General features: G+C 46.6%; 4 protein-coding genes across 5 annotated transcripts in view; 2 read left to right on the forward strand and 2 right to left on the reverse strand.

The window, feature by feature from the left end:
• Positions 1 to 12,056: 12,056 nt before the first annotated feature.
• On the forward strand, positions 12,057 to 33,699 carry Glt8d2 (glycosyltransferase 8 domain containing 2). Its single transcript, XM_032910747.1, has 9 exons — positions 12,057 to 12,091; positions 15,614 to 15,706; positions 23,321 to 23,492; positions 25,603 to 25,720; positions 27,143 to 27,227; positions 28,125 to 28,237; positions 29,574 to 29,740; positions 31,442 to 31,554; positions 33,228 to 33,699. Exons 1-9 carry the CDS (start codon positions 12,073 to 12,075, stop codon positions 33,395 to 33,397), a joined length of 1,050 nt encoding a protein of 349 aa, XP_032766638.1. The 5' UTR covers positions 12,057 to 12,072; the 3' UTR covers positions 33,398 to 33,699.
• An 813-nt stretch (positions 33,700 to 34,512) lies between these two features.
• On the reverse strand, positions 34,513 to 54,166 carry Tdg (thymine DNA glycosylase). 2 transcript variants are annotated; one of them, XM_032910709.1, is made up of 10 exons: positions 53,963 to 54,163; positions 45,296 to 45,426; positions 42,793 to 43,034; positions 42,015 to 42,084; positions 40,025 to 40,160; positions 39,771 to 39,853; positions 39,595 to 39,689; positions 37,321 to 37,492; positions 36,572 to 36,697; positions 34,513 to 36,223 (listed from the first exon to the last, which is right to left on the reverse strand). In XM_032910709.1, the coding sequence occupies exons 1-10, from the start codon at positions 53,983 to 53,985 to the stop codon at positions 36,081 to 36,083; spliced, it is 1,221 nt and encodes a 406-aa protein (XP_032766600.1). In that variant the 5' UTR covers positions 53,986 to 54,163; the 3' UTR covers positions 34,513 to 36,080. The 2 variants fall into 2 exon arrangements, with proteins under 2 accessions (XP_032766600.1, XP_032766609.1); XM_032910718.1 differs by having other exon boundaries at positions 34,515 to 36,220; positions 53,963 to 54,166.
• Positions 54,167 to 60,300: 6,134 nt separating this feature from the next.
• Positions 60,301 to 63,750, forward strand: C1H12orf73 (chromosome 1 C12orf73 homolog). Its single transcript, XM_032910733.1, has 3 exons — positions 60,301 to 60,414; positions 60,675 to 60,791; positions 63,577 to 63,750. The coding sequence occupies exons 2-3, from the start codon at positions 60,684 to 60,686 to the stop codon at positions 63,670 to 63,672; spliced, it is 204 nt and encodes a 67-aa protein (XP_032766624.1). The 5' UTR covers positions 60,301 to 60,414; positions 60,675 to 60,683; the 3' UTR covers positions 63,673 to 63,750.
• Positions 63,751 to 65,849: 2,099 nt separating this feature from the next.
• Positions 65,850 to 70,134, reverse strand: part of Hsp90b1 (heat shock protein 90 beta family member 1) — a 14,304-nt gene continuing 10,019 nt past the window's right edge. Inside the window, exons 12-18 of the mRNA XM_032910770.1 lie at positions 69,362 to 69,631; positions 68,899 to 69,144; positions 68,354 to 68,490; positions 67,391 to 67,469; positions 67,143 to 67,298; positions 66,640 to 66,765; positions 65,850 to 66,140 (exon numbers count right to left, since the gene is read on the reverse strand). Of these exons, the coding sequence (XP_032766661.1) occupies positions 66,114 to 66,140; positions 66,640 to 66,765; positions 67,143 to 67,298; positions 67,391 to 67,469; positions 68,354 to 68,490; positions 68,899 to 69,144; positions 69,362 to 69,631 (1,041 nt within the window). The 3' untranslated portion in view covers positions 65,850 to 66,113. The remainder of the gene's footprint in view (positions 66,141 to 66,639; positions 66,766 to 67,142; positions 67,299 to 67,390; positions 67,470 to 68,353; positions 68,491 to 68,898; positions 69,145 to 69,361; positions 69,632 to 70,134) is intronic.

Genomic DNA, 70,134 nt, shown 5'->3' on the forward strand with positions numbered 1-70,134 from the left:
ATCGTCCATCGTTCAGGAAGCTTGAGAACCCAGTCAGTCTCCTCCTAGACTGACTGGTCTCGCTTTTTGCCACTGAGACAAAACACCCAACCAAAACAAATCAAGGACAAATAGGCTGTTTTGGTTAATGGGGCACGTGACAGGGAAGGCAACGCAGCGGTATAAGTGGGCCCTTAGGCAGCCCAGAGCGATGCCTCAATGCTCTGCCTTCTAGATTGCCTAGAGCGATGAACCAGTGCTCCATCTTCCTTCTCCTTTTATCCTGTCTGAGACCCTGGTCCATGAGACAGTGCTACTCCCAAAACGAGTGTTTCTGCCACAGTTAAACCTCTTGGGAAACACCCTCACAGACACAGAGGTGCGCCTCCTAGATGATTTCTAAATCCTGTCAAGCGGACAAGATTAACTACTACGGGGATTTTGGGGATGGCTCAGTGGTTACAGCGTACGTTGCTCTTGCAGTGTACCAGTTACTGATCTGTTGCTGTGATAAGACGCCACGGCTAAGGCAACTTGTCGAGGAAAGAGTTTACTTGGACCTACAGTCCAGAGGGTTTAGAAGTCCAGATGCAGCAAGCGGCAGGTTTGGCAGCAGAAACACGAGCGGAGAACTCGTATCTTGAGCCACAAGCACAAAGCAGAAAGACCACACTGGGATAAGGCTTGGGAACCCGAAAGCCTTACCCCCAGTAACATACTTTGCTCCACAAAGCCATAGTTCCTAAAGAGTGCCATTAACTGGGGATCAAGTGTTCAGATGCCTGAGAATATGGGGTGCATCTCATTCAAACCACCACTCGGATGACATGCGAGGCTCCCAGCATCCACGTCACGTGGCTCACTAAAGCCTCCGACCTCGATGGCCATTGACACTCTCTGCACACAAGTACACACATGCATATAACTTAAAATAATAAAATGTTTAAAAAGGTTCACTTCCGCAGCCTTAGTCCTTGGATCTTCTGCTGGGTTCAAGTCTCTCCCTACTACTCCATGTTTTTTAAAATCTTTTTATTTTATATATATGAGTGCTTTATCTGCATGTACCTGCAAGCCAGAAGAGGGCATCAGACTAATTATAGATGGTCGTGAGCCACCATGTAGTTGCTGGGAACTGAACTCAGACCTCTGGAAGAGCAGTCAGTACTCTTAACCTCTGAGCCATCTCTCCAGCCTTATTTTTGGTTTACAGCCCTGGCTGTCTTGGAACTAAGTCTGTAGACCAGGCTGGCCTCAAACTCACAGAAATCAGCCTGTTTCTGCCTCCTCAGTGCTGGGTGTGCACCACCATGCTTGGCAGATTTATTTATTTTCAGATTGTGTATGTGAATGTTTTGCCTTTGTAGTATAGTATGTAAACGCAGTACCAATGGGAGCCACAAGAGGGCGCTGGATCACCGGGACCTGGAGTTCCTGGACCTGCCACGTGGTGCTGGCAGCTGAGGTTTCCTGCAAGGGCATTAAGCGCCTCTAACCACTGAGCGTGCCTGCCTATAGAGGTCGGAGGGCGACTCCGCGGAGTTGCTCCTCTCCTTCCCCCCTTTGCATCTGTTGCTTTTATCTCAAGCAGGTGAGCAGTGAGAGTTTTTGACTGACAGTGACTGAACAGTGGTGCCCTCCCCGTTAGGAATTGCGGGTACCTTTGTGGAGAATTAGTCGGCTTTGCGCGCATGTTTATTATTGACGCCTCTGCTGGGCACCGCCTTTCTGCGTCTGTCCCTATGCCAGCATCACACTGTGTGGAATATAATTTGACATTAGGAAGTGTGACACTCGGTTCTTGGTACGTGTGGACGTCCTGACAAGAGTGAGTCTTTTGATTGAGTCGGTTTCTTTGAAGGATGATTCGTATAAAGTTCTAGAGTCTTAAATCTGATAGAGTTGTCTGCTTTACTTGTCTCGGAGATGGGCAGGGTGGTTTCCCTAGGATCTGCTAGTGCCTTATATTAATGTGGCTTCCGCTGTAGCCATATAATGTTTAAAGGGTGTTCTGGGGTGAAAAGGGTGATCCTGTGATGTCCTTGCTTAGATAAAATATTAATTTATGGAAGTGTTACAGGACAGCATAGTGAGCTTATTTAGGGACCCGGCTAATCCTTAGTGCCTGTCACAATTGCTTGTCTTCCTTTCTACACACTCCACAACACCCTATCCCTTCACCCTACACATGCATGTGTCTCTTATGTTCAAGGATATAATCCCATGGAACCCTACAGTTTACCCACTGGGGAAATGTAGCATCGGTGCAATGGTATTTCCTTACTTTTCCAAGAATGAAGTCTATCACTGGTTTTAAACATGCAATCAAGAGCCGTTCATTTGATCTCATTGTCAAGTCTCTGGAAATGGGCCAGGTTTTTTGTTTTTGTTTTTGTTTTTGTTTTTTTTGTTTTTTTTTTTTGTTTTGTTTTGTTTTGTTTTGGAGCTGGGGACTAAACCCAGGGCCTTGCGCTTGCTAGGCAAGCGCTCTACCACTGAGCTAAATCCCCAACCCCCCCCCTTTTTTTAAAAAAGATTTGTTTTTATCTAAATACGTGGTTGTTGAGGTTGGACGGGTGGGGGATGACACATATGTGAGTGAGGATGCTGGAGGCTCTGGATGCCCTGGGCCAGAGTTACAGGCACGAGCTGCCCAACGTGAGAGCTGGGGGCCGAACTCTGACTCAGTCCATTCTTATATTTTTGGTTTTGAGCCTAGTATTTAACGGCTGAGCCATCTCTCCAGCTCAACTCAGTCCATTCTTAATTACCCAGTGGGCTCTACAGCCCCAAGATTTTTTTTTTTTAACCTTTGCTTGATCCCTTTCCACTCATTCCTCATCTATGAACCCCAAGGGAGTGGCGAGACCTTCCGATTCCCTCCCCTGTTCGTGCCAGAACATTGATAGGACCAGTCTTGGGCAGGGCTAATCGCTCTGCTGTGGGTTCAAGTCTGTGAAGTGCTGAGCTGCCCTGAGGACAGTGCTCCGCCATATTGCACTCCTTCCCCTGCCTTAGGTCCTTCCACGCCCCCTTCCATGAGGTCCCTTGAGCTGGGAGCGGGTTACATAAATGTCCCATATGGCTGAGTTCTCAGCAGTCACCTGTTCCCAGTGCTCTGACATACTGCGAGTCTGGCAGCTACGCGGTGCTGCAGAAACAAGCCTCTCCGACCGAAGCTGACAGCAGACCGGTCAGAGGGCAGACACGTAAGTACTTAAAAGGCAATTTGACAGCCATATTGTGCTCCCTGAACAGCAGTCAGCCTTTCAGTTTTCTTTCAAGGCAGCCACATATGCAAAGGAGCCCAGACAACTCAGAGTGAAGCACAATTTGGACCTGACGGTGGCCCGCTCTTGACAGAGTAGATGGATTGCGGTCTGTCGGAGGGAATAGCCCGTCTCTCACATCCGGGCACACAGCCTCCATTTTTTTCTGCTGTTGATGATGCCAGTCTGTTCACTTTGTTGTGAGGGGATTCTCCATCCCAACTCCTGAGAAATCCCTCTTGCAATTAAGAACTAATCTTAGGGCAATTTTTCGAGACTGGGAGTGTCTTGTTTCCCAATAACCTCTCACAAAATTGTCAAGGTTTATTTCTTCCCCCTGACTTAGTTATTAAGCATGGCGGTTGCAAAGCCCTGTCGTAGGCGCTGCACGGGTGAGGGATCTCAGCTTTCCTAGGGCAGGGGTCTTAGGTATGATGGAGCTAGGACTTGAACCTTGGTCCATCTGACTGCCAGACTCCCTTCTAACCTAGCAGCACGCCAGGCATATTGGAGAATGGTCTCTATTTTGGTCCTATGACTGGAGAATCTCTACTGTATTTGACACTGGGGTTTTGAGGCCCATGAAGCCACGTTATCAGAGAGGAGGTGAAACTGTAAGAGGGCGAGGAGGGGACAATGCCCCGTTCCCCCCAATGCTTCAAACGGAACCTGACTCGTGCCAGGCAAGTCCTCTATTACACAGGCACATTCCACCCTCCACCTGCTTTGTATAAAGCAGACTTCTTGTGGGAATGCTCTGCTTCTCAAGGGGGGAGTACGTGGCTGAGGGCTTCCCACACTCCATCTGCTTCAGGACCGTTTCTCCCCCCTCAACTCATCGTTGGGCCCTGCTACTGCATGTGCCGGTGCTAACTTTCAGAAGCTGCTTGTTTCGCTTTATGGAGCTCTCGGAGCTGACAGCCTGATAGGAAAGATGAGCCCTTTCTGCAGCTGAGCCGGCACTTGAGAGTGAACTAGTTGGATCTCATAGTCACAGTAACCTGGCTCCCCTCGTACAGTGAAATGTCATCATCGTAAACTCCGTGACCCAGAGCCAAATTCACTGGCCCATGGTAGAGTCAAATGGGCCCCTAAAGAGAACTTCAGAGCCTTGGGGTCAGAGCATTTTCAAAGCCCCAGTGGCCAATCCCTGTTCTACCACTGACCAACTGTGTGACTTTGACATCTGATAGGAGGCTAAAGCCCACACAGAATAGGAAACCTCAGAATTCGGAAGCAGGAACTCTGTGGGGAGAATTCCAAAGGCAGGATATGGTATGTCCTGGGGTCTCTGGGCCACATTTCTTCACTCGAAGAACTGAGAGTTGTGTCTCTGCTTGACAAAGAATTGTAAGAATTGAAAGAAGCCTTGGACCCAAATGACGCCCCCCCCCATGCCATATCGGCTACCACAAAGTATCTGCAAGCAATTGAACCTAGCCAAGCATAGTGGCTCACACCTTTAATCCCAGCACTTGGGAGGCAGAGGCAGGTCGACCTCTGTGAGTTTGAGGCCAGCCTGGTCTACATAGTTCCAGGGCAGCCAGAGGGAGATGTGTTGGATGAAGTTGAGGTGCCCAGGGAGGAAACTTTCTCCAGGAACTCTGGACCCAGTTCCTCCTGAGGAACCTACCACATGGCTTCCTTCACCAAAAGAGAGGAGGAGCCATGTGGCCGGAGGCCATTCTGAGATGACATTTCCCCAAAACATTAAATAAACTGGCATCAGAGTTGTAAATGGATTTAAAAAAAAAAAAAAAAAAAAGACCTGAAACCTATCTCAGAAAACCCTACTAATGTGCTGTTTCAGTAGGGGAGGAGGAGGGAGGGCCACCCAGGTGTGTGGTGAGCTCCCGTGTGTGCACGAGAGGCCAGGGAAATTAAAGGGATAGTGTGGTTGATATAGTAAATTAAAGACTTGCCTCAAATCTCTGGGGATGAGAGTTGCCTGGATCACTGCCAACCAGTTCTCCCCGAATTCTAGTTCAGAAACCCTGGCGTACATCACACCCCCCTCCCCCTGTCGCTCCCCCACCTGCTCCCTCCCTCTCCCCTCCCCTTTCTCCTCCCCCTCCCCCTCCTCCTTCCTCACCGCACTGCCTCTGCTGGAGTCAGTTCTGAAGCTCATTATTTGTCTTATTTGTCATCTGCAGCCTCTGGTCAAATGTCAAGGTCAGAAGTTCTTCTCGGGGAGTGTACATTAGATAGTGTTAAGGCCTAGGCAACCGTTACCTGTCTAGTCTACCATCCTGTGTTGTTCCTGAGGTAACTTCCTCGTATCCTGTTACTGCTGTAACTAGGATGTTCTGTGCTTTGGTGCTCTCGGGAAGCAATCAGGATAGAAGTCACTAGAACTGCTTAGTATAGTTACCCACAAGGAGCTTGGACTTGAACCAACCACCCAGCAACACTTCCTGCACCTGTGTACGAGCTTTTGTGGCTTTTGCTTTTATGAGCTGCCCCTGAGATGGACCCCAACATAAGAGAGACACCTGCACCTATAAGAAGCTATTGGGGGTTGGGGATTTAGCTCAGTGGTAGAGCGCTTGCCTAGGAAGCGCAAGGCCCTGGGTTCGATCCCCAGCTCCGAAAAAAAAACCAAAACAAAAAAAAAAAAAAAAAAAAAAAAAGCTATTGGGAGTAACACTTCCATTTTGAAAAGGCGCTGAATAAAGTTTAAGCCAAGACCTCCCTGGGAATTATGGTCACTGACATCCTGGTTGACACGTTCAGACATGAATGTTAGCAAAGCAAGTCCCCTGCCACCCCAACCAATGAGAGCAGCATAAGTGTACAAAAAAAGACATTTCTTAGGAAATTTAGAGATCCCCTTATCCCTAAATAGTGATTGGTGGAATAACTTGTCACAACTGTTTGTGGATCTCAGGCTTACAAGCCCTATAGGATCTAAATTCAGAGTCTCAGTTCAAGTCCTGAGTCTGGAGTGTCACTTTGGGGTGGGCTTTGAGGTTCCAAAATCCCACACCAAGTTGGGTGTCTCTGCCTCCTGTCTGTGGGTCAGGACATAAACCTAGAAGTTACATCTCCAACCTTGTCTGCCTGCAGGCTGCCATGATTCTGCCGATGATAATGGACTCACCTTCTGAAACTGTAAGCCGGCCCCCAATTAGATGCTCTCTTTTATAAGAGTTTCCTTGGTCACGGTGTTTCATCAACACAATAGTAAGGCTAACTAAGCTATTCTCAAATTCAATGTGCAAAAAAAGGCATGCAAGGATACTGTGAAATGATGGGACTTGAATTAGGGGACATGCTTAACTGAAACCTTTTCACAGTGATTCAGTCCTTTCTTGTCCTCCTGACCTTGGTACATCTGAGGACATTTCGAGGTGATTGTGGGAGGGTCTGTGTATGGGGTAGGTGTGCCCAGGTCGCACCAGGACGCCTAAGATGATATTGGGTATCTCATTCTATCACTGCCAATGCTATTTCTTTGAGATAAGGTCTCCCATTGAATGAAGAGCTACACTGGCTGGCCAGCCAGCCCTGGAGACCCTCCTGTGTCTGCATGCCGACACTGTGGGAGATACTGGTGCACGTGCATCACACCCAGCTGTTCATGTGATTCTTGGGGTTTAAACAGTAAGCACTCTTACCTGCCCAGCCATCTCCCCAGCCCCATTATTGGAACTTTATTTGATGATACATGTTACTTTTTAGCCAATCACAGCAGTCTGGATCTGTGGCCATTACACAAAGTGTAGAAGAATCCCAAAGCTTTGTGGACTCTCTTGTTTTCCAGGAGGAGTGCATTTCCACTTGAAAACATTAAATTAAAAATTCAACCCGGGCTGGAGATGGCTCAGTGGTTAAGAATCACTGGCTGTTCCAGAGGTCCTGAGTTCAATTCCAGCAACCACATGGTGGCTAGAACCATCTGTAAAGAGATCCGTGGACTCTTCTGTTTGTCTGAAGGCAGCTACAGTGTACTTATATATAATAAATGAATAAATTAAAAATTCAACTCCATAGGAAAAATTATTTTTTTGTTTTTTCCTTTTCTCTTCCTTTCCCTTTCTTTTCTTTCCTTTTTCCTACCTTCCTTCCTTCCTTCCTTTCTTCTTCTTTTCTTTTTTTCCTAGACAGGGTTTCTCTGCATATAGCCTAGACAGTCCTGGAACTCGCTGAAGACCAGGCTGGCTTCAGAATTCGGAGATCCACCTGTCTCTGCCTCCCAAGCGCTGAGATTAAAGGTGTACATCACCATTGCTCGGTGGAAAAGCAGACTTTTTAACAAATAATCCTAGAAAACCAACTCTCCATGTGATTAAGACAAAATGAAAAAAAAAAACCATACAAACAAAAACCCAGAATTTAACTTATAGGTCATGCTACTTTTTCAAATGAACTTAAAATATAAATGTTAAATTGTAGAATTTTCAGGCTGGAGAGATGGCTCAGCGGTTAAGAGCACTGACTGCTCTTCCAGAGGTCATGAGTTCAATTCCCAGCAACCACATGGTGGCTCACAACCATCTGTAAAGAGATCCGATGCCCTCTTCTAGTGTATCTGAAGACAGCTACAGTGTACTTATATATAATAAATAAATAAATCTTTAAAAAAATTGTAGAATTTTCAGAGAAATCATAAAGAGGAACTCACCTTGACTTTGGGTTAGGCCAGCCTTAGATATAACAACCCAGCATAATTCATAAAGAAAAAAGGAGGCCCAGGAGGCCCACCCTGCATGGGCAGTGGGCCGGAAAAACCACCACATACATGGGCTGACCAACTCGGCTGCCGTCCCGACCCAGATCCGGTGATTCGAGTCGTCCACCCCATCTACAAGCGCTGGAGCAGGTGGAGGAGCGGCTGCCGCAGAACAAATCCAGGGAGAAGCCAGCAACATCGAGGATGAAAGCCTGAAGCATGGCTGAGATTGAAGCTGGCACCTAAGGCAGAGCAGCTCCTAGGCGCCTGAGAGACGGGTGGAGACTAGAGGTGGGTGGGAGGGATAAGGCAGTGGTCGAGGAAACTGCAAAGCCTGCAGTGTCTCCCAAAAAACTAGAGAAGGGCAGGTCCGCGGGAAGATGCTTTTAAAAAGTGAACGCGGGAAATTAGAAGGAAAGGTGGCAGAACAGGGCGGCAGGAGGAAGTCAGAAACGGAGAAACTACAAAGACCTGCTCCTTGCTGTAGCCAGGAACTGGGCAGAAGTCTGTGATCCATGCTGCTGCTGGCTCTGAAGGGCAAAGAGGCTTCCTTTGCAGACGCATGGATGGATGATTGCAGATTCACAGCTGAGGAAAGACATAGAAAACTTCTGTGACAAGTTCTCCTCCCACACCCCTTCACCACCCAGTGAAGAAAGAGCCTAGACAGGAGGCCATTGAAGAGAACTCTTAAACATTGTAACAGGGAAGCCGAAGAGCAGCTCCACAGTTGGTAGCTTCCAGTGGGGGTGGGGGGAGGAATCAGTTTACTTTAAGAGGCTGGCCACTGGGAGTTTGACCATGCAATACAAATTGGGCTTGATGTTTTTCTTTCTTCTTTTGTTTTGGGGTCGACCATAAGAGTCGGGGGTGAACCTGGAAGGACTGGGAAGTGAATGAGATTGGGGTGCCTTATGTGAAATTTCCAAAATACTCAATTAAAACGTTAAGCTAAAAATAAAAGTAACGAGTTGGGGCCTGATTGCAAATTGACTGGGGATGGGTGAAGATGTAGCTCAGCGTGTACAGTGCCTGTCTAGTGTTCCAGGGGCCCCAGGTTCTATCTCTAGCACCAAATAAAACCATGCACGATAAAGCATGTCTGCAATCCTAGCTAGCACTCAGGAGTCGGAGGCGAGAAGAGCAGAGTTCAAGGCTAGCCTGGGCTACATGACCATGTCTTCAGGAAAAAAAAATCAGGCTGGATGTGGTGGTACCCATGTATAATGTCGGTATTCTGGAAGCTAACGCACGAAGACTGGAAGTTGGGGGCCAGCCTTGGCTACATAGCAAGACATTGAATAGCAAAACTCAGCCAGAGTATGCAAAAAAAGCTACATAGTGTAGAAACAATATTTACAAATCACATATGCAACAGAGGACTTGTCTCCAGAATATATAAGTGACTTTGAAAACTCAAAAAACAAGGCAGTCATCTTTCAAAAATAGTGAGAAGATTGAAACAGAAGCTTCCATATCTGAATGTGGCAAAAATAAACGAGAAGACGCTCAGTGTCGATGGGGAAATTCCAGAGAAAGCCACAGTGCGCTGCACGTATTAGACGGTTGAAGTGATAGCTGTAATAACAGGCACTGAGGAGACCACAGCAACTCTTACCAGCGGCAATGCAAAACGGAAGTGTCCCCACTACAAGAGACACATTGGTGGTTGTGGGAAACTCTGTTAGTTAAGGTCGAAGTCTCCCACTGACCTCGTGAACTTAATGGAGGATTCCCTTCATTGACAGGGCTTCCCCTTCTCGGACCTTGTCCTGGGAGTTCGCAAGCCCACACAGGTCGTCTTGCTTAGATTACAGGTTCAACTTCCTTCCTTTGGGTCAGAACCTCTTCAGCTAGCACTGAGATTCCTGAAGTGCTCCCCAATGCTAATGATGTATTCTGGTACCCTAAACCTACACCTTATGACCTTTGCCCATCCTGGATGTTTCTACATCCCATCCCCCAAACCATATGAGCCTTGGATTACCCCGAGCAAAGCTGATCTGCCTCCCTGTCTGCTGCTGTTCGCACGGTGTCGTCACTGTACGTACTCACTGGGCTTCCAAACCCCTTGTCCGTCGTCTCTGCTCCCTTTGTCCCTGATGACAGGTGGTCTCCTAGAAAGCTAGGCATGTAGCAACCACATGATTCAGCCATGACACTTGTGCGTGTTTACCTTCACACTCCCACAAAAACCTGTGCCCGAGTGTTTACACAAGCGCTATTCACAACCATAGAACACTGGAAACAGCGCTAAGTCCTTCAATAAACAAGACAGTGTTTTCTTCCGGGGATCTCTGGACAACTGAAAGAGGGTCGCTTCCCACCGATGCATGCTTGCACTATCTGTGAGACTCTGAAGGAAAAGCAACAAGCTTGAAAGAGTGTTGGCCCACTGGGGGTGACCTTGCGTTTCCACTGGCTTCCCATCTCTTTTCTTGGGAGTGTTTATATTTTCATTTAGTGTGTGTGTGCGTGAGTGTATGCTTGCGTGTATGTGTGTAAGTGCGTGAGTGTGTGTGTGCGTGTGTGTATGTGTGTGTGTGTGTGCAGGTGCGTGCACCCATATGTAGAGGTCAGAGGAGGACTTCAGTGACTTCCATCACTCTGCCTCACTGCCTTGAGACAGGGTCCCTCAATGTGTCACAAGCCTGGCGTTCCAAGTAGACTGGCTAGCCAGTGAGCTCCACCTCTCTCTGCCTCCCAACAAGAGGATTTCAGGCGCGTAGCCAGAATGTGAACTCAGACCCTCACGCATGCGCAGCAAGCGCTCACAGAACTATCTCCCCCAGCACCCTGGGGAATCCGCCAGACGGCTGTTTGGAGACTTTAATATGGTCAAAAAGTGATGGACGTGATTGGACGCGCCAGCGGATCTGTCCTCTTCCTCATTCACCAACCCCTCCAATCCCGTCCTCCTTAGTCCTCGGTGGTGTGCACACTGAACTTGCCGTTCCCAGAACACGCGGAGTTCTTTCTGGCCACACAGACCCTTTATACTTTTGGTTCCCTCTGCCTGGCGTGCCCCTTCCACATGCTCTTGTTTTGACTCCTGCCCGTGCCTTTTCCTCAGGGCGGCCTCTCCAGAGCCTCCTTCCTGTTGCAATCCCCACTCCTGCTAATCTTCATCCTGGCACCTCTTCCCTCCGTTCTCAGCCCTTACTCCAATCGTTTTAACAGCAATGTTTCATCCGATTTCATCACTGGTGTGAAGGCTCCATGAGGACAGAGACCAGGACCATCTTATCCGACAGTGTGCCCCCAGCACATCTCATGCTGGGCTTTTAGTGATGAACGAATGATTAGATTGGGTGTAAAATTTGCACACTCAAGGCTGGTCTGTTTCCACCGGGAAATCCAGACAAGGGAAACACTTCTTTATTAAAGGAGACAAGCACGGGGTATGTACTATAGATCAAAGAGGCTTCCTGAAATGACATTTTTATATAGCCCCATTTTCTCTACTAGCCAAGAAAGAGAATGGGGCTCCTTTTGGAAAGGGATTGAAACAAACAAACAAACGAACGAACAAACAAACGAACAACCAAAGAGCAATGATCATCTATTTGGACTCATTTGTTCAGCCAGAATAATCACTCTTGAAGTGGGCTGTACATGTGTGATGTTATCTCACTTGTGAACTGAATGCGGTACAGAATCACGTGGGAAATGGGCCATGGGCATAGCCGTGGAGTATCTGGATTACATCAACAGTGGTGGACAGACCTGCTCTCCCGGGGTGATCCCATTTCCTAGGCTAGGATCTTGGGCTGTACGGAGAAGGCAAGCTGCATAAGAATTCCTCACTCTCTGCTTCCCGATTGTGGATGCGATGTGACATCTGCTTCAAGCTCCGGCTACCTTGACTTCCTCGCCATGATGGGCTAGAACCTTGAACTGTGAGCCAAAGGAAATCCTTTCTCTCTTAAGTTGCTTTTGTTGGGGTATCCTTCTGTAGCAAGAAGACAACCTTTAAGAAATATTTATTTTCTTACCGAAATTCAAGGTCCAGAACAGTAATGGATGATACGCACTTTACAATGTATCAGAATATATCAGAGGAGATGCAGTTCTTCATGCTTGGTGTCTTTGATTTTTTTAATGATATTTTACTCTTCAATCCATAGGTCCCCATTATCCAGGTGGATACACATGGCTCTTCTACGCAAAAGTAAGCACTGAACTTCAGAATAACTGTGAAGAAAGATGTTTGGGTGATGCACGCTGTGTGTGTGTGTGTGTGTGTGTGTGTGTGAGTGTATGTGTGTGTGTATGAGTGTATGTGTGAGCGTGTAGGTATGTGTATGTGTGTATTTATGTGTTTGTGTATATGTGTTTGCGAGTGTGTATGTGTGTGAAAATATATATGTTTGTATGTTTGTGTATGTGTGTGAGTATATATGTGTGTATGCGTGTGTGATGGTTTGTATATGCTTGGCTCAGGGTGTGACCCTGTTGGAGTAGGTGTGTCACTGCAGGTGTGGGCTTTAAGACCCTCACCCTAGCTGCCTGGAAGTCAGTATTCCACTAGCAGCCTTCAGATGAAGATGTAGAACTCTCAGCTCCTCCTGCACTGTGCCTGCCTGGATGCTGCCATGTCCCCGCCTTGATGATAATGGACTGAACCTCTGAACCTGTAAGCCAGCCTCAGTTAAATGTTGTCTATATAAGAGTTGCCTTGGTCATGGTGTCTGTTCACAGCAATAAAACCCTAACTAAGACAGTGTGTGAGTGTGTATGTGTGTGTGTATGTATGTATGTGTGAATGTGTGTGTGAGTGTGTATGTATGTGTGTGTATGTATGTGTGAATATTTATATGTGTGTGTAAGTGTATATATATATGTATGTGAATGTTTATGTATGTGTATAGGTGTGTATAAGTGTTTATGTGTATGAGTATGTATATGTGTGTCTGTGTGTGAGTATGTATGTGTGAATATTTATGTATGTGTGTAGGTGTATGTATGTGTATGCCTGTGTATGCATGTGTATATATGTGAATGAGTGTGTGTGTGTGTGTTTTTCATAGATCATTTCCCAAGTGATCATTCATCACTTAAGGATGATTCCTGTGGGATTTTGCTGAGGTTTTCTTTAGAAATGGACTTAACATTTTGGTGGTAGATCCATTTCATATATTTTCATGGATCATATTTTTTATAAAGCCTGTGGTTACCATCATTTTCTCACTCTAAATAAGTATTTGCATTCACGCCTAAGCATTTGTAAAGTTCTATTTTTATTTATTTATTTGTTGGTTGGTTGGTTTTGGTTGTTTGAGCCAAGGTTTCTCTGTGTAGCTCTGGCTGTCCTGGAACTTGCTTTGTAGACCAGGCTAGGCTGGCCTTGAATTCAGATCTGCTTTCCTCTGCCTCCTGAGTGCTGGGATTAAAGGTGTGCATCACACTACCTGGCCTTCGAGTGTCTATTCTTGCTCTTAAAGGGTCAGGTAGAATCTTCATGCCTTTTAAACGCCTATATTCTCCCCTGATTTTAAACTAGGACATTAGTAATTTAAAGAAAACCACAGTTACCTGAACTGTTACGACCACTCTTAGAGTTGCCTGAGGGATTTCAATGAAAATGAGAGACAACCAATTAAATTGGAACTTCATATAAATGAGGAATTATTTTTATCGTACGTTGCAAATATTGCAGGGAACATACTTAACCTAAGAATTCTTTTATTCCTGGCAGCTTTTTGTCAGTGGTAACAGCCACAATTGGAAGGGTCAGGAATCGGGCCATCTCTCTCAACATGGTGGCAGATGAATAGTTATCAGATCTCCTAAGGCCTATAGAACCTTTTACTTCTTCCTGGTCTGTAGCCGCTCTCTATGCCTGAATCTTCCCAAAAGGGGCGGGAAGGAGAGCTGGAAACCGTACCTCATCGAGACCGAACCTCGGAGGTTCAGAACCAAAGACTCTCTAGGTCCATTTTTTTTTAAATAAATATGAACTCAAAAGCCCGAGAGTCGAAAAATAAACTACCACAAAGCCAATAATTATCTTTAGAGAAATAGTTTAAATTTTTATTATTTTTATTTGTATCAGAGAAGCCCACAGAGGCTTCGGGAAGTTAGGTAACCGGCCTAAGTTTGCAGAGCTGGGAGCTGGTGAGAATGAGGTTTGAATGTGACCTCATATCCCGTCTCCTTCCCTTCCCCATGAGACTTACAATGTAGCTCAGGCTGGCTTGAACCACACTTCACACTCATGCTTACCCTATGGCAAAGTCACATCTCCCCAGTCCCCCCCCCATTTGTGTGCTTTCTGTGTTCTGTATTACCGCAAAGGTCTTCTTTAAGTTCCCGTGTGCTTAATGTTCGCAAGCATGTTTCGTAACAGGAAGTTTCTATGCTGTCTGTAAATGGGAACGTATCTACCCCCTGCCACGGAAAGAAGATAGTGTGTAAAATACATTCCGTGAGGAGAACGTTGAGTTTTGAGCAGCTTGTGTTGTGTGCCTGCAAGGCTGAGATCAGAGACAGGCTTTTTCACACTTCATGGCTGAACTCCGTGAACACGAATGCCCCTGATCATTTTACCAACAACCAGGAATGTGTGTTCCATGCTCAAACAGTGCTGCCCTGCATCATCCCAAGAGCAAGCATCATAAAAGTGTGGAACTGAGGGAGACCGAGATCTGGAAGCATTATGACCCTTACCTGGACCCAGGATTCTCGGCACATCCTCCTGGCATTTGAATTAACTGAGGCCCAGCTGTGTTCTACAGTAGCTCACAGAGGGTATTCTAGAAATGATGCTGTTTAAAAGATAGATTCAGTCCTTCTTAAAAGGGGGAACAAAAATATCCATAGGAGGGCATAGGGAGGCAAAGTTTAGAGCAGAGACTGAAGGAACGGCCATTCAGAGCCTGCCCCCCATGTGGCCCATATATATACAGCCACCAAGACTAGATAAGATTGATGAAGCTAAGAAGTGCAGGCTGACAGGAACCGGATATAGATCTCTCCTGAGAGACACAGCCAGAGCATGTCAAACACAGAGGTCAATGCCAGCAGCAAAACATTGAGCTGAGAATGGGATCCCCGTTGGAGGAATTAGAGAAATGGTTGAAGGAGCTGAAGGGGCTTGAGACCCCCATAAGAACAACAATACCAACCAACCAGAGCTCCTAGGGACTAAACCACTACCCAAAGAGTATACATGGACAGACCCATGGCTCCAACTGCATAGATAGCAGAGGATGGCCTTGTTGGGCACCAATGGAAAGAGAAGCCCTTGGTCCTGCCTAGGTTGGACAACCAGTATAGGGGAATGTCGGGAGGGGGATAAGGGGAGGTGGATGGGGAGAGAACACTCTTATAGAAGGGGAGGGGAAGGGGTTAGGGGGCTTATGGACAGGCAACCAGGAAAGAGAATAACATTTGATATGTAAATAAGAAATACCCAATTTAGAAAAAAAATAGATGAACTCTTCATGCCAGGCAGCCCCCCAGGGAGACTGAGTTTGAGGCCTCTGCCATCCGACTGCCTTGAGGCCTCTGCCATCAGACTGCCTTGGGTTTAGCTCTGGATCCTCCTCACGCTCTGAGGAGCCTGACCACAGTGCACCGGGTCAATGCTTTACTACAGACTGCCCCATGTCCTCTGTAAGGCTGCCCACGCTACCATTGGGATTTCCCCCCTGTGCTTTGAGAGTTTGACACGCTTCCTTCTTCATTTCAGTTAATCAAGTGCTGCTGTTTCTTCTGGTCCTGACGCTCTGTGGGATTCTGTACAAGAAAGTTCGTAAGGGAGCTGTACTTAAGAATGAAGCAGGTGAGCAAGCACGGAGTCTGTCAAGACAGGACCCTAAGAAGGTGGCTGAGTGGCGAATGACAGTGTGGTTAACTCCTAAGAGTCAGCATGTAGAATATCTTCCCTGAAGCTGCAACTGAACCCAGCTACGTAATGATTGGTAATGTTCAAACCATAGCACATGTGAAAGTCACGTAGAGGGCCTGTTAGAACATGCCTGGGCTAAGTGTGTTACACACACTTGTGATCCCAGCACCTGGAGGTTGAGGTAGGAAGATTGTGAGTTTGAGGTTAGCCTGGGCTACATAGTGAGTTGGAGGCCTTTTCCTTAATCTTTAAATTATATATACAAGCTGGCCTCAGACTTGCAATTTCTCTAAGCGTGGCCCTGAACTCCTGATCCTTCTGCCTCCGTCTCTCAAGACTAGGCTTACAAGTTTGTGCACAAAAGTCTGGTTCACATTTCTGTTTTTAAAGCCAAATACCAGGCTAGACGCATGGCTCAGTGGTTAAGAGCACTAGCTACTCTTCCGAAGGACCTGGGTTCAATTCCCAGCACCCAAAAGGCAGCTCACAACTGCCTGTAAATTCAGTTTCAGGGAATCCAACATCTTCACACAAACATACATGTGGGCAAAACACCAATGCACATAAAATAAAAACAAATAATTAAAGCCAAATATGTAGAATACTTAGAAACACTAGTGAGGCAAAACTGTCTCTGTTCCTACAAAGGCAGTATTTGTATCTAGTTACGTGTTAAATTACATGTACACCATTTAAAGTAATTGAAAATGTGTATGTTGTGATCAAGAGTGTCTGGAGTGGGCTGGAGAGATGGCTCAGTGGTTAAGAGCATTGACTGCTCTTCCAGAGGTCCTGAGCACACAACCATCTGTAGTGGGATCCAATGCCCTCTTCTGGTGTGTTCTTGTCTGAAGATAGTGTGCTCACATACATAAAGTAAATGAATCTTTTTAAAAAAGTGTCTGATATCTGAAAAGAAAGTGGTTTTCACACCATAACATACATGTAGTTGCTTTTCCAGGGTGTCAGACACAGTAGTCCAGACTAGAGATAACGCACAAGTCCGCCAGTGACGAAAGGAACGTATGCCCACCCCATGCGGTATTGCTCATTAGTGAAAGAGCAACACATTTCTAATAAAACTAAAACACGGGTGACCTCAGAAACATTGCATCACTTCAAAGGAGCCAGACCAAGACCACAGAGTGCATGATTTTGCTTATAACCACTTTCTCTCGGCTGGAGAGCGGGCTCAGGGGTCACAAGTGCTTGCTGTTCTTCCAGAGAACCCGAGTTCAGTTCCTGGCATCCATTCACATCGGCCTGTGACTCCAGCCCCAGGGGATCCAGTATCCTCTTCGCTCTCTACAGGTCCCCACACTGATGTGCACACATTTAAAAACAAAACAGATCTTCAAAAATAAACTAGATGAGGGGGGCTGGAGAGATGGCTCAGCAGTTTAGAGCACTTGTTGCTCTTGCAGAGGATCTGGGTTTGATTCCCAGCACCTACATGATGGCTAATGACCGTCTGCAACTCCAGTTCCAAGGACTTCAACTCTTCTTTTCTCCTTCTCCCCTCCTCCCCTCTTCTTCTCTTCTTCCTCTTCTTTCTTCCCTTCCTCCTCCTCTTCCCTCCTCCCCTCCCCCCTCTTCCCCTCTTCCTTCTCTTCCTCTTCTTCTTCCTCTTCCCCTCCTCCTCCTCCTTCTTCCTCCTCCTCCCTCCTCCTTCCTCCTCCTCTTGTTCCTCCTTCCTCCTCTCCCCCTCTTCTTCTTCCTCTTCCTCTACCTCTTCTCCTCCTCCTCCTCTCCCCCTCCTCCTTCTTCCTGTTTCCTTTCCTCCCTCCTCCCCCTCCCCTTCTTCCTTTTTTTCTCCCTCTCCTCCTCCTTTTTGTTTTTTCGAGACAGGGCTTCTCTGTGTAATAGCCCTGGCTGTCCTGGATTCATTTTGTAGACCAGGCTGGACTCAGACCCTACCTGTGCCACCACCACCTGGTCTAACACACTTTCTTTTGAACTCCATGGAACCAGGCACACCCAGGATGTATGGGCACACACACACACACACACACACACACACACACACACACACACACACACACACACACACCACTCATACTCATAAAGAAACCTAAATTTAAAAAAATAAATAAACTTCCAGCAAAGGCAGCTAGAAGGCTGGTTTGGAGGTGAGTGGCCATGTGGAGCAGGAAGCAAGTGGACTGACTATAAAAAGCTCAAGGGGACTTTCGTGGAGACAGAAGTCTTCTATAATTGGATAGTGGTACTTGTGTACAGCTTAACTCATTTGATAAAACACATTGTACTTCACCTGTGTAAGGAGCAAGAAGTATGCTTTGCCTTGCTAGGGCTAGGAATTCATTCTCTCACAGTTCCGGAAGCTGTAAAGTCAAGGCCAAGGCCAAGTTAGTTGGTTTCTCCTCTGACCTCTCTCTCTCTCTTTGGCTAACAGGTGGCACTCCTAGTGTATTCATGTGGCTCTGTACATGTCCCTGGTGTCTCTCCCCCCGCCCCTTTATTATGGCATTAATCCTTTGGGCTTAGGGCCCTACCTACAGCCTTTAAAAAAAAATTCCCCCTTTAGAAGTCTCATCTTCAAATACAGCCACTTTTAGAGTCACTGGGGCTCAGGACTTGAACATGAAATTTGGAGTGGAGCACAAATTAGTTTATCATCTCAAACTTTTGAGAGGTTAAAGGAAGGGAAGGAAGAGAAATAGAGAAGATGGTGTCAGTTGCTGTGAAGAGACACCATGACCACAGCGGCCTCTGTAAAAGGGAGACTATTTAACTGGGGCTTGCTAGCAGTCCCCAAGGTTTGGTTGACTAACATCATGGTGGAAAGCATAGGGGTACACAGGAAGGTATGGTGCTGGAGAAGTGGCTGAGAGTTCTACACCCAAATCCGCAGACCGCAGGAAGAGAGAGACCCTGGGCGGGGCTGAGGCTTTAAAACCTCAAAGCCCACTCCCAGTGACACACTTCCTCCAACAAGGCCACACCCCCTAATTCTTCTCAAGTAGTGCCACTCCCTGCGACTAAGCACTCAAGTATATCAGCCTGTGGAGGTCATTCCTAGTCAAGTCCCCACAGATGGGTAGGAGGAAGCCCTGGGTTTTACTTCAGTGAGTTCGTGAGCCAACGCACTCATTTAGCCCATCCCAGTGGGCAGACCTCACAACAGCTGTTAAAACAACTGTAGGGGATGCGTGTCCCGCCTGATCAATCAGCTGTGTGTAACAACAAAGCAACCGGATGGTGTGAATGGATCCAAATCCCACGTTGTTGTCCCACCCAGTGTTCAAATAAAAAAGCAGTTGTAATGTTGAAGAACCGTTAAAAAAGAATACAGTGTCGAGAAGGAGAGATTCCTATGCGTGCTAGGAGAAACAAAGTTGCTGAAAAGTATGATTGACTTTGGGGTTTTTTTTTTTTTTTTTCTTTTCTTTTCTTTTTTCCCCCGGAGCTGGGGACCGAACCCAGGGCCTTGCGCTTGGCTAGGCAAGCGCTCTACCACTGAGCTAAATCCCCAACCCAACTTTTGGTTTTAAAATCATCTATATCTGGGGGGCTAGAGAGACGGCTCGATGGGTCTTAGTCTCTGTTCTATTGCTGTAAAGAGACACCACGACCAAAGCAACCTCTAAGAAGAATCATTTAATTGAGGATCTGTTTACCGTTTCAGAGGGTTGGCCCATGATCATCATGGTGGGCAGCAGGCAGCTTGGCACAAGCTGGAGCGGAGTGCTTACATTTTATTCACCGAGTGGAGGCAGAGAGAGACTGTGCCTGGTGGAGCCCTGGTGCCCTTGGGCTTTTGAATCCTCAAAACCTAACCCCGGTGACACACCCCCTCCAACAAGGCTGCACCGTCTAATCCTTCCTAAACAGTCTGCCAAGTGGAAACCAAACGTTCAAATATAGGAGCATGTGGGGCCATCCTCCTTCAAGCCACGACACTCCGCAAGCGTGAGAAGCTAAGTTGGAATTCCCATCTAAAAAGCCAGGCGTGGCTCTGGGCAGAGACAGGTGGTTCTCAAGAGCTCTCTGCCCAACCAGCTTAGCCAAAATGGCGAGCATTCAGTTCAGTGAGAGACCCTGCTTCAAAGCAGTAACTTGGAGAGCTGTAGAGGAAGACACTGGACGTCCTGCTTTGGCCTGTGCATGCATTTAGGAATACATAAAGTCCCATGGTCACACACACAAATCCAATAAGCGTGTGTCCCTTAGAACTCAGGACAAAGGTATGCTTAAGAGCACAGCGCCGTCGGAGTGGGAGTGGGCAGCTCTACAAAACCAGTTAAGCGGGGTTGGGGATTTAGCTCAGTGGTAGAGCGCTTGCCTAGCAAGCGCAAGGCCCTGGGTTGGTCCCCAGCTCCGAAAAAAAAAAAAAAAAAAAAAACTTCAAAACCAGTTAAGCTTACCGGATCCTTTCCTGTTTTGGCTGGACAAAAAACTTCAAAACCAGTTAAGCTTACCGGATCCTTTCCTGTTTTGGCTGGACGTTTTCCCTGAAATCTATATTCATTTTTATTTTTTAAGCATCATTCATTCTAGCCAGAAATAGAGGTGTGTACTTTTTTTTTTTTTTTTTTTTTTTGGTTCTTTTTTTTCAGAGCTGGGGACCGAACCCAGGGTCTTGCGCTTCCTAGGCAAGCGCTCTACCACTGAGCTAAATCCCCAACCCCGAGGTGTGTACTTTTAATCCTGGCACTCAGGAGTCAAGAGTGATGGATTTCTGCTCCAGGCTTTACCCCATGCCTTTTCACTCTTCTATTTCCGGGTCCCTACAAACAACCGGGAGGACTCTGGGCTCTAGGACCACTCTGTGGCTCAGCTCAGTTCTTCACAGCGGATTTTCACCACGGGGCTTCTAGGGAGCCAGGCTCGGAGGAGTGACAAGCTCACGAGAACCAGGCACAAAAATAGGCTCTACAATTGCAGAAATAGATCCCTATAGATGACGAGGGCATCTATTCCCGTGCCAGTTTGTTTTTTTCTTTTTTTCGGAGCTGGGGACCGAACCCAGGGCCTTGCGCTTGCTAGGCAAGCGCTCTACCACTGAGCTAAATCCCCAACCCTCCCCAACCCCCCCCTCCCCCGTGCCGGTTCTTAAGACAGAAGCAGACGACAGAGACAGTACGCTGCTGCTGCTGCTGCTGCTGCTGCTGCTGCTGCTGCTGCTGCTGCTGCTGCTGCTGCTGCTGCTGCTGCTGCTGCTGCTGCTGCTGCTGCTGCTGCTGCTGCTGCTGCTGCTGCTGCTGCCCGCTGCCGGGTTTTGCCCTCGCGGCACTCCCATCTATAGCAAAGGACAAATGAACAGTGTGGCTGAGGAATCCAGCCACGGCAGGCACCCAGGACCCTGTACATGTTGGAAGTGGTCGCAGACTTCCTGCACCGTGGATATCAGTATGGATAGGTGAGAGTTAACCGCGAAGAGCAGAGAGTGATTCCAGACAACAGGAGCAGCGTGTGTTAAAGACAGATAAGAGAGCATGCGCCGCCGCCTGGTGTCGTGGAAATCACGAGGAGTTTGGTGTTGGCGAAGAACTGCCGGTGGTGATTCGGCACAGCCAAGCCTGCGTGTCAGTTAGATCTCCTCACGTGGCTGCGTGGCGACAGCTTGCCCCTAAAGAAACAATCCGTAAACAAGTCTGGTTTTGTTTTGCTTTTTAAAACTGCAGGCAGTGAGCCAACGGACTTGGAAAGTGAGGACAAGACCATCAGAGACTCAAGGCTGGCCTGGGCTACATGAGATGCTAGACCCAAAACATTAGTTTCTTTATAAAAATATAATTCATGGTTACTTAGTAAATCTGAAAAAAATTTAGAAAAACAAATGAAAATCACTTATATTTTCATACATAGACACAGATAAACTTGTGGCTATGTATGTGTCGCATTGGGATCAAAGACCAGAAAGCATTTATTTGTTTGTTTGTTTGTTGTTTGTTTATTCTGCAGGGCCTCGATATGCAGCCCTGGCTGGCTTGGAACTCATTTACACAGCCCAAGCTGGCCTCAAACTCCAGAGGTCTACCTACTTCTGCCTCCACATGCACCAACACATCCAGCTAAGAATTTTATATAATTCCCCTTCAAGGTACATCATGAGATTCTCTCAAGTAGGGAACTAGCTCATGAAAAAAAATTTTCTAGTAGGAGAAACGGAAGTGAGTGGGGAAAAAAACGTATAAAAAGAAACAGAGAGGGGTTGGGGATTTAGCTCAGTGGTAGAGCAATTGCCTAGCAAGCGCAAGGCCCTGGGTTCAGTCCCCAGCTCCGAAAAAAAGAAAAGAAAAAAAAAAAAAAGAAAGAAAAAAAAGAAACAGAGAGGCCATTTGCAAAATACACCTAGTAATGTGTTTCAGTAAATGTTTATTGAATTAAATATCAGCTAGACCTACCTTGGAGTTAGGTGAGAGAGGTTTACAGAACTGTCTGCAAAGAGCGGTCAATAAAACTCAGGTATACGTAGCCCGGTTACTATTCTTCACAATGCAGATTTCGTTCTGACCCCGAAATATAGTGTGGTGTCGATGGTGGTTTTGTCTGTCCCAATGCTAAAGGATGGTTAACTATTCATTGTAAGCACCAATCACACCCTTTCGTTAGGCCTTTCTCTTGCTGTTAACATTGGGAAACTTGACTAAGGAATAGAGAGCAACAGAAAAACCCTGGCAGGGCTGGAGAGATGGCTCAGCGATTAAGATTGCTCTTCCAGAGGTCATGAGTTCAATTCCCAGCAACCACATGGTGGCTCACAACCATCTGTAAAGAGATCCGATGCCCTCTTCTGGTGTATCTGAAGACAGCTACAGTGTACTTATATATAATAAATAAATAAATCTTAAAAAAAAAAAAAAAAGAAAGAAAGAAAGAAAGAAAAAGTAAAACCATGGCAGTAGAGCAGACAAGTTCTGACTCCGGGAAGTTAAGGGCTGCTGGGCCCTTGTGTGTTTCCCCTCTGTGTATGTGATGCTGTGGATTGGCTTCTGAAAGAGTCCCGATGGGGACTTAGCTCAGTGGTAGAGCGCTTGCCTAGCAAGCACAAGGCCCTGGGTTCGGTCCCCAGCTCCGAAAAAAAAGAAGAAGAAAAAAAAAAAAGAGTCCCGAAATAATAGGGACGCAGACATTCACCCTGTCTTCACATGAAAATCTGACATATGGATTCCACAGTCTTTCAGATCAAAGTCCCGCACGTGCTCCGGTTCTGACGCCCTAGGTAGCATCAATCTAAAAAGGCTCTCTGCCTCTTAGCATCATGTCAGCATTCCAGCGGAGGGAGGAAGATGAAGAGGAAGGCATTTAGCATTAGTCTGGCTTGCAGATTCTGTAGATGCACACGTTGCTTAAAACAACCTTCCATTTGTCCAACTCGATCATGATTTTTGAAGCAGGGGAATCTGGGAAAAAATCGTCTTAGTGGCTGGCCATAGGCCAGCTGGAATTTTCACACCCATCTCCAAGAGACGGAGGAGAGACTGGTGTGAGGGACCAGTCTTCCCCTGCACTGTGGACTAGGAGTTAGAGACTGCTCTCCCGTGACGTTCCTGTGCCCTGAGTCATTGATTTTGGTTTTTCCAGATGATGATTCTGAGTCACCCGAGGACGTGGAAGAGGAGATTCCAGTGGTGATCTGTGCGGCTGCGGGGAGAATGGGTGCAGCCATGGCGGCCATTAATAGCATCTACAGCAACACTGACGCCAACATTGTGTTCTATGTAGTTGGACTACGGAACACTCTGTCTCGAATACGGTAGTTTGTACAATGCGTTTTCTGAATGTTCTATTGTCTTCTAACCTTTTTTTCTTTAGATAGCCATCTCTTCTTTCTTTCTTTCTCCTCCTCTTCCTCCTTATTCTCTTTTCTTCCTTCTCTCCTTTCTTGTTGTTATTCTTCTTGTTCTTCTTGTTCCTCCTCCTCCTTCTACTCCTCTTCTTCCTCTATTTTCTTTCATTTTTAAAAAAATTATTTTATGTATGTGAGTACACTGTCACTGTCTTTAGACTCATCAGAAGAGGGCATCTGATCCCATTACGGATGGTTGTGAGCCACCATGTGGTTGCTGGGAATTGAACTCAGGACCTCTGGAAGAGCAGTCGGCTATCTCTCTAGCATACCCTCTCCCCTCTATTTTCTTAATGGATTATTATTCCTTAAGCATCCTCACTCAGTGTATTTTTCGGGAACAATGCTAGAGACTTAATCTATGTTTCACACGCTCCACCACTGAGCCATACAGTACCTGTGATGTTTGAACTACAAACTTACAGTAATAAAAGTTTATAGATTGTATTATGATTTTGGGCTTGTTTTTCCTATAACATGCCGTAATAAAAAATGGATTGGGGTTAGAGTGAGAAGAAAACAACAGAAACATCAAAACTGAAATGTGTTTTTGAAACGCAGGAGAACTGTATGATCTTGGGCTGGACGGGGCCTCCCTGAGCCCAGGAATTAGGAAACAAAAAGAACTGACAGACTCGTGTGTGTAACACGAGACCTTCCGGATAATGAAGAACAGCAGATGGGATTAGTTCTAAAATGGATTAATAATAATCTATCAATAATTAATTAATAAGAAGGATGGCGTGTAATGAAGAACTGTTGCAAACATGTTTTAAAATGTAAGCCTAGTGGGAAAATGAATAGAAAACATGAACAGACACTAAGGCCCAGGACTCCATTCACAGCTCTGTAAAACAGCACCACCAAGAGCCTGCCCCTGAAGGGTTGCAAATCAGAGACCAGACTAGGCTGCATGTGAGACCTTATCCCAAATAAACAAACTAGTCAAATAACCAACCAACCAGTTAACTAACCAACCAACTAACCAATCAACCAACCAACCAATTAACTAACCAACCAACTAACCAACCAACCAATTAACTAACCAACCAACTAACCAACCAACCAATTAACTAACCAACCAACCAACTAACCAACCAACCAATTAACTAACCAACCAACTAATCAACCAATTAACTAGCCAACCAACTAACCAACCAGCCAACTAACTAACAAGCTAACTAACCAACTAGCCAAAAGAGCATAGATCACACAATGCATAGCGATACAGTCAACACAGTGGGCCGTCTCTAGTTGATCTGTCTTCCCCCAAGGTTTAATATTCTGAAACCTGTTCTCACTGAGGCAGAACATAAAACCAGAAGGCTTGAACCCACCGTTCGTGTCTGTAGATCGCCGCATGCAAACATACTTCTGTGGCAACCACCACATTCCCACCACCAGTGGCAAGAGCTCTGCCACTGACCTACCTACCCCTAGCCCTTTCCTGCCAATCTGCAGCCAACTGCGAATGTTGCCATCTGTGGCCTGGGTGGTTGCCAACTTTGTTTCTCTACAAGGAGTGTCATAATGAATCAGAAGAAAGATAGACATCCTGTGAGACTGAGCGCTGAAGGGGGGGGGTGGAGGGGAGTGAGAGACAGAGGGGGAGGGAACAGGGCGACTGTCAGAGACTCTAACACTAACCCGTCACAGCATCTCAGCAGTAGCATGCGACAGTTGGTCTGGCAACTGCAGATACTGCTTGACGAGGAAGGACCCCATCTTGTTGCTCTAGTGTCCTGAGAGGGATTTTGGATGTGGGGCTATACTCGGTTATTACTACCCTGTTCATTTCCTTTGCAGATGAGTCATGAGATTGGGAGGGGGTAGGGGATGCTGGAAGTGAGGCCAGAGGGTGAAGCAATCAGAAGGAGTTTTAGCATAAAAATGATACCCACATGCGCTTAAGTGTAACCTTCTAAAGCCAGAGCAGATGATCCCCGAGAACATACGCAGATTCAATCGAGGAAAGATTCGAACTGTGTACTTCAGGTTTTCTGTTTTCTCTCTTTAGACAATGGATCGAACATTCTAAACTGAAAGAAATAAACTTCAAGATTGTGGAGTTCAATCCTATAGTCCTCAAGGGGAAGATTAGACCAGACTCATCAAGGCCTGAACTGCTCCAGCCCGTGAGTATGCAAGCCATGCGCATAGTAGGGACACGGGGACAGTCCTGCATCCACACTGTCTGTAGCGCCCCAGCCATCTGATGCGCACGTAGGATATTTCAGTCCCATGTGTGCTGGATCTCTACGGAGCTCTGCTTATTTTTAACTTAGCAGCCACCTGCTCCAGGAAGGATCTAACATGGTTTACATAAGCATAATGACGCTAACTGGAAAGAAATGAGGCATAAAAAGGGAGACAACGTATGTGTGTGGGTGGAGGGCTACGGTGGGGGTTGGAGGTGGGCAGGGTAGTGAGGTCAGCAAAATCGCAAAAATCACAACATATTTTAGGAGAAACCAGTCCTTTTCCTAGGGCTGAGGGTCATTTTTCTTGCAAGAGGGCCCACACAGAGTCCATCTCCTTTATGAGGAACAGTTGTGTGTGTGTGTGTGTGTGTGTGTGTGTGTGTGTGTGTGTGTGTGTATGTGTGTATGTGTGTGTGTGTGTGTGTGTGTGTGTATGTGTGTGTGTGTGTGTGTGTATGTGTGTCTGTGTGTGTGTGTGTATATGTATGTGTGTGTATGTGTGTATGTGTGTGTGTATATGTATGTGTGTGTGTGTGTGTGTGTGTGTGTGTGTGTGTATGCTACATGCTTACGTGTCAGTGAGCCCAAGCAAGCCTTTCTTCAGCGTCTTCCTCACCCCTCCTTCCAGCTCCAACTCGTCTTCCCCAGTACTGGGGTTTTGGACAAGTGTGCTCCACTCATCTTTTCGTGTGGGTTCTGGGGATTCGAACTCAGGTCCTCGTGTTGACCTGCTGAATCATCTTTCCAGTTCAAGAGCAGTTAGTTCCTGATGGCAGTTTTGTAGAGACTGGCCACCTGCTATATGCAGTTTATGTAAGTCTTTCCTTTCTAGTTAGCTTCTAAAGCCTCTCTCTGGGACACTACCCTTCCCTAATCCCAGACACTGACTGTCAGTTGCTTATGGTAACTGAACGTCATTAATGAAACCCTACAAACTTGTGTTTCTCTCGGACTGTTTTCTGGAGCAAGAAGTTAAGACTGGGCTTGTTGCTGGAGTGTGTGTGTGTGTGTGTGTGTGTGTGTGTGTGAATATTAAGGCTAATCACTTGAGTGGAAGGTAGAGAAAACAGGAAGTCTGTACCCTAAAAGACTGACTAGGGAGTTTTGGGGGCTCTCACTGAAGCCATCCCTGAATGGGAAGTGGGCTCTGCTTCAGTGAGCCGGGTTCTGGGTGAAGGAGAGCTTCCCTGGGCCAGCCTGGTCTCATCCCCAGAGCCCAGAGGATCAGGTGGTAAGAAGCCTGATTCATTTCATCCCACCCATGGGGCTACACAGGCACGGTCAAAGCTAACTTGCAAGTGCCATACGACCTCCAGCCACGTGCCTTTTCCTACCACTGTTTCTCTGTCTTCACAGCTGAACTTTGTTCGGTTTTATCTCCCTCTGCTTGTCCATCAGCATGAGAAAGTCATCTATTTGGACGATGATGTCATCGTACAAGGTATGCTCGCTGACTGCCGAGAACCCTGGAAGGGCTCCGCTGCCAAATAGAACGACTTGTCCTTTCTCTTTGTTTCCCACGTAGCTAGCTGCCTAGTGACTTCAAACGCCTTATAAAGTGAATACAGCATTGTAAAACTAAGCGAATTTTGAGGCCGGGCAGTGGTGGCGCACCCCTTTAATCCCAGCACTCGGGAAGTGGAGGCAGGTGGATCTCTGAGTTCGAGGCCAGCCTGGTCTACAGAGGGAGTTCCAGGACAAGTAGGGCTACATAGAGAAACCTTGTCTCAACACCAAAGACCCAAACAAAACAAACAAACAAAACAGAAACTGGGCACACTTTGAAAGCAAGGTTTGATACTTCTCCGGATGATCTAGTGGCTTCTGAGGGCCCCTCTCTGATTGCCAAGTCTGCAGTAATTTCCTTCGTGGCATCTCTGCATTCCTAACACATGCTGAGGTAAGGTGTGCTGAGAGCACTTGGGTGTGCATGTGGACACATGTCGTGTTCTGTCCCACATGCAAATAACATAAGCATTCAGAAACTACACAGCAGCACACCTGATCACACCCATCTGAAAGTGTCAGGTGGCTCCCTCGATAGGCATGAGCTGCTTTTTGGGTTTTTGTTTTGAGGCAACGTTTCTCTGTGTAGCCCTGACTGGAACTCTCTCTGCAGACCAGGCTGGCCTCGAACTCACAGATTTATCTGCCTCCCGAGTGCTGGGATTAAAGCCATGTGCCACCACAGCCCCTGGGTATGAAGCGTTCTTACACTGCAGCACCGTGGGAAAATAGGAACCGTGTACCCTTTGCCCTACTGACGTTAGGAGCTAAGCTGAGGTTCTGTCTAGCCCTGAGATTCTTGTGTTCTATTTGCTGACCCTTCCAAACGCAGGCGACATCCAGGAACTGTACGACACCACCTTGGCTCTGGGCCATGCAGCGGCCTTCTCAGATGACTGTGATTTGCCCTCTGCTCAAGACATCCACCGCCTTGTGGGGCTACAGGTAGGCAGGTAGAATCCGACCTTATCCTTCTTGTCTGTCCCTGACTGTCCAAGTTATCACAATGCACCCACCCACAGCCAATGGGAACTAACTACCAGGAGATGGCGATGGAATGGGGGTTCCACTTTTCCCACCCACTCAGGCCAATTTCTGTAACCCCGGGGAGTCTCATTTTTCTAATCTGGAGCCTGGCACAGATGCTGTCTACCCTCTTGTGTCCGTGAGGTGCAATGGGATGCTGCGAAGTGTCCAGTGGATAGAGAATGCTCTAAAATGAATAGCTGCGGCATAGCATTACTACAGACTGGAGTGGTTTGGTTCCCAGGACATAGAGACTCACGTCTTTATGTAACTCCGGTTCCAGGGGGCCCAATGCCCTCTTCTGGCCTCCTTGAGCACCAGGCATACACATGGTATATACATACATACATACATACATACATACATACATACACATGCAGACAAGACAGTCATGCATGTAAGATAAAAAATGAAACTGTAAAAAAAAATGAAATTGTTTTAAAGGGCAGGAACAGGAAGACCACACTGGGTGCTGTATTTCAAAGCTGGGACAAACTGGATTTATCCACAGATTTGGATGAGGAGGAAGGAGCTAAGGATGGCCCAATGATCGCTTAAATAACAAGGATACAGATACTCTCTCCTGAGGCAGGAATGGCAGGGAGCCAGCTTTAAGACAGGACTCCACACGCTCTGCCTGTTGGAACTGCGTAAGCATCAAGAAGGCAACACCAACTAGGCCGGGGGCAGTCGGAAGGCCAGAGAGGTCAGAGCCGGCAGACAGGTGGGATTTAGAGCCCTGAGGCAACAGGCTGTCGTCAGAGTCAGACAAGCAGGTGGTGGGACTGTGAGCAGAGGCTGGGAAGGAGGTAAAGCCAGCAATGGAGAGTGAGATAGCCCAGTGGGTAAAGGCATTTGTTCTGGAAGCCTGACCTGAACCCAAGGTACACCAGCTTTCTAAGTTGTCCTTTGACCTCTACACATGCATTGTGGTATGCATACGTGTGTGTGCATACACAGAGACCCACACGGACACACAGAGACAGACACGTGCACACACACTTTTAAACAAATGCTGGGCCTTTAATCCTGGCACTAGAAAGGCAGTGGCAGATCTCTATAAATTGGAGGCCAGCCTGGTCTACACAGTGAGTTTCAGGATGACCAGAGCTACAAAGTGAGACCCTGTTCACACAACAAAACCCACCAGAGGAAAGCAGAAAGCTGTCAGTGGGGCGGAAGGAATAGTGCACAACAGCTTCAAGAACGTAAACCATTTTCCCTAAACAGAAGACTCCACCCTGCTCTCTTGCAGAACACATACATGGGCTATCTCGACTACCGGAAGAAGAGCATAAAGGAGCTTGGCATCAGCCCCAGCACCTGCTCGTTCAACCCTGGTGTCATTGTCGCCAACATGACCGAATGGAAACACCAGCGCATTACCAAACAGCTGGAAAAATGGATGCAAAAGAACGTGGAGTACGTGAGGGCTTCTCTGCCACCATTGCTCCCAGCCGGGAACAAATGGCTTGAGTGATCTTTTGCATAGCTCAGGAATTAAAACAAAATGAGACATCTAAGGTCAGATTATCACAGAACCTGTCAACCAAGAAAAGGAGCATAGGGGCGGGGGGGGGCATCCTTCCCCCAGATGACAGAAATCTGAGAAATCGAGACAAGGAATCCGTCCCTTTCTTCTTCCTGATGAGTTGCTTAATAACGTGACCTGAGTCTTTTCCACTGAAAAACACTCATTTATCTTAGTAGACTTTCTTTTACAGGACGGCTGTTTCTGTGAGGACAGGGTCTCACTATGTAGCCCTAACCTGCGGGCCTGGAACTCACTAGGAAACCAGGCTGGCTTTTGCTTCTGATGTGCTGGGATCCGAGATGTGTACCTCCACACCTGGCCACAGACCTACTTTTAAGGCTAATTTCACAGAACCGGCATTTAAAAAAAAATACTTTAACGTGATTCTGTGTGTGTGTGTGTGTGTGTGTGTTTGCACATGTGTGTATGGGTGTGTGCACAGGTATGTGTGTGGATAACTTCAGGCTTCATTTTTTGCAGTGCAGCTCAGCTCCTTTTGAGACAGGATGTCTTGCTGACTGGGAGCTCAGCAATTAGGCTAGGTAGCTGGCCATCCTCCTGCCTTCACCTTTCTAGGTCAGGGCTTCCAAGCAGGGGGTTTCCACACGGTTCTCGGGCTAGAGGCAAGCACTTTACTGACTGAGTTTTCTCCCCAGCACTTGCATTAAAAGTGACTTCCAGTTTAAAATTTCGGAGTTTTAATGATCAGATTTTAAAAGTAGAGCAAAAAAAAAAAATTACTAACACAACCATTACCACATCACTGTCTTTCCTATTAGTCTTTATTATTTTTATATTTATAATATTTATAGTATCTAAAATATTTATATTAAGTTTAAACATATCTTATAATTTTAAAAATTGTTCATTATATTTCTCCCGTTTAAAAAAGTGAATTCTATGCGTACGGTGTTCTGCTTCCTCCATGTGTGCCTGTGCACCACATGCTTGCCTCTGCCTGGTACCCTCGGAGGCCAGAAAAGGGTGTGGATCCCTAGGAACCTGGAGTCATAAATAGTTGAGTCAGCGTCTGGATGCTGGGGTCCCCTGTAGGAGCGCCAGTGCTCTTAACCATCCCTGCAGCCCCTTCATCCATGTATCTTAGCACCATTATAACACGGAGCTTGCATGCGACTATAAATAATACAGGATCAGAATTCGATCTTCCGTGCCTACCATAAAAAACCCTGAGAGTTAGCGGCAGGATATGCACAAGTATTGACCTTGTGAATCTATCTAGGTGGCGTACAGGTGACATACTTGGGAGACAGTGGCTCTGGACCACGTACTGTGTTTCTCCGTGTCCATGAGAGATACGTGTGATGGTGCATGCCTACCGTCCCAGCACGTGGCAGTGAGGACCCTAGGCTTGGCCCAAGGTTTTCCTCGACTGTACTGGGACTTCAAGACCGTTCTGATCTATGCAAGACCCTGTTTCTAACAATGAAAAAAAAACCCAATTATAAAAGTCGGGGGGAAGTAGAAAAACCTTGTAACTTTTCTTCTGAAGGACCGACCACATTAGCATCTGTCTACTTCGTGTTTGTGAGGCTCCAGACTAAATGTTGTTTTTTTATCCCATTTCTTAGGGAAAACCTCTACAGCAGCTCCTTGGGCGGAGGCGTGGCGACCTCCCCCATGCTGATTGTGTTTCACGGAAAGTATTCCACCATCAACCCGCTGTGGCACATAAGGCACCTCGGTAAGTCCTTCCAGGAAGCAGGGGGAGTGAACTTTTTACCCAGTGTGCACCACCACACTAGCACCTAGAGCCCAGGGCTTCAAGCCTCAGGGGTGACCTCGGCCACCTCTCCTCCTTAACCCTCAGGCTGAGGATCTGCAAATGCAGATGGTATCATCTTCAGTTGCCAGAGGGGTGCATTCTAGGATTCAAGAAAAGGCTTCCGACTAGGGCTGGAAAGACAGATCCACAGTTAGGAGCGTGGGCTGTTCTTTGAGAAGACCCGGGTTCAATTCCCAGTACCCACATGGCAGCTCCCAACTGTCTCTGTCAGTTCCCGGGGATCTGACCCTCTCACACAATGCACCTGAGATAAAAATAAATTTACAAACAATTTAAAGAAAAGCTGATGGAGTGGTGCTTAGCATGGACGTTCCACTTTGTAATGGACCCGTGCAGAGAGCCTACTGATGTGTGATGGCGTATGACCTTAGGCAGTCTGCACTTCAATGCTATTGGGTCAGGACTCACCGTCTCCATAGACGTAAAAGCCCATCAAAGTTGAGGTCGGGAACACGTCGCATGAAGCTGGGCCGGGGACGTGGCTCACTTGTTCACTTACCAAGCAAGCATGGCTACCATTTGGATCCCCAGGATCCTTGCAAAAGGCAACAGCATGGCGGTCCCCAGCAATCCCGGCACTCAGGTAGCAGAGACAGGAGGTTCTGTGGGCAAGCCAGCTAGCTAGACCAGCCACATCAGCAAGCTCTGGGTGTAAGTGAGAGACCATGGCTTCAATACTGGAAGGAAACTGATGAGGAAACCTGATGTCCACTTGGCTTTCCGTAATGCCCCTGTAGACAGTAGACACGTGCAAGACGGGAAGAAGGAAAAGGACAGGCCCTGGAGCAGACTCGGGTTCATGCCCTGTGATACCGCTGTGCAAGGGCATCGCCACCTTTCTGAGGAAAAGAATCCATTTTCCTCTGGGAGGTTTGGAATCAGGCAAGAAATGTGAAGTCAGTCTGTGGAGCGGCAGTTTGAACCGTGACCTGGTTTTAAATCGCTTTGTGTGTGGAAAGCACAAGAGCGCTTAGGAGCACTAAATTTGGGTGAGAACAGAAGGCTTTTTATTATCCATACAATGAAGTCGTCCCACACCGTCCTGGAGCCGAGGTGAAGACGGCTCTCTGATGGCTTCTCATGGCACAGTGCCTCCTCTCAGATATGGGCTCCCTTTGTGGAGACTGGCTGGTACCTGTTACCACAGGCTAAGGCGACTGACTAGCTTCTCTACGGCAGCTGCTAACAAGTGACAGAAGCCAGGTTCTATTGTCACTGACATGTAGCACAAGGACATGATCCTGCCTGACCACCATTTTTTCTTTACTCAGTGAAGTTTCAGTTGAGGAAAAATAAAACAGGGGGATATGGTGTATATATATACTTTTTGAATGTCCTTCTAAAGTACTGTAGAACACTCCAAGGAATGGCAGTATTAAGGTCTCTTCACTATTAGAGCCTTTGGCTTATGTTCGTTTATCACTCTGCAGACTGGTGTTACACCAAGGTGACTTACCTGAGGTGTGACTCCTGCTAATCGGAAACTTCTACCATAGCTTGTAGGCAAGGTTTCATATAAAGTCGTGTTCACTAATGAGCCTGTTATTTCCTTCCCTCTGCACGTGCTGAAGGCTGGAACCCGGATGCGAGATATTCGGAGCGCTTTCTGCAGGAGGCTAAACTGCTCCACTGGAACGGAAGACACAAACCCTGGGACTTTCCGAGCGTCCACAATGACTTATGGGAGAGCTGGTTTGTTCCTGATCCTGCAGGGATCTTTAGACTGAATCACAATAGATGAGAGACTCTCAACAGCTAGAATACTCCCTGGATACAAATGGAACGGCCTTTGTACCCTGCAACACCGTTCTTTACGGGAACACTTCTGATATACGTGACCTACAGTGTAAGAAACAAAACTACTGTGTACAATTAGAACCATGGCCCTCACACACAGACTTAACCTCCTGAAGTTCAGATGAGACTTAGGAGCAGCCCTACTCACTCTTCTCTGTGTTTTGAGACAGGGTCTCACTATGTATCCCAGGTCTCGGCCTGAATGAAAACTTTTTCTGAAAACTTTCAAAATCTCTCGATTTCTTAGATATTTTTGGAGCTGTTCTTTTGTTTTGACTTTGTTTAAGATGGGGTCTCCCCGGCTGGAGAGTGGTTAATAAGAGTGTGGCTGCTCTTCCGGAGGGCCCAGGTTTGATTTCCAGTACCCACATGGCAGTTCACAGTCCTCTGTAAATACAGTTCCAGGGGATTGGACATTCTCCTGTGGCCTTCGCAGGCCCTGGGCACACAGGATGTACAGATATACTGCAGGCAAAACATCCATACATGTTTTAATAAACAAGTTAGCCGGGTGGCAGCAGCACATGTCTTTAATCCCAGCACTCAAGAGGCAGACAGAGGTAGGCAGATCTCTGTGAGTTCGAGGACAGCCTACTCTCCACAGTATGTTCCAGGACAGCCAGGGCTACACACAGAGAAACCCTGTCTCAAAAGCAAAAAGACACAAAGGTAGGGTTTCTCTCTCTATCCCTTTATAACTTGGAACCCACTATATTGATTTCAAACTCACAAAGATCTGCATGACTGTATCCTGAGTACTGGAATTGAAGACCTGGGCCACCGTGCCTGGCTGCAGGTTTTTTTCTTTTTTTAAACAGGTCACCAGTTTTGTCTTTTATAAGACTATAATTTAAAAAAAAATGTAGTATCTGTAAAAATAAACGATTCAAGCTTTTGTGACTTCCCTCATGTATTACTCTATATGATAAATGTAACACAGTAAACTGTCCTCAGGTTCACGGTGGGGAAGAAGACCCTTAAATCTTGCTGAGAAAAGCCTGTATATTGTTAAGTACAGCCATTCTTAATGTTCACTGTGAAAATGATCAGACTTCCGTGTGTTTAAAATCTCAGTATTATTTAATGAAAACAAATCCCACCCTGTCAGTACAGGGTGCACAGCACTCACTACTCACCATGTTCAAGGAAAAGCACCAGGACAGTACTCAGAGGGTCCACGCACCCGCTCTCCAGTCATAATTTAAAGGTATTTCTCCACGGTAAAGCTACAATAGTTACATACCAAGGCAATACTACATGCTTTACAGAGTCCCATGAAAAAAAATAATTCAATTGATTCTAATCCCTGATGCAAGGCACTTCAAAGCACCCGCATGAAATGCCCATGTAAACAGCAGAGCAGTGCCCCTTTCAAATCACATGACTTGTACACAGCCTGACCCAGACAGAAGGAAAAGGAAAGTCCATCATTGCCACAGCTAAAGGCATGTTAAAAATTTCTACCAAGAAACTGCTTCTCTCATTATATATAGAACAGGCTACATAGCCTCTGTGAAATACAAAACCCTCGTGGACATTTCATATTGCAAAACCAGCGAGCTCCAGGGGTACCATCAAGTCAGAGAACTCTCGAGTGGTCAGGTGTGGATGCATCAGGCATTTCTGAATACCCACTGTTAATATCCACCAGCCCTGGTGGGCCGTCTGTAGCCCCATGGAAAATGCATTAGCAACCACAAAGGCACAAATTCCAATCAACTTTTTCATGAGGCTCACTTAGTCCACAGTAATCAATAGCAGTGACAAAAATTTTTAAATCATTCATCAATGATTAGCTTTATCTAGCAAGAAACGTCCTGTATCAGGACATCCCGCGTACATAGCACCAGTTGGAACAGGACTATTAAGCACCTGCGGCCTCGCATTGCTCACTGGAAAGTTCACTTTCCATGTCAAGGTTAAAATCAGAACAGTGAGGAACGCTGACAGGGATTCAGTAAAACAGACGCGTGGCAGGCTGTACGCGTCCCACTGTGTTCTCAGGAACCTACCAGCTCAGCAGAAGTGTCTGCCTCTAAGGGGGCAAACACACAAGAGGCAGAGGTCAACGGCAGGGCTCAAAAACCCCATCAAGTATGGCCACACTGTTCGTCTCTTACCAACCATCTGCCACACACACCTCTGGGAGAGCAAGGGGGTTCTGAGTTCACCCCCAGCTTTGATTCCACGGAGGGTTAGTCAGCTTCAAACCTGGAGACTGACAGCTGCATTCTCACCGAGTCGACTCTTACTAGCATGCCTTCCTTAGGCATCTAAAGGGATGAGGGCATAGATAGGTATGCACAGTGAAGAGTCAACTATAAATATTCAGACTGTTGCTTTTTTAAAATCACAGATTGAAGTGACTCCTCGAAGAAAACCAGTTTCTTCATACATGAAATATAGTATATAAAAAGCTGGAATGATGGGCAATTCAAATACAAAACTCAAGTACAAAACACCCTACTTTTGGTTTCCAAACTACACAGATTATTCATACCATATATAGTTACACCACTAGCGTAAAGTACTATTAATACTAAAACCCCTCAGTTAGCAAACTGAGGCTCTGTGTCCTGACAACTGCACTAAAACTGCAGCGCTGAGCCCGAGCTGAGGCATCTTCGCTAAGCACGGCTTCCTGCTTCCTGCTCTCCTGTCCCACAACTATTGAAAGAAGGGATCTGCTCTGCAAACGACTGTGCCATCCACTGCCCGTTTGGAACGTCGCTCGGAGCCGATTCTCCTCCCAACTCTGCACTGTTGGCTGCTGGGAAGGAAAAAAAATACTTAGTTCATTGTCCAGTTTAAATTGATCTAATTAGGAGACTTTAAAAGTGCATTAAAGAACTACTAAAATGCTGAGTGAGCTTTAAAAACCAATGATGAGTTATTACTAGATTTTCAGATGGAGGGCCCGCAAACCATCGTTTGCCACTCAAGGAGGGAAAGGCAAACCGCTTGGTTTCCAAGCCAACTAAGATCATCTGTGAGAAGCTTTAATCGCTTGGTTACATTTTCACAGTAGCATTCTAAATCTTGAGCAATCTCCCGCTCTCTAGCATCCCCACCACCCCCAGTCCTCCCTCCGCAAGGACCAGTCTGGAGGGAAACATACTTAGCCCATTTGAAGCAAAGCCACAAGGTTCCCCATTACACGGGTTTTCACCACAGGCACCGCCATACGCTGCCTCATAGCCTGGGTCATACTTTTCTTCCTTAACAGCCGTCCTCTTTGCGTCCTCTGTGGGGAGGGGAAAAGGGGATTGAAATCAATGCTGTATAAAAATTTTCTACGCAAATGCAGCTGAGTCATATAATTTGTGGTTGTTTTTCTTTTTAAGATTTGTTATTTTTGGGGTTGGGGATTTAGCTCAGTTAGGTAGAGCGCTTGCCTAGGAAGCGCAAGGCCCTGGGTTCTGTCCCCAGCTCCAAAAAAAAAAAAAAAAAAAAAAAAAAAAAAGATTATTATTTTTTATCTGTAATGTCTGTGAGGTTGCATGAATTTATATTCATTCGGGTGCCCAAAGAAGCCAGAGGACAATGGATCTCCTGGAACTGGAATTACAGGTACGTGTCAACTGCCTGAAGTGGGTTCTGGGACCCAAACCCTGGTCTTCTGCAAGAGCAACAAGTGCTCCCGACCACTGAGGCATCTCTCGAACCCCATTTGCTATCGTCCTTAAAATTCTTTGTAGCACACAGTAAATTAGGTTGTAAAAACCGGAAAAACCCATTGCACTCCATTTTACACAGAGAGATGCTCCTTGGACTCAGACTACTGGGAAAACCGCGGTATAAGGACCCGTGAACAGACACTAAAACCCGCTATCAGAGGAAGCTGGTGAGGGAGGGACGGTAACGAACCTTGAGCGAGCTGCAGGTCGAACGTGTACTGCACCTCCTGAACGTCCGTGCTGCGCTCGATGCCCTTCAGCTGGTCTCGCAAGTCCTTCAGCTTAATGTAGTAATGGACTTTGTCCTGCGCCCGAGGGAACTGAGCGCACCGGGCACTGGAGGACGGCATGACGTAGCAGAGCTGGGACCAACAAGTTTCAGAGACGTTAACATCTGCCTGGATGCTCGTCTACTGTGCTGAGGAAAACTGAACTTCATTTGACTTAACAGCTTGATACGTATACGTAAATCAACCAAAGAAGCTGCATTTGAAGATCTCCAAGTGTAGCTTGCTTTGAGTTCTTTTATCACAAACTATGGACAAAACCGTGTGTGTAATTAATTTAGAAATGTTCCTAGGGGCTGGATGAAATACTAGAAGTGAATGGTGGAGGGAAAGACACTTGCGTTTATCATGTTGATTGGTGACAAACTGTCCTTAAAGAGCAGAACCCATTTTTTTGTTCTCTATTTATAAATGAGGAAATAAACTATTATATTTACGGCAATTTTTATGTTGGTTTGCCTTTCATATATTACAATTATTTTGCTTTGAGATTTCCTCATCATATATTATAATTATTTTGTTTCGATTACAGAATTCTTAGAAACTCCTGTTTTTTTTAAAGATTTATTTATTTAATATGTGTACACATCATTTTGCCTGCATGTATGCCTACAGGCCAGAGGAGGGCACCAGATCCCACTACAGATGGCTGTGAGCCACCAGTGATTGCTGGAAACTGAACTCTGGACCTCGGGAAGAGCCACCTCTCCAGCCTGAGAAACCCGTGATTAATGGAAATGTGTGGGTGTTAGCATGTTTTATGATAGCACATTCAAGATACTCTTCAGTTAAAATGATCTAGAGTGGACTGGCTGGGGGTGATGGCACACACCTTCAATGCTAGCACTCAGAGGCAGAGGCAGATGGATCTCTGTAGGCTTGAGGACAGCCCTGTGGATTGCACACAGTGAGACCCCTGCCTCTCTCCCTCTCCGTCTCCCACACACAAATAAGAGAGAATAAAAAGAAAGTAAACTCTTTTCACTTCCAGCCAATCACCAGCAACATCGATAGCCTCGTAGAATACACCGTGGAAGACGGGTGTGAGGCACCTTCTTTAGTTAGTTGGTTAGTTAGTTAGTTAGTTAGTTTTGGGGACCGGGCATTGGTATGTGTACCAGTGGAAGTCAGAGGATAACTTGTAGGAGTCAGTTCTCTCCTTCCACACTATGGGTCCGGGGATTGAACTCCGGTTGTACGGCTTGGCGGAAATTGTCTTAAGCCACTGAACCATCCTGCTGGCCCCACGAGCCATCTCCATAACCGCTAACATGGGAGAGCCCAGCCGACGGTAAGTACTGCCATCCTTCGTCTGACGAACTCATCTTTAAAGATTTATGTATTTGTATGCACTGGTGTTTTGTGTGGATGAATATCTGTGTGAGGGTCCCAGAACCCTTGGAACTGGAGTCACAGACAGGAGTGAACGGCCCTGTGAGAGCTGGGAATTGAAGTTAGTTCCTCTGGAAGAACAGCCAGTGCTGTAAGCACAAAGCCATCTCTCAGGCCCAGGCCCAGAGCGTGGGTTTATAAGAAAGACAGCTGGGCCAGCAAAAGCTTAACGCCCTTCCACCTGCCTCACATGTGACGGAACCCTAGGGTCATTCCCACACACACACACACACACACACACACACACACACACACACACACAGATACACACACACACACATACATGCACACAGAGGTGGAAGGGGGGCAAGAAAGCTTCTGGGGGGTTGGGGATTTGTTCAGTGGTAGAGCCGCCACCTAGGAAGCGCAAGGCCCTGGGTTCGGTCCCCAGCCCCAGAAAAAAAAAAAAAAAAAAAAAAAAAAAAAGCAAAGCTTCTGGGCGCCCATGACACCTCTGACTGTGACAGCACGGAACAGGCTGGCTGGCTGTTTGTCTAGCATGTTCAGCTCTAAAATTAAGCTGGGGTTAATTTTACATTTGTAATTTATACAAATGAAGTGGTTAATTTTACCAATGAGGACACCGATGCATACATTATACACATATGTGTGTCTGAATTTGTGCAGTATGTGGCAGTTCCGCTGACATTTAGCTGATGAATACTTTTTCAATAAAACTCTAACTGCATCGGAAAGTCTTAAAGCCGGTTATCAAAACAGGTGGATTCTCTTATGGCAAAGATGACAATGTCTGAGAGAGATGGGAAGGACAGCCAGAGACTTACAGTTTCTGTGTCTGGGATCTTGTGCGGTTGAAGCCCAAATTCCAAGTTCTTAACCTTTACTCCAAAAACTTCTTTACTGAAAATCTCATAAATACCTAAAACAAACACAAATATATTTAACACTGCCCTTGCCCTTAGCATAGAGAAAAGATGAAAAATGTAAAAGTAATTCTTACATTTTCCATTAAACACTGCTATTCGTGGCTGATATTTCTGTAGTTTCTGCACTAGGATACGCCCTCCTTCCCGGAATTCTTTACTGGAATTGAATTGAGAAGCCATGAGGAACATAAACAGAGCAGTGTTTGCAGTGAGCAGCCCTCAACATGGCACACATGCCCTTTTGAATCCTGGTTTGGATCAGCTCCATACAATATTCCTTAGTAGGCGTGAGGCCCGTAGCATCATAAAACTCAAGTTCCATAGCTACCTAGACAGATCCTTGCTGCCTGGCGTCGTCCGTTCCACCATGTTGGTGAAACCAATGCCGTATTTTCCAGGTAAGGTGTGGTCATCCATGTGATTCAGCTGCACCTCGCTCAACCCAGACATGAACAGACACTTCCCTGTGAAAAGAGAGCTCTGTTACCTCCGAGGAACAACTGATGTTGCTAAAACTGAAGGGAAATAAAGGACTTAAAATACGCTAAAAATTAGTAACCTACGTCAAACACCATATTGAACGACAGCTAATTTCTGATTTTAACAATCGTAACTTTCCTACAAGAAACTATCACTTTCTTTGCACGCACAGCTTCAGACTGTGTCCTCACCTAATAATTGACAGTGTCACCACCTTGCCCTTAGACTGCCCCACAGACTAAACTCAAACCTCTTGAGGGTGGAGGAAACTAAGGCACACTTTCTCAGGATTTTAAAGCGATGGGGATGAGATGTTGCTAGGTTCAAAGTCCACCATTAGCATCCTACACATCTGGAGCCTGGCGCTCAGACAAGCAGTGCGTGTGAGGGCAGTGGTAAAGGGGGCGTGGGACACCTTGCACGTGCACAGCAACGCAGTAGAGAGCCTGTTCTAAAGCTCGAAGAAGGAGCCTCTGCTCTCCTTCTACAGAAACTGTCTTTAGAGAATGCCTCGGACAGAGCATTTTATACATAACCGATCGAGACCCAGCCGTCAATGAACTGCTTTTAAGAAACGTTTACAGCTATTCTGTTATGGGTGTGTCTTAGTTAAGGTTTCTATTGCTGTGATAAAAACCAAGACTAAACGCGATTTGGGGACGAACGGGTTTATTTCAACTTACATCTCTCAGGTCACACTCCATCACCTGAAAGAAGTCATGGCAGGAACTCAAGACAGGAACCTGGAGGCAGGAGGTGGTGCAGAGGCCATGGAGGATGCTCCTTATTGGCTTGCCCCACCTGCTTTCTTATACAACTCAGGGCCACCTGCCCAGGGGTGTGAGCACCCAGTGAGCTAAACCTTCCCAATATGGTGACAGCGCTTTCTCAGCTGAGCTTCCCTCAAGCTGAAGTACTCTGAGCTGTGTCACACAGACAAAAAAATAAAAAACAAAACCAACCAGGACAGGCTGCTTTGTCTAGGGTGCTGTGCACCATGTGTGGGGTTGGTACCAAAAGAGCCAGGTGCTCTTGGACTGTAGCTACAGATGGTTGTGAGCCACCATGTAGGTGCTGAGTCAAACCTGGGTGCGCTGGGAGAGCGGCCAATGCTCTCAACCTCTGAGCCACCTCTCCAGCTCCATATTCAACACTTTTTATGTCTCCAAGAAAATAACACTGATAAAAATCTGGGAACATCAACACTTTTGTCTACACTGTCACAGCAAAGTGTTATTGGTACTATATCTATGGAGTACACACACACACACACACACACACACACACACACACACACACACACACACACACACAGTCGCAGTCACTCAAAAACAATCAAGGATCAAGGCCAGGTGCATGCCTTTAAGCCCAGCACTTGGGAGGCAAAGGCAGGAAGGTATCTGTAAGTTCAAGTCAGCCTGGCCTACATAGGAGTTTCTGAGTAGCCAGGACTACATAGAAAGACTCTGTCTCAGAACACCCCTCGCCCCCCCAAAGAAAAAACAGTAATAAGTAAGTAAAATCTTAAAATCATTTGAGCAAAGAGCAGGTACAGAGGCTAGCCCAGTTGTAGAACAAATACTTAGCCCGCTCAGAGTCCTGCTTCCACCCACTCCCCCACCCCCCCTCCGCTCCACAAGACCTCCCGGAAGTGCTCTTTCAGGCCCTCTACTCTCCGACAGTACAAAAGTGCAGTGGCAGTCACACCCGACCCTTGACCTTCAGGCGCACACTCAGGAAAACAAGCAGCACCACCATCCTTGTCACTGTAAAGCCAGCCCATCAATCCCACTAATAAAACACGTCTCTCGGAAGTGACTGAAAGTGGAGACACTCACAGAAGTGATTTCCGGGCCCAGGGTAATGATGCCCTTTGTAAGCAGCCATTAATCCTGGATTGATGCCAATCTAGAAAACAAAGCAATTAAACACGTTTATATTTAAAATGGGGCTTGAAAACCAAGACAAATATTCCACTGTTTCAGATGCAAAATTCATATAAACAGCAGGCTGTTCTATTACCGCCACACCCCATACTACACAAGACATTGAATTATTTTTGTTATTTCCTAAAAAAAATAAATAAATAAAAAATAAAAATAAAAAAATAAAAAAGGAGGGAGGGCTAGAGAGATGGCTCCGGTTAAGAGCACTGACTGCTCTTCCAGAGGTCCTGAGTTCAATTCCCAGCAACCACATGGTGGCTCCCAACCATCTGTAATGGGATCCGATGCCCTCTTCTGCTGTGTCTGAAGACAGCAAGAGTTTGCTCACATAAATAAAAATCTTTGAGAGAAAGGAAGGAAGGAAGGAAGGAAGGAAGGAAGGAAGGAAGGAAGGAAAGAAGGAAAAGAAAAGAGCCAGGCGCTGGTGGTGCAGCCTTTAATTCTAGTCAAGAGAAGTAGAGGCAGTCGGATCACTGAGTTTGAGGCTCGCCTGGTCTACAAAGTGAGTTTCAGGACAGTCAAGGCTATAGAGAAACCCTGTCTGTTTGGAAAAAAATCGCAAAATAAACAAAATCCTTCTTTTTAGAAGAACACTATCTGTAAGGACCATTGTTGAGTAAAGTTAATTCTCTGGTGTTATGTATTGTCAAACAAGGGCAAACATTCTTACAATCACAATATCCAGATTGAAGGTCAAAATGTCAGGGAGAGTCTTGGTCAGAAGCTCAGCTTCAGAGACGCCGTTGAACCGGTCCACTTTCCTTTTCACTTTAAAGGTGTCTGTGATTTTCTCTTGCTTTTCTTTTGATTTTGTGGACTTGCCAGATTTCTTTGAGGCAGCAGGCTTTTTGGGCTCCACTGGGTCCTGGGCCTCTGCTGCCTTGGTTTTCCTTTTCCTTCTCTTTGGAGCCTCTGAAACAGTGATTCCCAGAAGGTGGGCGTAGAAAACATAGACACTGCAGGCGATCCCACAGCAGCCACCCTATGAACACCCATGTTCCTGGATCCCAAGCCTGTCCTTGAATTTCTATCTCCCCTGAAGCTTCCCTAGGCACCTCTGATAGTCCCAGACTTGTCTTCCACACAATCAGTCGGGTTCTTGGTTTCCCCGGGATCTATACCACTCTATAGTTACTCTAAGTACATAAATCGTTAAGTAAACACATTTTTGCACAAGGCCAGACAAGGTGGCCCACATCTTTAACACAAGTATTCAGGAGGCAGATAAAGAATTTCAAGAGGCGAAGGTCACCCTGATCGATATACTAAGATCCTGTCCTCAAAGGGAAGAATTTTTAACTCACTTCCCACTAGTGGACACACCGGTGGCTTCTGGCTTGTTTTAGGGGTCATGGGGCATAGACTGCTCCATACACCTCCAGAGTGACTCAAAGGTGCAGAAGCCAAGCCCTCTGAAGGCAGCGCTGCTCAAAGGTAAGAGCAGAGCTGTGTCCTCAGGACCCCACGTACTGACTGAACGCACTACAGCTGAACATTACGTGCTGAGACCTACTCCGTACACTACAGAGTGTGTCTAACATGGCCTACCATTTCTACCCAGCAAATGCTAGTCCTGACAGTCCAGTGTGTCTCCTGACAATCGTAATGTCTCCTGAGGCACTCTTGGCTGAGAAACAGAATCAGTTATTCAACAAGAAGCCTGGGTTCCTTCATCTTTGACACTTTGAATGCCTTCCTATTTCCTCTGGCCCCATTCTACTATGAATTTTCCCAACCAAGCCTGGAAGGTTGCTTCAGTCTCTCCTTACCAGGGCTCTGCCACCATAGGCTAGCAGCTGGAGACCCCTACTTCTCAGTGTCTGCAAACACAGGAGAAGTGGGGCAGGAGAGAGCCCCAGCCATTAAGTCAGGTGTGGCCCTGAATTACAAGGCAACTGTGAGCACAGTCCTCACGTAAAACGCTGCTACTGCTACCCAACACCTCCTCAATCAACATGGCCGCTCTTCCAGTTCTTTACCTCAGTGTGGCAGGCACACCGTGCAACCAACTGCATGTCAGAAATGTATGCCTGCTTTGGACAGTGCTTGAGTCTGCCCACCAAAGGTTCCGGTGTTTGATGCTTAGCTTTGCTGGGAGATGTAAAGAGGTGTTACCTGGGGGAATGCCCTTAGAAGGCAGCGTCACTCCCTGTCTCAGTGGCTTCCTGTCTGGTGATGTGACTCTCTCACACGAGCCCCTGCCACTGTGGGACCATCTGCCCTGAGACCTTTCTCAGAGCTGAGCAAATGGTGAGACCATCTGAACCTCTGAACCTTCAGAGCGGTGCACAAAACCCCTTTCTCGGGGCTGGAGAGATGGCTCCGTGGTTAAGAGCACTGGCTGCTCTCACCGACAACCTGTTTTGATTCCTGGCACCCACTTGGCAGCTCACAGCCTTCGGTAACTCCAGTTCCAAGGGGTGCCACACCACTGGCTGTTCTCAGAAGGTACCAGACAGGCAAGTGGTTCAGAGACTTGTAAGTAAAACACTCATACTCATAAAAAATTAACAGAATACACCTTTAAAAAAAGTTACTAAAAAATGTTAGTCAGCATCAAGTTCATCATAATAACCTAAGAGATACAACCGGAACTTTTCAGTCTCTCTTTCTCGCTCAGCATCTACAGGAAACACAGCAACTGTAGCCAACAAACCGCACCTCCTGGGTGCTTCCCAACTCTTTCTCCACGCACTCCAGTGCTCCTCATATCTTCCCACTTACGTAAATAATCTCTGACCAACTCTGTGCCTCCCATCAGTCTGCTCTTAACCCTGCAGACTGACCTTTAAATGCCCATTCACCCGAGTCACTCCTTGGCTCCCTACTGCTTTGGGAGCAGCGGTGTGCACTCCTGAGGGTCCATGAAGGCCTGCCTGCCTCATGTGCTCCCATTTCCACCATGTCCTCTGCTCCAGAACCCAATGGTTCACCATCACTCAGGGGTTTGGCGGCCATGCCTCCTTTGTTGTTCATAGGATGACATTCTGCCTCGACTTCTGGAGTTCCTGTGTTACTGCTCTGCAGCCTCTGAGCGCCTGGACCAAGTTAAATGCCAACGCTGTGAGCTGTCTGGTCACCCGTTCTGTGCCCTCTGCAGCACCTGAGTTCACTCACTGCTCTGCTGAGGCGGAGGCATGGAGGGTGAGTGACTGCGTAAGTAAGGACTATACCTGGCACAGGATCCTGGGCAGGAGCTTCTGCAGGCACCTGCTGTCCGGCCACGTCTGCCATGTTCGGAGCCTCCGCCATCATTTGTTGGAATGGAAATGAATACAGAGCTTGAACTTGCTCCAGAGAGTAGCTGAAAGAACAAACAGGAACAAGTCATGCTGCCGCAGTACAAGCTGCCCAAGGGTGAGTTCAATGAGTAAAGAATCGTCAGACTCCAAACAGTTCACAGGCAAATCGTAGTCATTATTTAGGTAATAGGAGAGAAGGAAGGGCTATTCCATGCAATACTTTCCTGACTTTACCAAGCGCACGCACATGTACACACACACACGCGCGCGCGCGCGCGCACACACACACTCCCACACACACACACTTGCGTTAACTCTTACTGTTCAGAGGCCAGATATGCCACCAACACTTCCCTGTACTTCCTCTGAAAGGAGATCACAGGAGTTTTCGAGTTGATAGGCTTGGAGGACTATCAATCCATGTGAATTAAAATCATAAATACAGCATATATACCCACTCCACGTCTTGGCGCAAAATTTCCCCCCTTCAAATAGTATAACTTAGTTGTTCTTTTGGCTTCTCTGTGTGATTTTTTTTTAAATTATATTCATTCGATCTGGCTTTTTGGTTATTGTTAGTCCTTTGTTTTAGTTATTGCTTACTACTTTGTAGAGAGTAGAAATGGATTATTTTGTAAATATCTGTTCAACCTGTGAAACAAACAAAATTCTCTAGCCTCTCTTTTGAGCATGATTTAAACTCCATTAAAAGCACAGCACGCTATGAAAATTCTCCCTAAGGAGCTTGATTATCCTGACGCTGCATGACAATTGGAGATTCTTATGACAGAAATCTATTTAGTTTTCTCTTCATTTACAGAGCACACTGTAGTGAAAATCCAAGTGCTTCTGAGGAATCTTTTTCTTATGGCCTTGGCTCAATGATAAGCCAGACCTGCTCACCCGTGAAGCACAACAAAGAGGCCTGGAAGGTGGAAAGAAAGCACACAGGACCAAATGTACCAGATATGCTGGAGTGACCGAGTTAGGCGTGGTGGGAGGTTCCAGTGACGTTGGAAATGGAATGAGGATGGGAGCTGAAGCGATGGCTTAGCAGGTAACAAAACAAGCTGCTCTTCAAAGATGATGTGGGTTGAGTTCCCACCACTGGCATGGCCGCTGGCAGCCATTCCTAACAGCAGTTCCAGAAGATCAGATACCTTCTTCAGGCCTCAGCAGTCACCAGCCACAAGCACAGACTACACACACATGCTGCAAAACACTGACACATACAGGCTAAAATACATAAGCAGATAAGCCTTTAGAAACAAGAACATGCAAATGGGAAATGAGGTTGGTCTACCCATTCTGTTTTTCTAAAAACAATACTGGAACATTCTTTTTTTTTTTTTTTCCAGAGCTGGGGACCGAACCCAGGGCCTTGTGCTTGCTAGGCAAGAGCTCTACCACTGAGCTAAATCCCCAACCCCATACTGGAATATTCTACTGTAAATTATCTCAAGATTATCTTATCACACATTTTACTTTTTGTGTAAGAAATTTTAATATTCCTAACTTCTGAGGTAGTTCAGTAAATGGCAGTCCTTTGTCTCTAAAAAAAAAAAAAAAAAAAAAGCAAGGCATACAGGCCTTGCTGGCATGGTGATGCACACCGGTAATTCCACCCCAGTTACAGAGAGATCCTGACTCATAACACAGAGAGCAAGCAAGCAACAGAAACAGGCCCCAAATCCTCTTCTGGACTCTGTGTGGACTTTTACATGCATGGTGCGCCCACTCACTCTCCTATACACTCAAACACACATAAATAAGAAAGCAAAGGTCAAACAAGCCCCTTCTGTAGTAAGATTTATCTCAATAAAAAGGCCAAATCAAGAGGTAACAGACTGCTGGCCAGTGTTGGGACACCCTTTAACCCCAGCACTCAGACAGGTGAAATCTGAGTTCCGGCCAGCCTGGTCTACAGAGCAAGTTCCAGGATAGCCAGAGCTACACAGAGAAACAGTGTCTTGAGAAAACAAAACAAACAGACAAAAACAAAGTTTACATAAACTTAGAACATCCCAGATAACCTTAAATGGTACACAACAGATTTCCCACACTACCTCATTGTGTCAACTCTGCTCCCTTAGACTGTTCATTCCCCGGGGAGAGATGCCTTCCCCTGGCTTGGCCCATTCAAGAACACTACACTAACAGCCACATGTGCCTTGAGACTTTCTGCCCACGAGCACACATGATGAAACAGACAAGAAATACGCTGTATGTTTATCATGGCTTCTCTGCCCCTGCTCTGAGCCCTGAGCTATCAGACAGGCTCCTGTGAGTACTGCCTGGAGTTTCCTCTCCAACTCCTCAATCAAGTACTCAGCACAGGTCACACAGGGGACACAGGAGAACAGACTGCGAGAGGCTAACTTAAGATGCTACACACTCACAGACAACAGGGGCCCAATTCCAGCAGATAGGCACTTTGGCTTCAAGAAGGGTTGCTGGAGAGAGGGTCAGGCACCAGTGAGGAAGAATATTAACTCTTCCTTTAAAGGTTTATTTCTTTAAAACAAACAAACCACACTCCAAAAGAATAGTAATTCGAAGGGTAATTTTACGTCGAAGAGTGTTGTCTGCATATACGTGCACTATGCACATGCAGTGCCTATGGCGGTCAGAAGGGGGCCCAGGTCCTCTGTACCTGGACTTACGGATCGCTGTGAGCCTCCACGTGGGTGCCAGGATCAAACCCAGGCAGGCCCTTTGTAACTGCTAAGCCTTCTCTCCACTCCCAAAATTATATTTCTTTAAATACACCTCTCAGATTATATAATGGCTCAATAAAGTATCTTACAGCAACAAGAGAAAATACTACGCAGCCACTCAAAGTTCATTGGTATTATGAAAATATATAGAAAAAGTCTATTTAAAATATTTTGCATAGGGATTTGTTGATGTTTGAGACGAGGTCTCATCTAGTCCAAGCTGGTCTTGTCTCTACATAGTTCAAGGTGACCTTGAACTCCTGCTCCTCCAGCTTCTATTTTCCAAGTGTTAGGGTTATAAGCATGTATGATCAGACCTGGCCATGAGGATTAAAGTTAGCATCACAGCTTCCTAACACCCAACAGAAAGGTGGAATATAACATCTCTTATGTGGGTGCACGCAGAGGTCAGAGGTCAGAGGTCAGAGGTCAGACTCAGGTCTCTTCCTCGTCATTAGACAGGGTCTCTCACTGAACCTGAAGCTCCAAGACAGGATAGACCCACTGGCTAACAAACCATGGAGACCCTCCTGTCTCTGCCTACCCTGTGCTAGGAAGACAGTCATATGCCCAAGTTTCCACATAGGTAATGCAGCAAACACTTTACCACGTAAGCCATACATGTACACAGAAGCCTTCATAAACGTGAATACTATTAGACCAGAATTCTGGACAACCTAATTTTGTTATTGAATACTAGTTAAATCTGCAAGTGACATAAACTTGCTTGTACCTACGCTTGTCTGCGTGCGTGTATGTGCATGACATGCATGTACTATCTGTGGAGGCCAGAGGAGGAAGTCGGAGCCCATACTGGAGTTACAGACGGTTGTGAGCAAACCTGTGGGTGATGGGAGCTCATACCCTCTGCAAGAACAGGCAGTGCTCTTGACTGTTGAACCATCTTTCCAGCCCCCTGCTCAAAAGATTTTAAAAAGTATGTTCCATGCACGCGCTCACTCCTGCCTTCCTGGGCTAGAATTCTGCAGTGTTCCTGAAAGCTAAGTCTCCAGGAGAGGGGCAGCAACAAGGAGAGCTGAGTCATACCCCGTTCCCAGCTCCCCTCCCTCGCTGTGATAACGCAGAACTAGGTTTAGCAGCCCCGAGACTAAGCAGCAGTAAATCTGCTGAGATCTGAGCAGGCCCTATGCTCGTTCCTTTCCTGGTTTGTATGGCAACACCTGGAAGAAAAGCAACTTAACAGACTAGTTTATTCCCACACTTGGTTCAGAATACAGTCCATCGTGCTAGGGAAGGCTAGGCAGTGTGGGCCATTTGGTCTGTCTGCCGACCAGGAGGCACCGAAAGAGGAATGCGGTGCTAAGCAGGCTCTTTCCTTCCCCCTTTTTGGAGTCAGTCCAGAGAAGGATAAACAGGGAAATCACAGGACAGCAGAAGGGGAAGTCTTTTATTCCAGAGTCTGGTTGAGAGTCAGAAATGTTAACACAACTCAAAGTCACAAGTCCCTACAGACTGCCCATCTTTCTAAAGACATACAAGTAAGAAAACTAAAATCTACAAACTGGGGGCTGGAGAGATGGCTCAGTGGTTAAGAGCACCGACTGCTCTTCCAAAGGTCACTGAGTTCAATTCCTAGCAACCACATGGTGGCTCCCAACCATCTGTAATGGGATCTGATGCCTTCTTCTGGTGTGTCTGAAGACAGCGACGGTGTACTCATATGTATAAAATAAAATCTTAAAACAAACAAACAAACAAAAAAACCCAACAAAGTAAGTTTAATCAGGCCTTGTTGACTGTGACCTTGAGTTTAACCGTCTCACGTCCCTAATTCTAAACAACACACCTGATACGATCACTGTGATTTTACTGACAAGGGGAATCCTTCAAGAGGAAAACAGAGCAGTGGTGGGTGTGAATGAGAGTGGTCTCCACAGGCTCAAACATCTGCATGTTTAATTCTTAGTTGATGACCGGTTTGGGAAGGATTAGGAGGTGGCCATGTAGGAGTTAAGTGTGTCACTGGGGTTGGGCTCTGAGGTGTCAAAGCCCACTCCAGCCCCCCTCAACTCCTCAGATATCCTCGGATCAGGATGTAAAGCTCTCAGCTATAGTTCCAGGACCACAGCTGTGTGCTCCCCACCGCGATGCTAATGGACTCTGAAACTGTCAGCATAGCCCTTAATTAAACACTTCCCTTCATCAGAGCTGGTGTGATGCCTCTCCACAGCAACGGGACAGATGTCTCTTTTTTCATCTAAGTCTTTAAACCTTGCTGCAAACTATATTCCCTTAAGACCCAGAAACACCTGTGCACTTCCCCCTTGAGAAGCTGTATGTGTTAGGTGTGTACTAACTAAACTAAGCTTTTAAACTAAGCTTGTCATGTCGTCCCCACCCCCACCACCTCTATGCCTGGGCCAGGGACATGGCCCATCAGGTAAAGGTGATTGCCACCAAACCTGGTGACCTGAGCCTGATCTGCAACCATAAGAAAAATGTTTTTGTGACCTTCATACTCATGCTGTGGCACATGGGCACTCCGTGCACGCACGCACGCACACACACACACACACACACACACACACACACACGGAGAAGAACGTTAGAGGAAAATAATAAATAATTACACGTGCTTATTACTCTGACTCATCCTGACACTGTCCTGGGCAGTGCAGTGCAATGCTCAGCTTTACTGAGCGGAAGTCTGCAAGAGGGCAGGCTACTGACCCCTGAAAGTGCCACCACATTCAGGGCAGGTCTCCTCAGGTAAACTTCTCTGGAAACACCCTAAGGGCAGGTCCGGATGTGTGTCTCCTAGGTGATTCCAGGACATTGATAAACTCCACAGGCCCCAGACCCGTCTCTGTGAAACGTAATGGCTCCTAAGCTACACAGAAGTGCTCCATTCTCTCTTCTTCCGGTATCTGTCGGTCTCACCGATCCACACTGCCTCTTTCCTGTGCAGGCTTCTCTCCCGGACCCATCCTACCGACTAGTACCGACCTCCCATTTCCAGAACTGGTTCCTCTCAACACACACACAGCCGACTAAGGTCTGTGGAAAGTCACCTCACTGCATGCTCGCCATCCTGGCGCAGAAGCAGAGGAAGGAGGAGGATGGGCTGGAAGCTTGGGACAACATAGCATAGCAAGACTGTCCAAAGCTAAAGCAAAACAAAACAGTCTAGCTGATTCGGTTCTGACCTGCTGTTTTAAATCTTTTAAGGCTTTCTCAAGAAACTTCTTTAATTTTAAGTTATTTTACATTGTTCTAAGGGTCTAAGAGGCCATTTTCAAAATACCTTTGCTCATCTCACTTGAACAAGTATATATCATACTGAATACCCACAAAACAGTGACCAGGGCTTAATGAGCGTCTACAGGGGGTTGGTGTGGTATTGCTATGTATTTGTACTGGCTGGTTTTGTGTCAACTTGACACAAACTGGAGTTATCACAGAGAAAGAGCCTCCCTTGAGGAAATGCCTCCATGAGACCCAGCTATAAGGTATTTTCTCAATTAGTGATAAAGGGTAGGAGGGCCCCGCCCATGGTGGGCGGTGCCATCCCTGGGCTGGTAGTCCTGGGTTCTATAAGAATGCAAGCTGAGCAAGTCAGGGGAGGCGAGCCAGTAAGCAGCATCCTCCATGGCCTCTGCATCAGCTCCTACCTCCAAGTTCCTGCCCTATGTGAGTTCCAGTCCTGACTTCCTTTGGTGATGAACAGCAATGTGGAAGTGTAAGCTGAATAAACCCTTTCCTCCCCAGCTTGCTTCTTGGCCATGTTTTATGCAGGCAGGAATAGAAACCCTAAGACAGTATTCAAATGCCAAATACTGGTGTTCTATATCTGGATGCCCTCCCAAAGGAGTTTCTCAGGGATAAGAAGATCCTCACATATACCAGCTTTGTTGTGTAAACCTTGCCCCCTACCCCCACCCCCTTAACCCTGATTGGTTAATAAAGATGCCTACAGCCTGGTCTCAGAAGAGGGGACTGAGCGAAGGTTCCTGGGCTTGGGTCTCAGGAGGGACCAGAAGAGAGAGAAGAAGGAAGTCCCAATGGAGTGACAGGGGTCATGAGCACACAGCCATGAGGGCTGGCCTGATGCAGCAGGAACAGCTTGAACAAAACATGGCAAGTCATACCTCGGTTATCGTCAGGGAACCAGACAAAAGAGCACAGAGGCTTGAGATCTGACCAGTTCTAGTGGTTTAAGCTTATTATAACATCTGAAGGTTTGGTGTCTTATATTTGGGAATTAAATGATCTATGGTGGGTTAGGAAACCCCCAAATAGTATTTACTACAACACACAGAGCTCCAGGAAGCTGGTAATGTGGACCGTGAAGGAACACCACATACACATCTGCTGCAAGGGGTGCCACACGGAGAATGCACACTTACCAGTGCGTTAGCTCCTGCACGCAGAGTGCACAAAGACTTTAGGACTAATCAGAATATCCAGTTCATGCCAGGCCTGGTGGGAAAGGCCCATTAATCCCAGTCATCTGGGAGGCTGAGGCATGAATTTAAGGTCCACTTGAGCTACAGAGTGAATCCAAGGGTAGCCAAGGCAACCCCTTTCAAAATACAGAGTAAGAAGATGGCTGGGGACGTGACTCAGGGGTAAGGTGCTTGCTTAGCACACTGGAGGCCTGGGGCTCAATCCACCAACCACACCCTCCCAAATAATAATTATCTAGGTTCATTTTAACAGTAGTATGACATCAAGACCCCCCCCCCGCACACAAAATTAAGCTTATTTGGTCTTGGGGGAGAGAGACAAAGAGAAACCACACATACACATACACACACACACACACACACACACACACATACACACGCATGCACGCACGCATGCAAGCAAACCAAGTACTCCAGATACAGCATCAACATGAACTCCAACAGTTTCTTTCTGGAAACAAACTTATATGAACACTGCTCATATGCCTTACTCAGTCTTGGTTCCCCACCCCCATCCCCCAACCCCCGCACCTACATGTGAGACCGTGCCTCTTTTTGTTCATGATTCATTAATCCACTCAGCATTTATTTATGTAGACTCCGATTCAATCTATCAGTTCTACAAACCCCTCTGAAAGCTGGGCCGGGGCATTCGCCACTTTCACTGGCTCCCTGCAGTTGGTAAACTGTTGAACAGAGCTGGAAGTAGATTACCTGTCTTGTGAGTACAGACACCCTTCTGCAGTGTGCCCTTGAATCTGTAGGTGGTAAACCTGGCTTTCACGTCACCCCCATGGACGGCCATTAACCCCCGTCAATCTACGAAAAGATGTATAATAATACAGCCGTCGAACGGGGGAGGGGGGAAAGGGGGATGTGAAGACAGAATCACTTGCCTAAGTTCAATGTCCATTCCCCACTCAACAGGCGAGCTAATTCTTCGCCAGGCCTATTACCTAAATCAGTATTCCGTTTACCTGCGAAGACCTTGCCATCTTGTTTTTCTTATTTAGTTTTCTGTGACGAGTCTACATCTCCAAACCTATACTTTGGCAGGTCTGCCCTGACATCCCCTCGCACCCTAAGGGACAATTTTAAAGACCGACTCCAAATTAAAGACAAAGGTACAATCTCTAAATTGCCTTCTTGGCGTGTTATACACACTCGACAGCAATAGCATCTACCCTGCGAGGATGCAGAGGACGCCGCTGCAAGCACATTCACAGGGCACCCGCTCGGCCTCTACAGCCCACGGTGATGGAGAATGAAGAACTGCGGGCGGAGGCTGCGGCCGCGCACACACCACCTTTTAAAGCTCGCGGGTACCCGAGGCTGAGGACCTGCGCGGATCGCGGGGGGAAAGGGGAGCAGTGAGGTCTCCACCGCGCACGCGCAGGCCGGCCTTTGTGCCGGCCGCGGCCCTGGCCGACCCCAGCCGCCAGAGCCCGCGTTACCTGCGCGCGGCCTCCGCGTCCATGGCGGCGCCGCTGAGAGTGCGGCTACTCCTGCCGAGCCCGCGGGCGCCCGCTCTGCGGATCGGCCTGCGGACTCACCACAGGATCGGGGCAGCCGGTGGACGGATGGCGCTGGCCTCGGCCCCTCCCACGCTGCTACATCACCGCGGCGAGTCCACAGCGCACTTCCGTCCCCCTCCCTCCGGAGGCCGGTGGCCTCGCTGTCACATGACACTGGCCAAGCCAATGGCGTCTCCTTTTTGGGGCGCCCCGACAGCCGCTTAGCCTTTCGGGAAACGTGGGTTTCGAAGAGGATGGGGAGCGCACGGCTGACGTCAGCTTTTGTGGGCTCTAAATTTCCTTGTGGGTGTGGGTTAAGGGTGACGGCCTTTGGGATGTGTAGGTGGACGGTTATGCTTGGTAGCAAATTCATGTCTTTTCACCCCACGTTTTGGGTGGGTTAAAAGCTACCGGTCTTGGGGCTCTCAGAGCCTGGGCTACCAATCAGGGAGCCTGCACGAGCTGGACCTCGACCCCCTACACATTTGTAACAAATGTGCAGCTTGGTGTTCATGTGAGTCTAACAAGTGGAACAGGGCTGTCTAGGTCTCTCTGTTCCTTGCCAGTGGATCCAGCGCGGACTGGGGGAGGGGGATTAAGTAGGTCGGAAAGGATGTGCCTAGACCTGCTGAGACTTAAGCCAAGGGTAGTACCCAAGGGGGCAGGATTTGGGAGGATGGGACTGGGAGCGGGGAGGGGAGGAAGGGCCGTCATTGAGAAGTAAAATTAATTAAGATTAAAATAAACAAAACTACTTGTCTTGGTTGGGCATCCCAGCATTTGGGAGACAGAGACAGGCAGAACTAAGTGAGGTTGGCTTGTTTGTAGAGCGAGTTCCAGGACAGCCAAGACTACACAGAGAAACTGTGGCGAAAAACTCAAGTGATAATAAAAACTGTGCCTTAAACAAAGCAACAAGAAAATTGCCTTTCTCGTCGGTTCCTGTGATGCTGAGTAGGGCTGGTTGGAATTGGAAAACCTAAGATTGGAGGCCCCTACCGAAGATTTGCATAAACTGTTCTCTGCTTTGGAGTTGGACAAACACCAGCCTTTAAAGTCCATGACGCTAAATGCGAGATGGGTCTCTGCTTCAGAGTCTTACACACCAATCTCACTTCGATTTCCCAGAGGTTCTTTTGGTTTTTGAGATAATCATACTGTGTACCCCTGACTGGCTTAGAACTTTGCATCTGGAATCCAGGCTGGCCTCAACCTGAGGTCAGTCTCCTGCTTCATTCCCAAGTACTGACTGGGATTACAAAGCAAGTGCCACCATCCTTGGCTTTCAGAGGTTCTAAGAGCTTTTGTTTTATTTCTTCATAATGTCTGTCATGGATGTTTGGCCAGAAGAGTTGTCTGAGGGTGTCTGGCCATCTTCATGAATTCCAGCGTCATGGCACCTAGGCTTTGAGGTAGCCTTTTGTAAAGGGTCAGTGGTTGTTATCTGAGATTTGATGGGTTGTTCCTTTGAAGGGTTCTCAGGCTGTACATTACGTGGTCTTGAGACGTACCTGGCAAACCAGGAAGTTTCCTGTGTCTGCGAATCTTAGGTAATGGTTCCTTCACAGCCCCTAGATCCTATAAGAGGTTTTGGTGTGTAGAAGTTGACTTGCTAAAAATGCCTTTTGCGTAACAACAAAAAGCACTTTTAGGGGTTTGGAGAGATAGCTCAGCAGTGTTTGGGAGTCCTGTGGGAAAGTGAGGAATAGAAATGAGCAAGCCCAGAGTAGCCAAGGACACTATGAAAAGACCTACGGAGTCAACTAACCTTGGCTCCCAGAGACTGAACCACCAACCAAAAAGCAGTCAGGGACTGGACCTGGGCCCTGTACACATTTGCAGCAGATCGAGGCTTGGTCTTCATGTGAGTCCCCTGAACAATTGGAGGGGGACTGTCTCTGACTCCTTTCCCTCGACGGACTGCCTGGTTGGGTCTCAGTGGGAGAGGATGTGATTAGTCCTGCTGTGGCTTGCTCTCCCACGATGGAGTGAGTTGTCCAGTGAGTGTACTCTGAGGAGGTGGGGAGGAAGTAGTGGGAGGAGGGGTGGGGGGGCCGTGATCAGGATGTAAAGTGAATAGGTAAGTGGGGGACACTTCAGGAAATGGCCTGCATTCAGTCCTTGAGAAGCTGACCAGTCACCCCACCATGTCTCTCTTCACTGGCTCTGACTAACCCAGAACATTTTTACTCCACGAGTAAAGGGCCCGACTGAATTAGATTCACCCAGTTTGTTCCACTAGAGTCCTAGGTTAATTTACAATGATCTGTGCGCCCTCCCCCACTACCCCCGTGACTTGTGAGCTCAGAGATGGCCACAGCTTTGGGCGCCATTTTTTTCTTCCTCCTAGGATATTTTAAAGAAAAGCGTATTGGCAGCTGGAGAGACGGCTCCTCCGTGAAGAGCACTAGCTACTCTTCCAGAGGACCTGGCCACTTCCATTCCCAGCACCCACGTGGTGGCTCACAACTGTCTCTAACTCCAGCTCCATGGGGAATATGACACCCTTGTCTCACTTCCTGGGACACTAGACATGCACAGACAAACCTGCAGGCAAACCCACATATGTACATAAAGTAAAATGCATATACAATAGTAAAAACCAAGCTTAGAAAAGAAAGAGCTGTGGGGCCGGAGAAATGGCTCTGCTTTCAAGAGTGGGTAGGGCTCTTGCAGAAGACTAGAAGGAAGTTGGGAACACTCACTTAGACAGCTCACAACCATCACTGGCTCCAAAATTCTGGATCCCGTGGGCACCAGTGCTCACACGCATGGACCCGCACGTCCCCACATGCATGTAACTCAAAAATTTTAAATTATTTTTAAAAAGGCTGGGCAATAGGGCCACACACCTTTAGTCACAGTGATAATTTATTTCTCCACCAGTGAAATGAGCCGATTTAAGCCAGATTAAAACATATATAACTGCACGTTTATTGGGATGCTGCTCTCCTGGCGAATTCACTGGCCCCAAGGAAGGAGGCAAAGGAAGTTGCCATGGGGAAGGAGAGGAGAGGGGGAAGAGAAAGAAATATTCCTGTAGAAAGAAGGAAAAGGGGGAAGAAGAAGAGAAAAAAACAAAATGTCTGGGTTATATAGCAAAGAGCCTCTGGGGGAAGGGCAGCCCAGCCCCTGACTGGAAAGTTCAAGGCAGGTATGCCATGTAGGGACTGAAGAATGCAGGAACACCCGTGTAAAGTATGCACCTCAGGCCTTCACTCCCAGGGTCTGAAAAGCAACACCCAGTACTAAGGAGGCAGAGACAGGGCCTCTGTCAATTTGAGGTCAGCCTGGACGACATAGACTGGTGGCTCGAATAAGCATGATCTCTACTGGAACCATGATTTGAATGTTGGACCCACAGGGAGTGGCACTGTTAGGAGGTGTGGCCTTGTTGGAGGAAGTGTGTCCCTGTGGGGGTGGGCTCAGAGGTCTTCCAAGCTGAAGCTAAAACTCAGTGAGATACACAATCTCTTGGTGCAGTTGGATCGAGGTGTAGAACTCTTGGCTCCTTCTCTAGCAGCATGTCCGCCTGCCTACTGCCATGCTCCCAACCTGGATGCACCTCTGAAAGTGGAAGCCAGCCCCAGTTACATGTTTTCCTTTATAAGGAAACATTTAGTGTCTCTTCAAAGCAATACAAACCATAACTAAGACAGAAACCTTGTCTCAAAAAGGTGTGTGGGGGCAATAAATTTGGAATTTATTTAAATGTTAAAGCTCGTTATGCTACTAAGGAAAAGACAGTAAGTGCACAGATTGGAAAGAGACATTTGGTATCTGATAAAAGCTTGTATCCAAAATAAAGGACATTTCACACTTGAAAAAACTGAAAAAAACAGGCAGGTTGAGTTGGAGGGTTTAGCACGTGTTGTTCTTGCAAAGGCCTGGGGGTTCAGTTCCCAGCACCCACATGGTGGTTCACAGCCACCTGTAACTCCAGTTTCAGAGTGTTCACCCTCTACTGACCTGTGAGTGCACAGGCATGCACATGGCACATACATGTAGGCGGAACACTCAAATGCATGAAATTAAATGTTTTTTTTTTCTTTTTCTTTTTTTTTTTTTTTTTTCGGAGCTGGGGACCCAACCTAGGGGCCTTGCGCTTTGCTAGGCAAGCGCTCTACCACTGAGCTAAATCCCCAACCCCATGAAATTAAATCTTAAAAAAAAAAAATGTGCAAGAGATTTGAACAGATAATTCACCAAAGGAAACAAGTATACAAAAGTATCCAGAACAGTGGATGTGGTACATTCTTACAAGCCCAGCAGTTGAGAGGATGAGGCAGGAGGCTCACTCCATGCTCAAGGCCAATTGGAAGTATTCTAATGCATTTTAATTTGTATGTTGAACGCGTGTGTCTGTTTGGGTGTGTACCGCGTGGATTCGTGTGGAAGTCAGAGACTGCTTCTCAGTTGTTCTGCAACTTAGTTTTATCTCCTTACTGTCTTAGGGTTTCTGTAGCTGTGAGGAGACACTGTAACCATGGCGACTCTTATAAGGAAACATTTAATTGGGGCCAGCTTACGGAGGTTTAGTCTGTCATCATGGGAGGAAGCACTGGGACACACAGGAGTTATGCATGTGTTGTAGAGGTAGCTGAGCGTTCTACATCCGATCTGAAGCCAACAGGAAGAGAGTGAGATAGTGATCCTGGCTGGAACGTCCGTCACCTCAAAGCCCAGTGACACGCTTCTCCAACAAGGCCACACCTACTCCAGTAAGTCCACACTTAATAGTGCCACTCCCCTGGGCCAAGCATTCCAACACTGGAGTCTATGGGGGCCATGCCTATTCAAATCCACAGCAGTCTCTTTTGTGGTCTTGGTTGTCCAGGAATTTGCTACGCAGACCAGACTGGCCTCCAGCTTACTGAGATCTCCCTGCCCCTGCTTCCCTAGTTCTGGAATTAAAGGTGTGTGCCACCATGTGTTTTTGAAAAATATTTTTAAAAAAATTTAATTACACGCATGTGGGGATGTATGGGTCCATGCACGTGAGCACAGGTGCCCGTGGGATCTAGTTTGGAGCTAGTGATGGTTGTGAGCTGTCTGAGTGACTGTTGCCAAGGTCCTTCTAGTCTTCTGCAAGAACTCTACCCACACTTAAAAGCTGAGCTATGGGGTTGGGGATTTAGCTCAGTGGTAGAGCGCTTGCCTAGCAAGCGCAAGGCCCTGGGTTCGGTCCCCAGCTCCGAGAAAGAAAAAGAAAAGAAAAGGTGTGTGTGTGTGTGTGTGTGTGTGTGCGCGCGTGTGCGTGTGCCTGTGTGCACACATGCGCACAAGAAAAGAATTTGCAGAGCTATCTTTCTACTTTCATCACATAGGGCTGGGGGAACAAACCCCCTTCAGTCCCTGAGCAATTTTGGGCCCAGAGTTTAAAAAATCATTATGATGACTCCTGTTGCAGGATACCATCTTTTTTTTTTTTTTTTTTTTTTTTTTTTTTTCGAGCTGGGGACCGAACCCAGGGCCTTGCGCTTAGGCAAGCGCTACCACTGAGCTAAATCCCAACCCCGGATACCATCTTAATGCATCAGAATTCTTGCAGTTTGCCTAACCAACATATACATACACTCAAAGCATGATTTTTAAAAAACACTCACAGATTAAGTAATGAGATTGGATGTTTCTTTTTCAGTAAGATTGTGACCCAAAGGTACTGTACCTGGGTGTGACTCTGTGTAAAGTATCAAAGAACCTCAGGAACTGGGAGGATAAAGCTTTGAGCCGCTCTCTAGAGCAAAGGTTCTCAACCTTCCTAATGCTGCCACTCTGCCACACCCTCAGGATTTTTAATTTATTTGAATACCCTCTAGCTGTGATGAGCCCCAACAATAAAATTTATTTTGTTGCTCCTTTTTAACTGTAATTTTGCTACTATTATGAATTGTAAATATGATATACAGGAAATCTGATACACGACCCCAGAAAAAGGTCAGTGAGTCCTTCCAAAGGTCTCCTGATTTACAGATTAAGAAAGGGTGTTGTATGATGTCCCCGTTGAGCGTGCAAGCAAAACCCCGCCTCTTCCTAGCCACTTGGGACACGTGCCGGTTTCCTTTGTGTGAAAGGACAAACGATGCCGTAAACAGCACAATGGCCAGGAGAGGCAAACGCAGGACTGGGACAGTGTCCAAGAGCGGGTGTCCCAGGCTGGCTAAGGTGTGGAAACAGTCAAACAAGACAAAAAACCCAGAGGGGGTGGGGGGTGAGGGGAATCCAGTGACCCACTTTCGTCAGAACCATTCGAGTGCGCATGCGTGCCCGTTGCCCTCACTTTCCGTTCCGTCGCTGCGCGGGATCCTGTACATTGGTTCCTATCCGCTGGCGGTCCGCTCCAACTCTGGAGGAACCCTGTGGCCGGTCGTCCTGCGCGTGTGCACTCCGCGGTACAGTCTCCCACGCGCATAGTCGTGGGCAGGAGCGAGGGGCTGAGGGAGCAAGGAACCACCGAGTCAACCTTCCCCTGCTCGGCGGGCGCTGGCTGCACCTAGCGGGCCCTCAGCTCGCCGGTAGCAGGGAAGGAGGTTGTCCGGGCACCCGAAGCAGCATTGCGACTCCGCCTCCTCTAGCACCCTGGTGCCTCAGTGGTCAGGCTGTCTGAAAGCTACCCTGCCCTCTAACGCTGTGCCCTTTCCGTCTCTGCCAGTTCTCCACCATGCCCGGGGGCGTACCCTGGTCCGTCTACTTGAAAATGCTCTCCTCCAGCCTCCTGGCCATGTGCGCCGGAGCCCAGGTGGTGCACTGGTACTACCGGCCTGACCTGGTGAGTGCTGTGGGGTTCATGCCCACCCTAGGAGTGACACCCCAACGTTCGGTCCAATTTGCTTAGTTCCTCTTGACATTTGGGTTGTTCCCAGTGTTTGGATAACTAGTGCTGCAGCAGCTTCCTCTTAACACTCAAGACTATGTCTACTAGTTATGGTGAGCCAGCCTAGTCTACAGAGCGACTTCGGGGGCATCCGGGGCTACATAGAGAAACCCTGACGCGGGAGTCGGGGATATACAAACACACACACACACACACACACACACACACGCGCACACACACACACACACACAAGTATCAAGAAACTTAGTATGACAGAAAGTGGCACGAACGTCCCTTGGAAATGGAATTTTGTGTCTCGTTTGTGCAGGAGTAGTTATCCTCAGGTCTTTTACCGAAGAAATAATGCCTAAAATTTGATCCTGTGAAGTTAACTTGATTCATCTCATTACTATTGGAGATGTGCAAGGGTTGTTACCAGCAGCTACCTGTACTTGGGGAGAAAGCAACACAAACCCACGGTTTCTAAAATGAGCTGTACTAAGGGTCCGTCTGGTTAGGTGGTAATATTGGCAGTAGAGCATCTTTACTGGTAGACTAAGAGGCCAAGGCTGCTATAGGATGTTGTATGCTTTCCTCCGATTTAAGGGATTTATGTCCTTTACCTGCCTTGTCTTTTGGAATTATTCCAGCCACCACTATTATAACTGAAAGTTTTAAGGAGGGAGCAGAGGAGACTGTGGTGGCTGCCCAAAGTTGGTACTCAGTACTGCTTTAGGGGAGAACTGCTAAGGTGTTTTGTTTCAGTTGTCCAGCATAACTCACTAGGATAGCAAAAGAGACAACTGTGTTCTTTTAGTTATCTAGACTGAGCCGCAGAAGTCATCCTAATTCACCTCTTACTGCATGCCTCAACAAATATCACTGCGTGAATATGGAAGGAAAGTACATCCACATATGCTCCCCACACTTATGCCTTCGCTAGCTAAGCCACTGTCAGTTTATCTCTTCAGTTAAGACAATAGCTTCCTGCCCATCTTCTGCCCTCCACTCCCGCTTTTCCTGAAACTTCTCAACAGAGCTTCCATTGCTGTTTTTTGTTTGTTTGTTTGTTTTCTATCCTGGAGTCAGGCCATGTCATTCTCCTCAAAACTCACCAGGATCGGGCTGGAGAGATGGTTCAGTGGTTAAGAGCACTGACTGCTCTTCCAGAGGCCCTGAGTTCAAATCCCAGCAACCACATGGTGGCTCACAACCATCTGTAATGAGACCTGATGCCCTCTTCTGGTCTGTCTGAAGACAGCAGTAGTGTACTCATATATATAAATAAATAAATCTTAAATTGTGTGTTTTTTTTAAAAAAAAAAAAAAACTCACCAGGATCTTCCTGCTTCTAGAGCAAAGTCACGGACTCTTTGTGTCCCCTCTACCACCCACCAACTAGCTTCCTAACCTGCTGAACACGGTCAGATGTACTGATGCTTTTCCTTGAATTTGAAGGCACAGTCTGTGGTCAGATCCTCTGCCCTTGGAATCCTATTAGCCCAAAATACTCTAGATGTCTGCAAGACTGTGTCCTCATCCTCCTCATCTGTGTTCTGAAGTGACCTTCTGAGCCAAAAGCCTGAGCAGAGGTGCTCACCATCTAACAACCATGAAGTGCAGTCTGCAGTCAGAACCACTTACTCTGATGGCCATAGAAGAACAGTTGTCAAGGACAGGGAGAAATTGGAACCTTCATGAACTATCCCCGGGGAATATAATGTCACGAAGCTGCTTTGTTATGTAACTAATCTGCTAGTTCCTCAAACAGCATATATGTTCCAGCAATTTCCCAGTGTAGGTTTCTAACCAACAAACACTGAGACATCTGTCATACTTACTTGTTTGATTCGGTATATTGTTCCCATAGGTGGGAACAATCCAGATACCTGAATACCTATAGAAAACATGGTACATCTATGTAGGGGAATATTATTCAGAGATCCTACATGAGTGAACCTTGCAAACACTAAAGGATTGAGTCTCAAAAGACCACATGATATATGCTGGTCGAATGTATATGGACAGAATTGGCTTGCAGGAACTGTTTGGGAATGGAATAGGGGTTTCTTTTTAAGCATAAAAAATTTTTGTGGGGCTGGGGATTTAGCTCAGTGGTAGAGCGCTTACCTAGGAAGCGCAAGGCCCTGGGTTCGGTCCCTAGCTCCGAAAAAAAGAACCAAAAAAAAAAAAAAATTTTTTGTAATTTTGTGATAGACTCACAGTTCTAATTATACTGAGAACCATTGCTTTTTTCCTTCTCCTTGGTGGTGCTGGGACTCAAACTCAGCCATACACGTGCTACACCCATTTCCTTCTGCCTTCCTGAAACGTAGAATTGTGTGTGTTGCTCTCGTGACTATGCGTGTCACCTGATGGCCACTTCCTGTCTTTTGAGTGCATTAACTACCAATAGTTAATTCCCAGGCCTGGTGCATGGTAGAGAGGAGCAAATAGTGCGGGAATAGATTTCCAAATGTTGAATTTTCATTTGAAATTACTCACAATTGTGAATCAATTGGATTTATCCCTATGAATCCAGTAGAACTCAAGATTTGCAGGATGATATATTCAGACAGCAAGAAATCTACATCAACCAGGAGTCCACGTAATAATGGTCTGTTGTTGAGTAGCGTGTATGAGGCTTTTGTTCTTTCTAAAGCTTTTAAGATCACCTTGAACGGTTGTCTTGGAATGTGGTGGCATCTGTTTTTTGGCTTTTGTTTTTGTTTTTTTGTAGACAATACCTGAAATTCCACCAAAGCCTGGAGAACTCAGAACGGAGCTTTTGGGACTGAGGGAGAGACACCGTGAATCTCAGGTCTCACAGCAGTAGAAACCTCAAAATACAGCTGTGCAAAGAACTCTGAATGATGCTTTAAATATGTATTTTAAAATTTATTAAGTAAAACAACTTCTTAAAACACCTAATCCAGGGTGCTGGAAAGATCGTACTCAACTGTCTGCTCTTCCAGAGGTCCTGAGTTCTATTCCCAGCAACCACATGGTGGGTCATAACCATCTATATTGAGTTGTCCCCTCCTCTGGCCTGCAGGCAGAATGCTGTATTCATAATGAATAAGTCTTAACAACAAAAACCCCAAACCACCTAATCCATGGGCAAAAATGCTGATTGATAAGAACTGATAAACTTGTGTTTCGGTCAGTATTTTTTAAGGATGGTCACTATACATCCTTGGCTCACCTAGAACTTGCTATGTAGGTCAAGCTGGCCTCCAGTTCACAAGATCTGTAAGTTTATAAAAAGGTCTGTGTGTGTAGGCCTCAAACTTAACCTGACTCCACTTCCCAGTGAAGTTACAGGTGTAAAGGACCTGCTTGGTCCAGTGTCTCTAGAACTGAACAGCGTCTCTAGCATTTGACTGGGTAGGTGCTTATTCAGTATCAGAGGCCATTTGCAGTGGCTCCTTCCATTATGATTCTTCTCTGAATGAGCTTAATTATAATGGCCAGGTTATAAATTACATAAAATAAAAATCAGCTTGCTGGAGAGATGGCTCAGTGGTTAAGAGCACTGACTGCTCTTCCAGAGGTCCTGAGTTCAATTCCCAGCAACCACATGGTGGCTCACAGCCATCTGTAATGAGATCTGATGCCCTCTTCTGGTGTGTCTGAACACAGCTACACTGTACCCATGTAAGTAAATCTTAAAAAAAAAAAAAAAAAAAAAATCAGTGGTAATGCTTATAGGGTCTAAATTTATAACTACACTATTTGTACTAAACTGTATAAAAATATTTAAAGTTCATAGTTCTTTAGAATTGTGCACCTAATTGGTGATATAGTTTGTCAAGATACTTAACCCCCAAATGAGAAAGTTAAAATTGGCCTTTTTACATAAAAACCTAAATATGCTGAGGTGAAGTATGTCCCTAAACTATGACCTCTTAACCCTCAGTGCCTGTGCATGTGAATTTAGGATGAGGCCATTCTTAATGCCATGAGATGCAGGGAGGACACTGAAGAGATGAGGCCAACACTGGGGTGTTGGACACCAGAAGGCCCCCACCCAAAGCCTGAAAGAGGAAAGGATGCTACACAGAACAAGGTCTTCAGAACTGATAACAGCTTTTGTTTTAGGCCTAGTTTTCTGTATCAGTAAGCTGTAGGAAATGTTTCACGATTGTGTTCAACCTATAAATATACAACAGTTGTGTTGTTAAAGATGTTTATGTGAGTGCATTGCCTTCATGTTTATGAACCTAGGTTCTCTAAGAGCAACAAGTCCCAGAACTGAATCTTCATTGTAAGGATGTCTTTGTATCCCCACCCTTATGAGCAGGCTTGGCCTCTGAAGCTGAGGTTTTGTTGTCTGAGAGGGTCTTATCTGGCCTGGAACTTGCTGAGTAGACCAGGTTGGCCTTGAACTTGAGACCGGCACACATATACTTACACACAGGCAGGCAAAGCCAAAATACTCATACACATCAATCTTTTAAACAACTCAGAGGCCTGTCTCCCAAGTGTACCACCACCACCTTCAGCTAAGATAAATTTGAAAATTACCATGGTATACATGCCTTTAATCCCCACACTCAAGAGGCAGGCAGATCTTTTGAGTTCTGGGCCAGGTGGAGTTACACAGCTTGAGAGACATGTCTCAACACACTGGCAGGTTACTTTTAATTATACTGTGAGGCCTTCTCAGTCTTCCTAACTTTTCTTTTTTTTTTTTTTGGTTCTTTTTTTCCGGAGCTGGGGACCGAACCCAGGGCCTTGTGCTTCCTAGGCAAGCGCTCTACCACTGAGCTAAATCCCCAACCCCCTTCCTAACTTTTCTTATAATCAGTTTCCCCTTCCTGTACATCCGTCACAAAATTATATTCTAATCCCTGGAAGGAGAATACTTACCTGGATTTGGAATTGGTTTAGGTAAAAACATGATTTGAAACACATACCAGCTACTTGTCTTTTAAAAGAACCCAATAGACAGGAAGAAATAAGTCAAGTATTAGATAATCCCTGGTTTGTGTTACGAAAATAGGCACTGGGTATTTGGGATCTTTTTTTATTTTTATACACATGACAAGATTTTACACCAATAGTCAGTTAAATAGTACAAATTTACATTCAGGAGGAATGTTAAAAAAAAAATTCAACTAAAAAAAACCACTTCTTCCTGTGACCCATAATCCCAACATTTTACAGTGCAGGGGAGAGGGAGGCTTGGGGGAGCATCCAAAACAAGTCTCTCAAAAGAAATAACTTTAAAATGTCACATTCCCTCTCCACACAGGATTCATAGTGAGAGTATAATTACAATTCATCCTTCTCTGTAGGTTCCTGTGAAAACAAAGACCAGAGGACATTACAAACTAGCAGCCAACTTTACCTTACAGACAGGCTCACATTTAAATCATTTCTACTCTTTTGTTGGTACTTGATTATTGGCAAGATAATTCAAAACTCACTAACAAGATCAATGCCTAAATAGAAGTAATCAAAACTTTATAACTACTTAATACTGGTGAGGTGTAGTAGTTTACACCTTTAATCCTAGCATTTGGGAGGCAACGGCTCCAGGCCTACCTAGAAAGGATTCCCCACCACCACCAAAAAAGCCCAACTAAAGTTTCCACACAGAAGCACTGGGAGTAGGGGAAGCGATCTGCTTAGAAAGACCTTGTGAATGGTTAGAAAAAAATAAACCAACACCCTCCCCCCCAAAGCTTCTGAGGCTGTATCAAGTGCCAACTTCTACGTGGATTTACCACATCGGGACTAGATGTTACACCCTTGCTAGACTCAAGCTGCCCCATCTGCCCTTCCTTCTCTCTCAGACCTTTTCTGTTTCCTGTTCTTCTTCTTCTTCTTCTGCCCCTGCGTCTGTCTCTTCTTCATCCTGCTCTGAGTCGTCTGTGGTGTCGTCTGTGGCATCTTCAGGCTCCTCTTCTGGCTCGTCCTCTACCTAAGGGCGACATCAATGAACCCGTGTGTAAATGCCAGGCCCTCCATCTGCTACTTTGCTCTGAAAGGGTTACGATAACGGATGTTTTACCAAGGACTGCAGTAAGTCTGACCTGCCTTAACAGGGAAGGCATCAAGAGATGCGAAAGGAAGGAGCCACACTGAGTGGTGGTGGCACTAGCCTTTATCCCAGCACTCTGAGGTGGAGGAGGCCCGCCTGATCTACACAGTGGTTCCAGGACAGCCAGGGCTACACAAAGGAGACCCTGTCTTGGGGGTAGGGGGTGGGAGAGAAAGAAGGCACAGAAGGAGATTTCTCACTAATTTCACAGGTGGTGTCACCCTAGGGGTCAGCCATGGAAGGGCTAAGGCACACACCTGTGCTTCAGGGTCAATGTTTAAGCTGAGGCGGAGCATCCTTTCTATTCTGTCTCCATATGCCTTGGTGTCGGGTAGAAGGTATCCTGACCGAAGAGTTGCCGTTTCAAACAAAACTACAGCAAGATCCATGACGGTCTTGTCATCTTCATCTTCCTGATAGAAGGTACATTTGGTTAACATCAGTATTAAGGGCTACAAAGCATTCCAGCTTAAGACGACAGGAGAGTGGCCCCAGCATTGCTCACCTTAACCCTCCGCAGCATGTCCCTGATCAGTGGGTGTCTAGGATTAATTTCAAACGTTTTCTTCTGACTGGCATAGTAACTGTTCAGGGACAAAATAAGCATTAGGTTAAGACACTAATTTTAGGGTCTGCATGCCTACTGTATTTCTAGCTTTAATTACAGAAAAAAGCCTAGAATAGCCATGGTTAGGTGATAAAAATGAAATAAAAGGGACCACTTAATGATGAGTCAAAGTAACCAAGTTCTGCTGGGTGAATGAACTGGTTTAATGTCTTGTTCATCCCCTTAATATTTTACCTATACCAATGAGTCACATAGTTATGGATGCTGTGTAAATATATAATTTCCAATATGCCTTTACCAGTGTCCCTAAAAATTCACTTATTTTTAAATAGATCCCGATTAAGTTTCCAGTGCATGCTATATACATGCATGGTCATTAGCTTTTTCCAAGGCCAGATATACCACACATCCACCTAGGGCTTAGAGTACTTCTGACAGTCATCCTGACAGTCTGATGTTCACCAAGTCTGGAACTAGGTGTAATGCAGTAAGTGCTGAAATGGTGAGTAACTTTGCTGACACTACAGTTGGGTTTTAAATGGCACTACAACGTTGGATAGAAGATATACGGCAGTGTTCTTTACGAAGAACTTAAGTCTTAGAGAGTCAGGCAGGTCTGAAATGCCTTTAATCCCAGCAGTAGAAAGGCAGAGGTAGGTGGGTCTCCTTGAGTTCAGGCCAGCCTGATCTACAGAGTTCCAGGAAAGCCAGAGCTACTCAGAAACCCTGTCTCAAAACCAACCAACCAAACAACCCAAAACAAAACCGCTAGTGAGGCATGATGTAAATGTGGACATTATTCTCACTCTAAAGCAAAACTAAGGAAGATCAGGGTGATACATGTTCCATTTCAAAAGAACAAGATCTGGCACCCTGGAAGGGGCACCCCCAGTTTCTTACTTTGTAGAGATGTCCTTGCCCGTCTGGTATGCTTGTGCCTTCATGATCCTCTCCATGTTTCCAGACCATCCATACTGGCTGGCCACAAGAGCACAGGGAGACTCTGTGAGGCGCTGGGACACCACAGCCTTTTCGATCTTAGAATGAGAAACATTAGACATAAGTAAGGATCAGCAGTAAGCAGTGTCAGTCACCATCCCAGAGCATAGACAGACACTCAGTGAATCTGAATTTTTTCAGCTACAAATTTATACTAAACCTGTAAAAACTTAGTAAAAATCAGTATTATAGCAACAGGGAACTCCTGTAAGTTGCAAACTCACACTGCCCTGTATTTGATGGCATTTTTTGGGGGGAGGTGGGTCTTCCACAACAAATGAATGTATCACTGAGCTCTATGTCCAGGTCCCTGTCGTCACTCCCGAGTACCCGAGGCCCGAGGCACACGCCACTGTCTACAGTTGCTAGTGGTAATGAACAAACTGGGTGTAGACTAGCTTGCTGTTAATTCCTGTTGGAGACACTAAAGTCTGCAGTCCAAATACCTTGTCCTTGAGGGCCTTATCTTTCATCCAGTTGAGCAGAGGCTCAAACTCCTTCTCTGTTGCTTCCCGACTTTCTTTACTTTTCTCACTCTCATCAAACTTCACTCCTTCTTTGGCAACATTCTGGAACCGTTTCCCATCAAACTCAGGAAGCGCCTGAATGCAGTATTCATCCACGGGCTCTGTGAGGTAAATAACTTCATAGCCCTTCTTCAGAAGCCTCTCAACAAACGGAGAAGATTCAGCCTACAAGATTAAAGGAAGTATGAGTTTTCAAGTTCTGCCTTGGCACATTAGCTGTGTCTCCATACCGTTAACAGCCCCATGTGAGACAAGGACATAAGGCAGTGTCCTCTAGTGGCTGTCTAACTATTCCAGCTACACGATTAACTTCTTTCCCTCACACACTGTCTACACGCCCCCAGCTGGCTACCAGGAACCTAGCGGCTGCACTTCATCTTACCTCTTTTCTGCTTGACCCAGCCATGAAGTAGATTTTGTCCTGTTTTTCCTTCATTCTTTCCACATACTGGTCTAAACTAGTAATGTCAGTTGAATGGTGAGAAGACTGGAACCTAAGAAGTTTAGCAAGCCGTGTTCGATTTGAGTGATCTTCAATCACACCAAGCTTGATATTGGTGCCAAATTCTTTCCAGAAAGTGTCATTATATTTCTCATCAGCGATCTTCTTGATCATGTCCAGAGTTTTGCGGACAAGCTTCTTCCTAATCACCTAAAGAAAAATGGAATCTGGTTAGGAAGGTTTCTCTCAAACTTTTGCTAAAGAGACCAGGATAGCAGCACCTGAGGCAGCACAATGGCCACACTACTGATCAAGGGACAGGAAGAACCAGAGCGCTCCCACATCAGACTGTGTTAGAACTAACAACAACTGTTTCTAATGTTAATATTCTAGTGCTACAGCTCAGATATTTAGACAAAATGACTAATATTTTCAAATGCTTAAAAACAAAACAAAAACCCTAGTTTTCTAATCACAACAATACTGGCAAAAGGGCTTATTGAAAGGCCTAGTATGTGGTCGACTGTGGACAGACAGTAGGTAGGTGTGTTCCCTGCTTTCATCTCTGTTCAAAACTGTACTAAGGGTTGGGGGAATGTAACAGCTTTGAGATCCAATAATCTCAGAATCAAACAAGCTCCCTTTTGAGATGGTCTTAAGTTAGGGTAGCCTCAAACCCTGGCTTAACTAGCATGACCTTGTCATCCTCCTGC

This window comes from Rattus rattus, chromosome 1 (genome assembly GCF_011064425.1).
Source record: "Rattus rattus isolate New Zealand chromosome 1, Rrattus_CSIRO_v1, whole genome shotgun sequence".
Taxonomy (NCBI): domain Eukaryota; kingdom Metazoa; phylum Chordata; class Mammalia; order Rodentia; family Muridae; genus Rattus; species Rattus rattus.

What these genes read in the sequence shown, in the direction of transcription:
- Glt8d2 (XM_032910747.1), top strand. An exon ending in AACACTCTGTCTCGAATACG is followed by an intron (nt 23,493 to 25,602) that starts GTAGTTTGTACA and finishes TTCTCTCTTTAG; the next exon opens with ACAATGGATCGAACATTCTA. An exon ending in GTGGCACATAAGGCACCTCG is followed by an intron (nt 31,555 to 33,227) that starts GTAAGTCCTTCC and finishes CACGTGCTGAAG; the next exon opens with GCTGGAACCCGGATGCGAGA.
- Tdg (XM_032910709.1), bottom strand. Translation starts at nt 53,985, where the DNA reads ATGGACGCGGAGGCCGCGCGCAG. An exon ending in GACGCGGAGGCCGCGCGCAG is followed by an intron (nt 45,427 to 53,962) that starts GTAACGCGGGCT and finishes TTGTTCTTTCAG; the next exon opens with CTACTCTCTGGAGCAAGTTC. An exon ending in TGGGCCCGGAAATCACTTCT is followed by an intron (nt 40,161 to 42,014) that starts GTGAGTGTCTCC and finishes CTCTTTTCACAG; the next exon opens with GGAAGTGTCTGTTCATGTCT.
- C1H12orf73 (XM_032910733.1), top strand. Translation starts at nt 60,684, where the DNA reads ATGCCCGGGGGCGTACCCTGGTCCGTCTACTTGAAAATGCTCTCCTCC. An exon ending in GGTACTACCGGCCTGACCTG is followed by an intron (nt 60,792 to 63,576) that starts GTGAGTGCTGTG and finishes GTTTTTTTGTAG; the next exon opens with ACAATACCTGAAATTCCACC.